This window comes from Schistocerca nitens, chromosome 1 (genome assembly GCF_023898315.1).
Source record: "Schistocerca nitens isolate TAMUIC-IGC-003100 chromosome 1, iqSchNite1.1, whole genome shotgun sequence".
Taxonomy (NCBI): Eukaryota; Metazoa; Arthropoda; class Insecta; order Orthoptera; family Acrididae; genus Schistocerca; species Schistocerca nitens.
In genome coordinates, this window is record NC_064614.1 from 402,613,753 (window position 1) to 402,685,841 (window position 72,089).

Here is a 72,089-nt window from a genome sequence, read left to right on the forward strand (position 1 = left end):
ACAATTCAACAAAAATAAGCTTAATTTTTCAAGGAACTCCTCAACAGAATAGAAGGAATGACCCATGAGCAAACTCTTCAGTTTCGATTTGAAAGCGCGTGGATTACTGCTTAGATTTTTGAATTCGAGCGGTAGCTTATTGAAAATAGATGCAGCAGTATACTGCACACCTTTCTGCACAAGTGTTAAGAAAGTTCCGATCCAAATGCAGATTTAATTTCTACCAACTATTAGCTGAGTGAAAATTGCTTATTCTTGGGAATAAGCTAATATTGTTAACAAGAAATGACTGTAAGGAATATATGTATTGAGAGCCAATGTGAAAATACCTGGGCTCATGAACAAGGGTCTACAAGAGGTTCATGAACTTACACCACTTACTGCCTGAACCGTCAGTTCCTGAGCCAAAAATATCCACTTAGAATGGGAAGAGTTACCCCAAAATATAAAACCATACGACATAAGCAAATGAAAATAAAAATGGTTCAAATGGCTCTGAGCACTATGGGACTTAACATCTAAGGTCATCAGTCCTCTAGAACTTAGAACTACTTAAACCTAACTAACCTAAGGACATCACACATGTCCATGCCCAAGGCAGGATTCGAACCTGCGACCGTAGCGGTCGCGCTGTTCCAGACTGAAGCGCCTAGAACCGCTCATCCACACCGGCCTGCAAATGAAAATAAGAAAAGTAGACTAATTGTCGTGTTGAACCACCTCTCACTTCAGATACCGTTCGAATAGTAAAAAGGGCAGCATTAAGTCTTTGAAAAAGATCCTGAATGTGGGCTTTCCATGACAGTTTACTATCTATCTGAACACCTAGTAAGTTGAACTGATCAATTTCACTAATCATATGCCCGTTCTGTGAGATTAAACCATCAGTTTTTGTTGAAGTGTGTGTTAGAAACGCTAAAAAATGAGTCTTACTGTGATTCAGCGTTAGTTTATTTTCTACAAGCCATGAACTTATGTCATGAACTTATAATGTTACAGAATTCCCCAGAATTCATATGAAATGTCTGATACCACCTTTTTCGTTATGCATCCGGATAATTATCGGACAATTCAGTGCTTCCTAAGGCCTTGTATGTGTGTCTTTATATTTATCATTCTGTCCTATTTAATAAAAAACGTGACATTCATTGTGAAGGCATGTGGAATGTTCTGTAAGGACGTGCGTTGTCGTAAATATCGGTGGATTGTTGTCATTGATAAAATTATGTACATATAATAAATTAAGTAACTAATCAAGAAATTGAAGTAATAAGTCCTTCGCAATAAATAACTAGAGACTGCAGAGATGTTAGCATGAAAAGTCAATGCTTCTAATTAACAAAATGGTAATCCAGTAATAGAAGACCACACTATCTTGAGAAACAGCTTAAAAGTTATTACCAAGCGATGTATTTTCATTTGTTATTTATTTTTATGTCTTCCTCTGTAGTTAATATTCTTTGTAATCACATTTCTAAGTAACTCTCCAATTGTTTACATCTCATCATTTTCCAATTTCCAAAATTTGAGGCCTTGTTTGTGCATTGTATGTATGTAATCAGATAAAGCACGAGCTCTGTACTACCATTGAATATTAGTAACCAAATCCAAACTGTAATAAAATTATGTTAACTAAAATGATATGTGAGACATTATTTTAATTAAAGTTCAGAATGATGTTCTTATGGAAAACTAAAGACATTTCTATAAAAGATTGTCATTGAAAATTGTATTTTATACCTTCTTCGGCTGTAACATCAGTTTCTTTACGTTTTGTAAATTTTAATTGTAACACCAAAATTGTACAATATTAATAATCCTTTATTTTGGAAGTTATTGTTAAAATTCTATATAAATCGATGTTACGATGCTGTGAGGAGTCAGTTTTGAAGTAACTTTTGGAAGTCAAAGAGATCAGTGAAGTCTGTCCATGTTTTGTTTATGTGACGAGTGTGCAGTTTGGATGTCAATTAATGTGAATAAATTTTGAGAAGCATGAAAATTTCCCATTCATCCATCAGTGGACCAGGCAGAAGAAACTTAAGTTAAGTAACATTCAACATGAATCGTTAACAAACTGCACTATTTGAAACCGAGCCAATGTTGCACACAACATCCTTTACTACCAATCTAGTCATCAGCAAACAGAAATATTTTAGTTACCCGTAATACTAGAGGACATATCAATTATACAAATAAGGAACAGGAGTGGCCCCAACACTTATCCCTGGAGCACCCTCCCCCCCCCCCCACATCACCGTACCTCACTCAGACCTCACATCACAGCCATTCTCAACACTGTGATTAATGATCTTTTGCTGTCTGTTGCTTAAGTAAGAGGTGAACCAATTGTGAGCTACTCACCATACTCCATAATGGTCCAACTTCTAGAGCAATGTTTTATGATCAACACAATCAAATACCTTAGTTAAATGAAAAAATTATGCCTAATGCTCGAAACCTTTTCTTTAACCTAGCCAGTACCTCACAGAGAAAAGAGAATATAGCATTTTCAGTTGTTAAACGTCTTGTAAAGCCGAACTGAACATTTGATAGCAAATTGTGTAATATAAAATGATCAATTACCCTTACATACACAGTCTTTTCAACAACTTTAGCGACGACAGTTGGCATAGAAATAGGTCTAAAATTGTCTACACTGTCTCTTTCTCCCTTTTTATAAAGCAGCTTTACTACTGAGTACTTTAAACAGTCAAGAAAATGATCATTCCTAAAGGAAAAATTATAAATATGGCTAAATACAGGGCTAACATGTGCTGCACAGTACTTTAATATTCTGCTAGGCCCTCCATCATATCCATGAGAGTCCTTAGTCTTCAGTGATTTAATTATTGACCCAATCTCCCCCTTGTCCATATCACAGAGGAGTATTTCAGACATCAATCTCGCAAAGGCATTTGCCAAGAGAGTTATAGGATTATCTTTAGAAAATAAATTTTTATTTAATTCACCAACAGTGCTCAGAAAATGATTGTTAAATACTGTACATATATCTGATTTACCAGTAACAGAAATATTTTTACTATGGATTGACTGTGTAACGTCGACCTTGTGCTGTTGACCAGACACTTCCTTCACAACTGACCATATGGTTTAATTTTATCCTATGAATTAGCTATTCTATATACATACCACATACTTTTCGCCTTCCTTATAACATTTTTAAGCATCTTATAGTATTGCGCTCAACATGTCACTCACTATAGAAAATAAGTTTTCAGCCTAGTAAATGGAAAACTGCAGTAAAGAAAAGGTCCTGATGTCAGATGGTAGTGTGTGTACTGATATGAAACAATGTGTATGTAGGGCATGCAGAAATTAATGAACAGTGTAGCAATAGCGTTTTACATTATTAAATAACTTACTTATAAAACAGTATTGTGCACTAAAGATAAACCGAATGAGCTAACTCTGTTTTAAATGAAGTGGCTTTGTATTTGGGAGGGTGGAGGCTCCAATCCTCATCTAGACATTCAGATTTAAGCTAGCCAATTTTTCCCTAAATTACTTCAGGCTTCTTACTGCCAACTAGATCTGTAAGTATGGAAATGTCTGTACATGTGAATTACTTTATTTTTGTTGTTATTAAGTTGTAATACCAGAACATGCACAATTTCCTTGTAAATGTGATCTACAAATAAATAAAACTACTTCCACTACTACACTGAAAATTATGTTTTTCTCATTCATTAAGTCTAACCATTTCACTGCTGAAATATTTTTCATTAAAACAACTTTATCCGTTTACATTCTTATTTATGCAGAGCTTAAGCATTTTCTCTTTACTGGTATAGTAAAATCTAAATAACTCTTTGCTGTCAGATATTAGGCCTCCCTTCAGGGAAAACATTAGTATACAAAAGTACTAGATCGTCATGCAGCCTTTGAAACATGTCACAAAAACAAAGCAAACCATAAAATTAAGGTTAAAAGTAGACAGAAAACATTACCGGCGTAATAAAACGAATCATGGTGGAGAGAATACGTTAACTTCCAGTTTTAATGACAGAGGTGGGAAAAACCGACTAGTTCAAATCGATACCGGTATTTTAGTTCTGAATAATTTGGCCTTTTCGGTAATTGTTTGTTGTTGGTTATAGATGGTTAAAAAACTGATGTGTCAAGTTGTCATAGGAGTCGGTGGTGCTAAATCTTTTAGTTTTTAAATAAAAAATCTTTTGCAGGCTAGTAATTTTTATTTCTAAAACCTCCATTGTTTTGAAATACTGAGGTATTTAGAAAATACGAAAAATGATAAATGCTATTTTAATAACAACGTCGCCACTTGGAGATGAGCACCAAACATTTGAGATAAGAATCGGTACAGTATAATTGAGACAATAACCTCCTTTACTACTGAGGGAGCGTTCCTTCCTATTTTTGGGAGCAGAGTAGAAGATAGATGCCAGGCTTGTCATTTGCAACCCAAGCACATTTATTGTTGACACAAAGTTTTGTAAAAAACAAGTATTTATGAACAGATTGGGCAATAAATATTGGTAAACGAATTAATTCATTACTGAAATTTTAACTTCCGTCAGATAATTGTTCCTGGCAAATGTTTTATTTTGTGTGGTATCTAAGGTGTTTACTTGCAGCTTCGAAAGGACATTTTAGTGTTGTCATAAGAAAATCAACTGTGTTTTAATTCCCTTTAAAATGTAAATAAATATGTTTTACTACGAAAAGGGTTTTTGATTCGAAATAATTGAAGAAAAAAACGCTAAAAATTTTACACGAAACTTATTACTTGTCTGCCATTTACATGAAATTCTAGAAAAGAAAGGAAATTAAAGCAACAATAAGAAATTAAAATCGTCGCAATTCATCTAATGTTTGAATAAAAACAGAATGTAGCTGATCTCCTGCCTGTATCAACATATTTAATTTGTCTTCAAGAAACGAATAACAACACAAAAATAAAGTTCTCCAGCCTCAGTTTTCATCCTTTAGCACTGTCTATTTGTAACTCACAAATAGTTGTGTAGTTCTCGATTTCAACATGATTATCGAGCACAGTTTAAAAAAATTTAGAATCAGTATAAATCTACTTGTGATTTTTTGTTGTATTCAGGTGTCCGTTACTTTCTGAGAAAAGCAGTAAACAGTATACGTGCAGGCTAAGTTTTCTTTTATATAGCTAATTTATGTGAAATTTTGATTCTAGGTATCTTGAAATGTATAATTAAAAAGTTCTTAGGGTGTCTTAGAACTAAACAGACTTTGTTCGGTGTCTTTGTTTATTAGCGGAGTAACAGCAATAAAAAAACCGAAAATCTGTTATTCCAGAAACCAGCTATTTTGAGGGGTTTTAACAATCAAATGAAACAGTAGAAGAAAAAAAAACGGTGTAATCGAAAAACCAGTTGTTTCGGCGACAACGGAAATCCCTAGATAGCTGAAGACGCCACTCAAGCATCTGTTCTCGCAAGTGCAATTGTACTTTGATGATTGATGCTGCTGAGCCACTTTCAACGTGGTTGATGGTTTATTGACACTCAGTCACATGACGTGCATCTATCGTGAGTAATCAGTTTTGAACAGAAGGTAGCTTGTGTAACATGAGCTTAAGAGTAACGCGACCCTTACACGGTTGTTTAGAATATTATTCAGTAGACGCGTCTGCAAGTATGTCAGTTCCCAGTGCAACTGAAATGAGAAAAGGTATTAGGCATGTGAAAAATTTAATGTATTTGATGTATTTCGGTATGATGTGTGTCTGGTGTATTTTATTGTTAAACAAGTTGCTGAAAGGAAAAGTGACAAAAATGAAAACGCCCATGGAATAAGTAGTGCCTACCACATACTGTTGCACAATTAGCAATAGCTGACACAACAACTTTGCTGGTGCAAGAAACGTACCGTACTGTAATCGGTATGACGTGTTGAAGGTATTTCCAACGCGATGAATAGGTGTCAGAAGAAGTGTATAGTCTGTACAAAAGAATAAGGACGAAGGACAGAAATACTGAAATGTTTGCCTTGCTGTTAGAAGAGGTGCAGTGAATGCGAGTAACTTTGTACCACTTACTACTCTGGTTTCAAATTACTGTTGTTTTGTTTCCTCTCTTACTTTTAGAACAAAGCAGTGCCACTAAGTGGAATACCAGCAATTTAAAACAAAAATTGTAAGTGATACAAATCTACATTGACTGGTAAAATGTTACCGTACCGTGATGCCGTAGGTATTTTAACCTGAAGCAGCACAACCACCTGCGTAATAACGACAGAAACAGTGAGCTAGATATCGACACTAGGACTTCATGAAAAAATTTATAGCTTTTCCCACTGAACAGTGATGCAGAGTTCCAAAGTAAAGTTTAAGAAGTTTAAGGAATGACATCATGGGCTCACCATTAGCTGTTTCACAACAAATTTCGGTGGTTCCGTTTTGCTGTTCCTTAAAAGTGATCGCGTTTGTAAAAAGTGCGGGAAAATCGTGAAAAGTGATTATGTAGGCTTATGTGTTATGTGTGGCATAAAATTTCACTTTCTATATGTACATATAGATCCCCATCGAAAGGAAACTCCTAACAGATGAAAATACGGACATTCCATGATTGAATGAATATATGAAGATTGCGTACAAATATTCCATTAACGAACAGATTTGTTCTCAGTAACGGTACTGTGGTGTTGCTGTAGGTCGAACTGAATGTATTCAGATACTGCGTACTGCAGTACCTACGGTAGTCTCTAAACCACTTGTACTTCTAAACTAAAATGCGCAAATATTCGGAGTTCATCTTCTGCTGTTCTTGTTTTTCAAAATACCCTTCATCATTATTGAAAATGTAATTACCTGAGATAGCTTGTCATTCTCTCCTTTAATTATGGACGTAATTCGTTTCTCAGTATTCCCAGATTTATTTTCTTTCCCGCACACAGCAGCCTATGTTCAACAAACGTTTTTATAATATCTGCAGCCTTCCGCCTTATGCCATTGCAGTGCAGTTACTCCTGAAGGATTTTATGACGGACGCAATCAGAAGCTTTGGAAGTGTCAAGTATATGCTATCCTCTAATCATCCAGGGCCCTTTTTATGTTTGTTGTGGACTTCGCCACAAAGGTTTTCGTGCGTCTTACCTTCCTGCAGCCATGCTGTGCTTCTTTTATAAAGTTTATCATTCTATCTTTAATTACTGTTTCTATGATATTGGAGAGAACATTTGCAATAGTTATGGTTCCATAGTTTCCTGCATCTCTTTTATCCCCTCCTTTAAGCCCTGGTACTGCCTAGCACAGTGTTTAACCATTCTTACAGGTATGCCGTTCATACCCTCTGTAATTCTATTTCTTAATACTAAAAGTCTTTTAAATTTCCGGTTCATCTGGCAATAGTAGGTAAAACTCTTAACCCCCTTTTTTTGGGCTTTTCACGCTCTTTTGTATTGCTATGGTTTGTTTTATGAGTCTTACTGCTATAGCTATATACTGTCAAATGAAACTATAAGCGGCATTCAAAAAGACACGATTCGGAGGCATAATTACAGAAACTAGTACCTTTATGTTAAAAATATTGACCCTGGCTGTTGAGACACTTGTCCTACTGTGACACAAGGTGGTCTCATAAAATTCCCGGGGCTGCGATGTTAATCAGTTCCCTACGTAAAGCTGGAAGTCGTCGTCTGAGGTGAATCGTTTGCCCCTCAGAGCCTTTTTAAGGGGACCAGAAATGGCTTAATCACAGGGAGAGCGTTCTGAACTGTATGGAGGGTGGCCCAAAACCTCCCGATTGAATTTCTGCACGAGTGCCGCGACTGTGTTGGCCGTATGAGGCTACATTGTCGTGGAGCAGAGTGACTCCAGGCGTGATTTTGCCTGGTAGTTTTGATTTGTTCACTTGGCGAAGGGTGATCAAGGTTTGCGAGTAACATTCACTGTTGTCCCATGCTGCAGGAGGTGAATCAGAAGCGGACCATCTTGGTCAAAGAAGAACGTCAGCATAACCTTTCCTGCACTTGTGTGGATGGCCTTGGCTTTGTTTGGTGGTGGTGATCCTGGATGCTTCCACTGGAGACTTTGTCGTTTTGGTTCTGGTTCGAAGTGTTGACACCATGACTCATCTCCAGCCACCACTTATGCCAGGAATGCATTCCCTTCCTGAGCACAGCGCTGCAGATGAGCAAGGCAGTGGGCCATTCAACATGCTTCCTGGTATGGTTGAAGTCTGTGGGGCACCCATTGCGTACACACTTTGGGCATGTGCAGAAGTTCCTTCATGATGGTGTGAACACTTCCGACGCTCAATGCGACCACGGCGGCTATAGCTTTCACTGTCACTTGGCGGTCCTGGGTATGAGTGCATACACTAGCTGGACAATGTCATTGGTAAATCAGTGTAGTACTCCAGACCGTGCATCATCGGCTAATGACACTCGTCCTTCCCTGAAGCGCTTGTTCCACGCCTTGACCCTTGCAAAGGACATACAGTGTTCTCTGTACACTTGTGACATTCGTCAATGAATATCCGTTCTTCCTACTCCTTCCACTGCTAGAAAACGAACATCTCTTTGCTGTTCTGTTGAATATATCACAGAAAGATTCCCAGTTCATTTCTACACTGTCGTCTTTATGAATACCATCTCATTTTTGTACCTGTAGCAAAATTTCTAGCCTGCTCAAGTCCAAGTTTAATCTGCATAATTCGACCACGATGTTGTCCTCATCTTTTTATAATTTCACAGCTCAGTCGTTTGTCCATGATGATCTGAAGCAACAGTATTCACAACTTGGACGCTTGTGTGAGTCTAGGTATATTTGTCAGACCATTTACTACTAACGTGCTTGAAGTTTTTGAGCGCCTTGTTGGATATTTTATATGATTTTCAATGTTGTAAATCTTTATAATCCATGAAAAGTTCCTGTACAACCACTGACCTTCAGCATATCTACACATGAGTCTTCTGCTACTACTTCGAAAGTGAATTTCCTCATGACATTGCGCAATAGCACATCCAATTTCAGTTAAAAGCTTTAAGTGCTCGAACTTGGTTATTGATGTATTCTTACTAGAAGACATTTTTCTCGAATATTTTATTAGTACTGCTGCTGCCTCGAAACCAATTTTGTGCAGTTTGGAATCCCAACTAAGATTTCACTCAAAAATAAGTGTATTCTGTGCTAAGCCTCAAAGCTACAGTGCAAAAAAAATCGTTGTTATCACAAAATCAGCATGATTTAGCAAATCCAAGTTTGCATTGATAGCTGACAATGTGCATCATTATTTAGAAGCTCATTTGAAAGCACTGGATGGCGGAGAACACACTATTGGAATTTTCATTGATCCGTCGAAGGCATTTGACATAAGTCCCAAAACGTTTCAGAGGAATCCTTACCCATGGGTAAAGTTTCCATATTACACAGGCAACAACTGTATTATTAAGGCATAATGACATAAAAGAAAATGCCTTTGAAACAAAAACAAATGTATCTAGTAAATCACTGATTAAGTATAGTGTCCTACAGGACTCTGTCCTATGACTTCTGTTGCTAGTTTTGTATTGTGTGTACTTTACTGATCAAGAAATCAAAATATTGTTGGACAAATAAAGTATATATTTTTGACAAGCAAATTTTTACCATTTATTTTCTTACAGCAATATTGTAATGCTGTAACAGACATCTCACTGCACCTTCATTAGCTAGGGGGGCTGCAGCTTGTTTATACAGTAAGATGAAATAATAAGTGGTACCATGAAATACGATGGGAGCAAAACCAGGAATAAATACAGAACAAAATGTTACATATATTTAAGAAAAATACACTACAAACAATCTGTCAGGAGTGAGAGAGAATTTGTAAAATTTTTCAAAAAAATTAACTTCACCAAAACTTTTTCCAATAGAAAAAATTTTAAATTATAGAACATCTTGGCATTTCTGTGCCTTTAACTTCATTTGGTAAATTGTTATACATCTGCATACCAAAATGTAGCACACTTCTCTGAAAATAAGCTATTCTGGATAGGGTCATATGTTTGCCAGATTTCTGACTCATTTCGGATTTAATGTGTTCATTTAATATCAATGAGCTCTCTATGTTTAATAGATAGTGCTGAACAAACGATGTGCTATAGCAGTAAATGTATTGTGGAGTCATAATGCCAAGTCCCCTAAAATGTTAACTTAATGATGCAGTATGTCTCAGATTGCTTATTATACAAACTGCCTCTTTTTACACGATGATGTATATCTGCTGCAGTGTAAGTTTCCCCAAAAGATGATTCCATGCTGTATTGTGGAGTAAAAGTGAGAATAATATACTTGTAGCAGAAATAAAGTGGTGCCTACTTTTTTGAACACCCTTAGAACAGAACATACAGTTGACAGCTTATTGAGATACAATTGACGTGAGTACTCCTTTCAAGATTTTCTTCAATTCACATACCGAGAATCCTGAATGTACCTAACATTAGACAACTCTTGGCTGCTTAGGTATATACTGGATAGTCCTAGTTATTGAGGTGAGACCCTACACTACCTTTTCTGTTTTTTCATTACAAAAAGATTGCTCCCGCTGAGCCATTCATTCAGTGATGAATTGCTCCATACTTTAATGAAATATTCCGTCTGTAAGAAACGTTTATTTATAACAACACGCCGTTTTTTTTAGAATGTTCCTCGATGTTTTATGGAGCAGGTTAACCTCCTTCACAATCTAACAAGGCATCACTATGTAAAACGAAGGATGTAAAATCTAAATAGAGGTCTGCAAGAATCTTTCAGGATTAGAATTTACTTACAAAACTCTCGTTTTTTTAAAATTTCATTTCATGTCTACTCACCTCTGTGGACGAGGTTGTTAATGCACGGCTGTGCAGTGGCACTCGCCTCAGGGGTAAGCCAGTTCGGATTCTGCTGGTGGAAGAAATTTTCAATGCCAGTATTTGGCTGGCAGGGGCAGATGGGGTGGTGGCAAAAAGTTCCTGATCATCAGACTTTTCGCCAACGCCCTGGTTTAAATACCATACCTCTACACAGTATCCCATGTAGTGAAGGCATATGACACTGGGGAAGTTGTGCTCATCAGTCCCCTTGGTGCTCTCCAAAAGGATTAGGCTATGTGCCGGCACTGGGTTTCACACTCTCCATTCTCTGATCATATCAAACACAAACATGTAACAGATATGCTTATGCACACAGTTCTCATACTTTAGCAAAGGAAAGATGGCTGCGGGTACAAAGGATAGAGAAAACCTTTCCAATTAGGTGACTGAACCTGCCCTTCAGGGTCTCCCAGTCAAGCATGCTATACAAGTCCACCTTATTTATTTATTTCGTATGTGACTGGCCAAATTGTTGAAATGGCTCTGAGCACTATGGGACTTACCTTCTGAGGTTATAAGTCCCCTAGAACTTAGAACTACTTAAACCTAACTAACGTAAGGCCATCACACACATCCATGCCCGAGACAGGATTCGAAGCTGCAACCGTAGCAGTCACGTGGTTTCAGACTGTAGCGCCTAGAGCCCCTCGGCCACTCCGGCCGGCCGTGTGTGATTATTAGGGTAAATAAAATGTAATCCAGACAGAATTTTGCATTAAAACAGAAACTGTGATCATTTACCTCCACTTAGAATTCATATTTTTAATTCACTTTATTTACACTGAAGTAGGGAATACAGTGATCTTATCCATCAAAAAACGTTTGTAGAAAGAAAAAAATAGTTTTGGCTCCCATATCAAATTTAACATGTTTACAAGCAGTCTTGAGTTATAGTGTTATTAAAAATCACTGAACTACGTAAAAAAATTGTGTAATATGTATATACCCTTCAGCAGTGTCCAGCTCAGTTCGAGAGAAACACAACAAAATCAAAGAAAGACAGTTTCTGTATATTATAGTACGCTAAATGTATGCCATCATTTGTTGATAAACATCTAATTTATAAAAATAAGTGTTACTCATATACAAAATATTTAAGTGCACACTTATCATAAAAGTTTGTTGCATTTGTTGCCTTGTACTTTTCTCTCAAAAGAAAGGAAGCATACCAGTGTTTGTGGAAAAAGACTACAAATTTGGTGCACGAGCTAATGGGCCACAAAGTTTAATAATTTCATTTGACAACATAGGACATAAGTTTCCGCTTAGTAAAAGGAAAGACTTTTTAGCCTTTTCTCACAAAACTTTACAATTTTTGTAAGACCTAATTTTCAGCTTTAAGCCTACTTTCCAGTACACGACTGATTCCCAGTGAATCAGTTGTGTACTGGAAAGTGGGCTTTCTACCCAAAACCTATACTTTACAAAAAGAATAAAGTTTTGTGATCAAACACAAAAATGGTTTGGGTGTAATTAATACTGTATACATGGTTTCTCCAGGAACCCACAGCCAAATTAGTTATAATTACTGAATATTAGAGATGTCCATTTGAGGCTATCAGATACTTTTAATTCAGATGGAAACATGACTCAAAGTTTGCTGTATTTCGTATGCTAACAGCTGATGTGTTGCTTTCTTTAATGAAAGATTCTGTCTGTGAGGCACTACTTGCCGTTTTTTACAGTGTTCCTCAATGTTTTACAGTACATGTTAACCCCATCCACATTCTAGAAAGGCATCACTATGTAAAACGAAGGAAGTAAAATCTAGCTAGAGGTCTGCAAGGTGCTTTCAGGATTAGTATTTATTTATAACTTTTGTTTTCAAATATTTCATTTTCTGCGTGATTACACAGGTAAATAAAATTTAATCCAGACATAATTTCTCATTAAAAGCAATATTATAATCATTTACCTCCACTTAGAATTCGTAGCTTTTAATTCGCTATATTCACACTAAAGTAGAGAATTCAGAGAGCATATCTGTCGAAAAATGATTAATTTCGGTTTCCGTATGAAATTTAATGTACTTACAAGCATTCTTGAGTTGTATTGTCACTAAACATCAGTAAAACATATAAAAAGTTATGAAAAATCTAGATTACCTTTGAGCAATATCGATCTCGATTCGAGAGAAATAGAATAAAATGATAGAAAGGTACTTTCTACATTATACTATGCTAAATGTGAGCCATCTGTCGTCAATAAACATCAAAGTAGGAAAATTAGTATTGGTCATGTACTTCACATTTACTTACATACTCATTACATTCCATATTATCATAATAATTTGTTACATTGTACTTTTCTGTGAAAAACAGGAAGCACATGAAAGTTTGCTGGAAAAAGACTGCAAACTTGAAGCTCAAGAGCAAGAAATAAACTATCTTCTGAATACTATTGATGATATTTCATCTGAAATGGACAAATGTAAGGTGAGAATAACTGTACAATAATAAAGGATTCACTTTTTTTAAAAGTATCTTTCTGGTCTGACTGCTGACAGATGTCTCTGTAAGCTACACATGTCACCTGACTGAGCACCATGGAAAGCTCAGCCTGCCGTAGTTGACGTAGTTATGGTGGGCGTTAGGTTCATTAATTACGTGCTGGTAAATTTTCTGTTGTCATGTCACTATGTGATCTGTGCATACTTCAACAACTGCAACGTTTTGTGTAACAGAGAATGACAATCTTAGTCAAATATTTTGATTGTTAGGATGGTGTAAAACAAAACAAGAAGAACCTCATTGCAACCTGTGAGCCAGTGACACTGATGGCTTTTAAATGTAATATGTTTAGCCTAAATTCAGTAGATTTTTACAGGTAAGCAATGCTCTGTTTAGAGCAAACTAATTTTCATTACCATCTTGTGAGCCAGAGTAGCTAATATATCTAAAAACTAACAAGCTCTCAATGAATCCCGCGAACCACTAGCAAATGCTAATGTCCAATTACTAAAGAGAGCTCAGCAATCTAGTGAAGGGCTCCAACTTTGTTTTAGCTAAAATTCTCAGCATCAGATTCCACAAGAAAGCATGATATTCAATTTGTTTGTCCAATACGCCCACAAGCTGTTCTCTCATAATATACTATTTTTGCTTTGTTATTTGTTGATGGTTGTTACACATTAACGTACACAAAGATCAGTGGTCCAATAATCGAGCCCCTGTACTTAATATTTCCCAACACTTAGTTCGCGTTTCACCTGCATGTGTTACGGTAATTCCTGTTATGTAAGTATGACTAACTTAATTTGTTAGATATTCTCCGAGGCCCTAGTGTAGAACATTACTAATACGTTATGTCTTACACATCCAAAAGTTTCAGTAAAGTCACAGAAAATTCCTTCATGATACCTTCTACGAGGGGCATTCCATAAGTAATCTAACACATTTTTTCTTGGTCAGTTTCGTTTGAAAAATTCGTAATTTGTTGTGGGACATCGTGGAATATTCTCGCTTCAGTTACTATAGTTCCATAAAGTTCCAGTTGGTGGCAGCGCTTAACATAGCCTTCAAAGAAGCGTCTATAACGCAGATGTGTTCCAGCAGGAAGCTATGGTTGAGTTTCTTTTGGCAGAAATCTAAACCATCACAGATATTCATAAGAACTTGTAAAATGTGTACTGAAACCTAGCAATGAACAAAAGCACAGTGTGTCATTGGCCGAGGCGTCCGTCCATCGCGACAAGGTCAAACAAACCTATCTCTTGCGTGCTGGCCGGCCGCGTACAGCTGTGACTTCTGCAATGTTGGAAAATGCAGACATTGTCATTCGAGGTGACCAACAGATTACAGTCAAACACTTCGATGCTCAACTGGACGTCTCTGTTGGTAATACTGACACACTTGTCCACCAGTTTCAGTACCCAAATGTGTGTGTATGGTGGGTTCCTCGCCACTGCCTTATAGAAGACAATAAAGAGCTTCCATCTATTTGGCCCAATGAAGGATATACTCCGTGAGAAGCATTACGTGGATAATGGGGTTGTTAGTGATGTGCCAAGATGTTGGCTCTGACGTCAACCAATAGTGTGGTACCATGCGGGCAGAAAGGCCCTCTCAGTAAGCTGGCGTAAGGTTGTCTCACTGAACGGAGGTTATGTTTAAAAAGAAGGTTTTGTAGCCAAAAGAGTGGGGAATAATATAGTGCACTGGGATCCAAAAATCTGACCAGCTTTCAGACAAAAATATTTTGCATTACTTACTGAACGCTCCTCGTAGGATTTCTTTTGTGAGACTGAAACATTACTCTCATCAGGGAGAGCCTTTTATGAAAGCCAAACTGGGAGTGTCAGTGGACCATTTTGTGTAAGGTGTTGTACACTGTCCTCTCAAATATTTTTAAAACAACTCGCACCAGAGAGATACATCAATAATTAGATGTTATGTGACTCTCGCTGTATTTGTGTATTGGCATCACTATTCACCACACAATGTTTTAAACTGTAAGGAAACAGTATAGTTTGTACAGGCTCGTTACATAAACCTTCACTACATCTATACTCTGAAAATCATTGTGAAGTGTACTCCCATTGTACCTGTTATTATGGCTTCTTTCCATTCCAGTGGTATATAGTGTGGAGTAAGAATGATTACTTAAACGCCTCTGTAGGATATGTGCTGCAGTTAGTCTACTCTTGTCTTTCTAGTCCCTTTGGGAGCAATATATTGTGGCTTGTAGTGTATCCCTTGATTCGTCCCTTAATTTGGGTTCTTGAAACATTCTAAGCAGGCTTTAATGGGAGACCTTGATCTATCTTCAAGTGTCTGCAGTTCAGTTCCTTACACATCTCCCATGCTTCCATAGATCTAACGAACCTGTGATCACTCATGCTGCTCTTCTCTGTATAGTTCAGTATCCCCTTTTAGTCCTACATAGTATAGGCCCAACACATTTGAGCAACATTCTAGCATGGATCATGTGAATGACTTGTAAGTGATGTCCTCTGTAGACTGCCTGCATTTCCCCAATATTCTACGGATTAACGGAAGTCTGCCAACTGCTTTACACATAAATGGGCCAATATAAACATTCCATTTCGTGTTCCTACAAATTGTTACACCTAGGTACCTGTATGAACTGTCCAACTGCGACTCACTGATATTATAGTCCTAAGATACTAATTTTTTAGTTTTGTGAAATACAAAACTTTACGTTTCTACATGTCTAAATCGAGTCCTAATCCTTATACCACTTTGAAGTCTTCTCAAGATCTGGCTAAAGATTTATGCAGATTCCTTCAGATAGTATTTCATTATACATAACTGCATCATCTGCGAAAAGTCACAGGTTACTAGTAATATTATCTGCAAGGTCAGTAATATACAATACGAACAGTAAGGGCCCCAACACATTTCCCTGGGGCGGACTCCTGTTGATGACTCTATCTGAGATTGTGTGCTGCGTCCTACCTACCAAAAAATCCTCAATCCATACACACTTTGTTACCCCATGTGACGATACTTTTGATGATAAGCGTGGGTATGGAACTGAGTCAAACGCTTTTCGAAGATCGAGAAATACTGCCTCTACCTGACTGCTTCCATCCCAAGCTGTCAGTACGTCTTGTGAGAACAGCGCAAGTTGGGTTGCATCCAAGCACATAAATTTAATCTCAATCCTCGACATATTCTCTGTTCGAATATAATAAATTTCCTTGAGAGGGAAAAATTTCTGTCTACGTATCAGCACCGTTTAGAAAGCACTGCTCGTTCGAAACCGTGCTTGCCCTTTTCTCAAATGAGATCATGAGAACCATGGATGACGATCAACAGGCAGATTCCATATTCCCAGATTTCCCTAAAGCAGTTGACACGATGCCACACTGCCGATTGTTAACGAAGGTAGAAGCGTATGGAATACGTTCCCAGCTATGTGAGTGGCACGAAGACTTCTTAAGTTACAGAATCCAGTATGTAATCCTCGACGGCGAGTATACATCAGAGACAAGAGTATCATCGAACAAAAAACTATGCCCGGTGATGGCGGGAAAGCGCAGGTCAGAGCCATCTTCAAGAGGGCAGTAGAAGTGGTCCACAAAACTACAGCCCATGAGATTCATTTCTTGTAGAATCTTAGACCATATGGAGAACTCACGTAGAGAAGTATCTCAAACAGAAGACCTTCTCCATTCCAACCCTCACCGGTTCCGAAAATACTGTTTATGTGAAACCCATCTCAGACTTCTTTCTCACTGCATCCTGATAGCCATGGGTCAAGACAGCTAGATAGATGCAATGCTTCTTGACTTCCAAAACGCAGTTCACTCAGTGCCACACATACGTTTATTATCGAAAGCGTCAGCCGAGATTTGTGACTCGATTGAGGATTTCTTGGTGGAGAGCACACAGCGTCTTATCTCTGATGGAGAATCATTGACAGATGTCGAAATAATATCACGGGTGCCTCAGGAAAGTCTGTTGGAATCCTTGCCGTTCATGTTTTACATTAATGACCTTACAGGCAGTATTACTTGCAGATGATCCATTTTTTTGTAATGAAGTATCGTACTGTCTGAGAAAGTCTTCACAAACGTTAAGCCATATATTGACAAGATTTCAAAGTGGTGCCGAGATTTACTTGAAAACAAACTTGATATTCTGTGACAACAGTTTCAATAAATTACTGTTCGAATCTGTCAACTCACAGGCACATGACAATTTTTGGGATTTTCAGATTGAACGATCACACAGCCTCAGACTCTCAGTCACAGGTAAAGCAAGTAGCAGACCTTGGTTTAATGGTAGAACTAGTCTACAAAGGAGATTACATACAAAAGACTTGTGTGACACATCCTAGATTATGGCCCAAGTGTGTGTGAGCTGTGCCAAATAGGACTAGCAGGGCACTTTGAAAGTATACATAAAGGGCAGCACGAATATTTACAGGTTTGTCTGACCCATGTCAGAACTTCATCGAGTTGTTGAAAGAACTGATTAGGCAGACCCTTGAAGACAGATGGAAATTATCCTGAGAAAGTCTACTAACAATGTTTCAAGAACCGGCTTTAAATTATGACCATAGGAATATACTACAACTTCCCACTTATCGTTCCCCCAGGGATCATGAAAATAAAGCAAGATAAATTACAACAGGCACGGAATCATTTAAACAACCATTCTTCCCGCGTTCCATACATTAATTGAAAGGGAAAAGCCCTTATTACTGGCAAAATGGGATGTACCCTCTGCTATGCACTTCACAGTGATTAGTAGAGTATACATGTAGATGTAAATTTGGAAAAAAAGGCACCAAGAAAAGCAAATTTCTTATTCTAGACACAATAAGTAAATAACGCTTTACTATTCCTGAAATTAAAATACATGTGCTACATGCAGTCCTGGAGTCTTTACTCTGCAATCCTTTCTTAACAACGCCCGATGTCCCTTGCACGGCTGTTGTAGCCATTGCATTCCCCACGTCTACACGTATTTAACTTTACACGAGGGTCTACTCAAGAAACACTGTAGCATAGACTTCTTAGTAACATTAAGATTTTAACGTGGGTTTCGTACGGTTTCAGTTCTCCTAAAGTTTTCATGTGTGCAAACGTCTTTCACAGATTTTGTTGATGCTGCATAGTCCGTAGCCTCTCGTTCGTCTATTGGTGTAACGAAAAAGAAACGGCAATATATTAGTTTTAGGTCACAATAGGTATTTCCTTTGAACTTGTCTTGCGATCATATAGTATCCTCTCTCGAAATTCGAAGACTGCAGTGAAGTTTGCATGCTCTCATGGTCGACATATCCTAATCAATCTGTGCTGGGGCTGGATTCCTGTTCTTTGTGATGACATCAGCCTACTGGACAGATTTATTAAAGTTTTACGTCACGTCATACTGATGGAGAATTATGTCCCGACGTGATTTGCTGTCCGATGTCTGAGGAATTAAACAACTGGAAAAATTCGTTAACGAAGTTTATTCTAATTGATTGTTATAGAAAAATTAAACTTTTGGTGTCTCACTTGGTTTATTGATACCTGATCCAAAGCTTGTTCACAGTGTTAATGTGCAGCCAAGCATGGGACCAATTAATTATTTCTCACTTGTGTTTTTACAGTACGTGGAAGCAAGAAAAGAAACCAGTAGAAATTTCTTCCTTTATCTCAAATAGGCCAAATCAAATTTGGCATATGCATATGTCTCTGGAAAAATATTACGGTGGCAACTGAAGGCCGCTACACTTACGTCTTTTATTAGTATACATTAAACGAAAGTTACTCATAATATCGAACGCGCACGTAGGGTCGTTACATGCTATGTCTAAACTGAGCGTAGCTTGGCACATTCTGTCTCAAGCAATGCGGACTGCAGATCTCATACAGGAAATGGTCATCTGTATTGCTCAGTACTGTTTGCACGAATGTTCCAATAATCGTTCTCCATGAATACTCAGTCGCAGGAGAAAGTTGTGTGCTGATTTTCATTGGCAGTGCCTGAAGTGAAGTTCTCTAACACTACGTCAGTGATGTCTTCAGATGAAATTTGAAGACGTATATAGTTATGGTTGTGTTAACCAAAAATAATTCTTTTGGTTGCCATACCTCTTCAGAGTTGGTAAAATGGTGCATAGAGATCAAAAACACTTGTCACAAATTCATTGTCTACTATTTCGCTGTTGACAGTACCATTGTTCTTGAAACCCAAATGTCAAAATTCTCAGTAGATTTTTAGTGTCTGAATCACCACGCAGTTCCCCATCCATTCCTATTTTGGGACTGACACTCTAAACCTGCCATAGGACAGGTTATGTTTGACATTTTCTTCAGGACTTTGGCATGGTAAGGCACCAAATTCCCTCTACTGAGTATCCATCATGGCAGCGAAAATTTGAGAACTCTTCTTTTTGAAAGGGATACTCAAATGAGAAAGCAACTACTGATAACATAAGTTGTCAACCACTTTATACAATGTAACATAACGATGTGACAGAATGACCATACTGCACCTCTTAAGGATGTGCTAGCATTCAGATTTAGAAGACATTATTATCTAGATATAATGGAGTTCACAGCAACTTGATCCTAAGGTTGGTTAAAGTTTAATCCCTATGACACATTGTTGTTGTTGTGGTCTTCAGTCCAGAGACTGGTTTGATGCAGCTCTCCATGCTACTCTACCCTGTGCAAGCTTCTTCATTTCCCAGTACCTACTGCAACCTACATCCTTCTGAATTAGCTTAGTATGTTCATCTCTTGGTCTCCCTCTACGACTTTTACCCTCCACACTGCCCTCCAATACTAAACTGGTGATCCCTTGATGCCTCAAAACATGTCCTACCAACCGATTCCTTCTTCAAGTTACGTTGTGCCCCAAACTCCTCTTCTCCCCAATTCTATTCAATACCTCATCATTAGTTATGTGATATACCCATCTAATCTTCAGAATTCTTCTGTAGCACCACATTTCGAAAGCTTCTATTGTCTTCCTGTCCAAACTATTTGTCATCCATGTTTCACTTCCATACATGGCTACACTCCATACAAATACTTTCAGAAACGACATCCTGACACTTAAATCTATACTCGATGTTATCAAATTTCTCTTCTTCAGTAACTCTTTCCTTGCCATTGCTAGTCTACATTTTATATCCTCTCTACTTGGACCATCATCAGTTATTTTGCTCTCCAAATAGCAAAACTCATTTACTACTTTAAGTGTCTCATTTCCTAATCTAATTTCCTCAGCATCACCCGACTTAATTCGACTACATTCCATTATCCTCGTTTTGCTTCTGTTGATGTTCATCTTATATCCTCCTTTCAAGACACTGTCCATTCCGTTCAACTGCTCTTCCAAGTCCTTTGCTGTCTCTGACAGAATTACAATGTCATCGGTGAACCTCAAAATTTTTATTTCTTCTCCATGGATTTTAATACCTACTCCGAATTTTTCTTTTGTTTCCTTTACTGCTTGCTCAATATACAGCTTGAATAAGCGGCCTCGGGCCGCGGACGACGCGGCTCGCGGGGGCAGGAGACACGCGCCCTCTGGAGCTCAGTTCGTCAGCGCACCTGACGATAGCGAGTTGTCTGATCCCCAAAACACTGTGACCGTTGGACTCTATGAACCGGCAGTACGCCCATGGACTGTTCGATCAGTACTAATGATTATTGTGTGTAGTTCATAGCTTCATAATTTTTGTACATAACTGAGTACTTTATTACTGCCTGTCGTCCTCAGTCATTTTTTGATGGTTTTCAGAAGTAAGTGTTAATATTCGACAGAACCATGTTACACAGTCATTTGAATTTAAAGCACTGGTTTTTCACATGCAGTGTTTGATTGTTAATAAGTGTTTTGTTCTACACACTGACGTGTCATGGATAACAGACTAGATTTGAGAAGATGTCAGTACTTGAGTCATTCATACTTGTGGGCCAGATGTGTTCTTTTAGTGTGCCACTACTGGATTCGCATAAAATATATACTGTACTTATAAATAGCTTCTTTTTCTAACTTAATTAATAAAGATAATTTTTTCTTTTTCAACTTCAGAGAAAATTGTACATCTTTCCTTGTAAATCAGGATATTCAGCAGTGCCTGGAGAAAACGGAAGATCAGCTTGAAGCCCAGGAAGAAGAGATAAGTCGTCTGATACAGAAAATAGAAGAACTCTCAGCTGAAGTAGAAAATTTGAAGGTAAGGTAGAAAACTTGAAAAGAATAGCAACAGTTGCTTTAGATCACGAAATTTTCCTACTGAAACTTTCAGAGAAACATCAGAAATAGGAAAATACTAGAAATACACTCCTGTAAATTGAAATAAGAACACCGTGAATTCATTGTCCCAGGAAGGGGAAACTTTATTGACACATTCCTGGGGTCAGATACATCACATGATCACACTGACAGAACCACAGGCACATAGACACAGGCAACAGAGCATGCACAATGTCGGCACTAGTACAGTGTATATCCACCTTTCGCAGCAATGCAGGCTGCTATTCTCCCATGGAGACGATCGTAGAGATGCTGGATGTAGTCCTGTGGAACGGCTTGCCATGCCATTTCCACCTGACGCCTCAGTTGGACCAGCGTTCGTGCTGGACGTGCAGACCGCGTGAGACGACGCTTCATCCAGTCCCAAACATGCTCAATGGGGGACAGATCCGGAGATCTTGCTGGCCAGGGTAGTTGACTTACACCTTCTAGAGCACGTTGGGTGGCACGGGATACATGCGGACGTGCATTGTCCTGTTGGAACAGCAAGTTCCCTTGCCGGTCTAGGAATGGTAGAACGATGGGTTCGATGACGGTTTGGATGTACCGTGCACTATTCAGTGTCCCCTCGACGATCACCAGTGGTGTACGGCCAGTGTAGGAGATCGCTCCCCATACCATGATGCCGGGTGTTGGCCCTGTGTGCCTCGGTCGTATGCAGTCCTGATTGTGGCGCTCACCTGCACGGCGCCAAACACGCATACGACCATCATTGGCACCAAGGCAGAAGCGACTCTCATCGCTGAAGACGACACGTCTCCATTCGTCCCTCCATTCACGCCTGTCGCGACACCACTGGAGGCGGGCTGCACGATGTTGGGGTGTGAGCGGAAGACGGCCTAACGGTGTACGGGACCGTAGCCCAGCTTCATGGAGACGGTTGCGAATGGTCCTCGCCGATACCCCAGGAGCAACAGTGTCCGTAATTTGCTGGGAAGTGGCTGTGCGGTCCCCTATGGCGCTGCGTAGGATCCTACGGTCTTGGCGTGCATCCGTGCGTCGCTGCGGTCCGGTCCCAGGTCGACGGGCACGTGCACCTTCCGCCGACCACTGGCGACAACATCGATGTACTGTGGAGACCTCACGCCCCACGTGTTGAGCAATTCGGCGGTACGTCCACCCGGCCTCCCGCATGCCCACTATACGCCCTCGCTCAAAGTCCGTCAACTGCACATACGGTTCACGTCCACGCTGTCGCGGCATGCTACCAGTGTTAAAGACTGCGATGGAGCTCCGTATGCCACGGCAAACTGGCTGACACTGACGGCGGCGGTGCACAAATGCTGCGCAGCTAGCGCCATTCGATGGCCAACACCGCGGTTCCTGGTGTGTCCGCTGTGCCGTGCGTGTGATCATTGCTTGTACAGCCCTCTCGCAGTGTCCGGAGCAAGTATGGTGGGTCTGACACACCAATGTCAATGTGTTCTTTCTTCCATTTCCAGGAGTGTAATTTGGTATCAAAAACAATGTTATATCATCAAAGATCTTCAGTATATTCACTTATAAACAATGACAGAATAATGAAAAAGAATTAACAGTGTTCATAACTTGGTAAATGACTAGCCTAGTTATCTGCAATCTGTTCTTGCTGGTTGCCATAAGATGAAGAGTTACTGAAATGATGGGCTAATGGAAGGTGGGTCTATAAAAGTAGAAAACAGCATGGAAGTGTATAGTTGAAGACTATATTGCATCAAAGGTCATGGAGGCTGCCTTTTCCTGAGAGTGGATATCAAATTATTCATGATGGGTGATGATGATATCTTTGGCATAACAATATACATTTAATACATGTATGTTAAAAGAACTATCCATACGTTGTAATGGTCTATTTAAAACACAAATAAATTATGAATTTTTTTTTACAGTTAAGACGACAGTTAAATAGTTAAAGAAGGTTATCGATTGTTGTACAGCCTGTTCATATTACACTGTGGTTGTATAAGGGTTATCAAGTATTTGTAAACATAGGCTTTAATTTGAAGTGCTCCTACCTTTTAACAACCACACATTAAAACAAAAGAAGTTTCCATTTTCTTTTCTTTTGTGCTATTGTTTTGCTATTTGTAGTTGTGAGTGAAAAATCTCATATCTAAGACTGTGATAAAAGTAATTTTATTACTTATTTTTCTTTCAAACAAAATCACTATATTCACGAGGGGCGTTTGAAAAGTCCATGCAAAAATAAAAACTACTTACGTGTTTGGGGTAAACCTTCGACATAGTCTCCTTTTAGACTTATACACTTCGTCCAACGCTGTTCTAATTTGTTGATCCCTTCTGAATAATGGGAATTGTCCAAGTCTGCAAAATAGCTATAAGTTAGTGCAATCACCTCCTCATTTGAATAAAATCTTTGTCCCACCAGAGATTTCTTCAAATTGGGGAACAAATAGTAGTCCGAGGGAGCCAAGTCTGGGGGAATGTGAAACGAGTTAGAATTCTATTTTCATTAATTTTGCGACTACAACTGCTGAGTGTATTGTGATGGAAAAGGAATTTTGTTTGTGGTCCAATCGCCGGCGTTTTTCTTGCAGCTTGGTTTTCAGACAGTCCAATAACTATGAATAATATGCACCTGTAATACTTTTACCCTTTTCCAGATATTCGATGACGATTATCCCTTGCGACTTCCAAAAGACAGTCGCCATAACCTTTCCGGCCGAAGGAATGGTGTTCGCCTTTTTTGGTGCAGATTCTCCCTTGGTAACCCATTGTTTCGATTGTTCTTTGGTCTCAAGAGTATGGTAATGTATCCATATTTCATCCACAGTGACGAAACGACGCTTAAAGTTTTGCGGATTCTTCCTGAACAGATGCAAACCATCCTTGAAACACTTCACACGATTCCGTTTTTGGTCAAGCGTGAGCAATCGCGGAATGCATCTTGCGGATAGCTTTCTCATGTCCAAATGTTCATGCAAAATATTATGTACTCATTCATTCGAGATGCTCACAGCACTAGCAATGTCACGCACGTTAACTCTTCTGTCATCCATTACCATATCATGGATTTTATCAATGATTTCTGGAGTCGTAACCTCCACAGGGCGTCCAGAACGTTCAGCATCACTTGTGACCATATGACCACACCAAAAATTTTGAGACCACTTATAAACTGTTCTAATCGAAGGTGCATAGTCACTGTAATGTTTATCAAGCTTCTCTTTAGTCTCCTGGGTCGTTTTGCCTTTAATAAAGTAATGTTTAATCACCACAAGAAATTCTTTTTCGTCCATCTTTTGACAATCACTTGACTTCCTTGATCCTTACGTATGCGAAACTCAAAAAAATAGTCCAATATGGGTAAAACTTGGTGTGTGTTCTTTCCAAAGATGCTACTAACTAAACATGACCTTGATACACACCGGTGGTGCCATCTCTCGGAGGACTTTGCATGAACTTTTCAAACGCCCCTCGTGTATATATATATATATATATATATATATATATATATATATATATATATATATATATATATATATATATTACAGTTTGAAACCAAACTCTTTTACCTTTACATTCATGGTTTATTTGATAATAATAATAATAATAATAATAATAATAATAATAATGATGATGATGATGATGATTTTATGCTTATTAAGCTATTACAGCAACAGACAACATCACTTACATAGACAATACAACTGGGATTTTAAAGTAAAATAGGCCAGTTATTAAAATTACAGTGCTGTATTAAAACTGAAAAATTCTATTGTATCATATAACAAATGAGCAGTTTAGCAGTCATGCTGTGTTGGTTTGTAAGCTGGTTCTGGTAAATATTGTACATTTTGTGAAACGTTGTTAAATAATTTGTGCTATATGAATTCAAAACTGTTAAGTAATTTTAATGACCTACCGTATGGAGTATAAATGGATCAGTTGCTGTAGTGTTGTAACAGCGTATATTTTCTCCGTGTTTTGCGCGTGGTCAGTTCCTATTAGCACGAATTAAAAGATAGTCATGGTTTTTTGTTCGTGTAATGAAGGTATTAAGAATGAATATTTACTCCAACATTTTCTTATGCACTATTTAGTCGCCATGCACAGAACTAAAGTTTCTCCATGAAATAATAGCATATAATATTATGATTTAGCAAAATAAAAAAATAGCATGGCCAAACATATATTTCTGGTTCACAATCCATAAGTTGCCTTAACAAATAAAATTACTCTAGGCATCTTACCAGTAATATATTCTACATGCTAACCTCAAGACAATTCATCTTATATATGTACCCCCAAAAACTTAATGTGATTTGGATCACCTGATGGAAGCTTGTCCTTCAGACTAAAAACTTTTTTTTGAATTTTGTTTTCATCCAGCAAGAGTCCATTTACTTTAAACCATTAGTTACTTGAGCATTGCAAATTTAAGGCTGTAAAAACCGTTACTACTGTGAGGGAAGATTGTGTTGTCTGCATATAATACTGTATTGTACTTGTACAGTATTTAATAAATTGTTATTATTAACAAGAAAGGGAACAATAAATACCCCTATTGTACTCCTACTTAACCTTGTTCTGTGCTGAACATTTAGATTGCCAGCACAAACATCTTGCTTACAATTCTGCAGATATGACTTTAATGCTTTAAAAGTGTCATCTGCAATGCCATAAAAGTCTATTTTTCTGGAAGCGCTGAGGAAGACTTTACCTAGATTACAGAAAGTGAGCAGATCCTTTTTCTTCTTAGAATCAATAGTTGACAGATTTTCCATTAAACAGTATTATGATCCACTAATTTTTCCTAGATTTTCAAAGTAAACAGATAACTGTCAGTAAATTATCCGTCACAATACTTTTAAAATGCTCTGGAAACTGGCCTGTAATTTATCTCTCTTTTTATATACTGGAAGTATCCTAGGCAGTTTAGGTTGGGCAGGAAAATACTCCTGAGTATTACACTTGCTTATATAGTACGTTAAGTGGTACAAAGTACAGTCTGTTTCCTTCTTCAATATGTTGTAAGATATGACACATATACTGATGAGCCAAGACGTTATGACCATCTCCTTAGTAGCTTGTTTGACCTTCTTTGGAACGAAAAATATCACTTGTTCTGCGTATCAGGGACCCGACGGTTTGTTGGTAGGTTTGTGGAGGTATGTGGCCGTAGATGTCTACGCACTGGTCATGTAATTCGCGTAAATAACTGGCCGCTGATTTGCTTGCGGTGATGGCACCTGATAGCGACCCAGATGGGATCCAATATAGTTACATGGTTCGCCGAGACACCAACTTGAGTTCATTATAATGGTCCTTAAAGAACTGTAGCATTGTTTTGGCTCTGAACAAGGACATTTGAACTGCTGAAAGACGACGATCATTGTGGAATGCACCAAGCATAGAGGGATGCAGATGCTTCACGGCTGTCAGCGTGTCTTCGAATACTACCACCGGTCCATGTAACCGAAGAGAATGTCTCCCATAGCACAATGCTGCTCCCACCAGCCTGCGTACGTGGTGTGCTGCACGTTTCGAGCCACCGTTCACCTCTATGACGGTGTTTGTGGAGACGACCATGCACCTAGTGTAGCAAAAATGTGATTTTCCCAGAGAGCCGACATGTTTCCATTGATCGGTGGTCGAATCCTGATAGTCTCGTGTCCACTGAGATCGTAATATTGTCGATGTCGTTGGGTCAACATGAGAACGGGTAGGGATGGTTTGCTTAGGATCTCCATGTTCAACAACTTACGATGAACGGTATTCTCCAAAACACTTGTACATGCACCTGGGTTCTACTGTTTAGGGAGAGATGACGTAGATCGCCGTCTATCGTACTATACAAAGCAGACAAGCCTCCAAAGCCAACGTTCTGTGAAGAGTGGTGGACGTCCAACTATTTAGCGCCTAGTTTCGCTGTCCTTCTACGCCTTTTCGTAGACACTCACGACAGGAGCACCTGAACATTCGACCAGCTTCGCTTTTTTCGAATAGTCGTTCACAAGCTCTGGGTGATAATAATCTGCCCTTTGTCAAAGTCGCTTATCTCATTGGATTTCCCCATTTGCAGCTCGAATCTTTGCTTGGGTGATCCCCCATCCGCGTCTACTCCTTTTACATACTTTTGTTACCGCGTCACGTGCCCGCAACGCCAACAGGTGACATCCAACTTCACGATCGGCAGTAGTCATGTTTTGGCTTATCATTGTAGGCTATATCTGCACTGTCTGCCGATTTCAAATGCATTTTAATGCTCTTGGAATGAAAACAGGCAAGAGCTCATGGAAAGTAAAGATAGTTATATTTGCCGATGTCTACAAATTCTATATTTAAGAAATTCAGCACTTCATAGTCATAATGAGGCAGCTATCACAATATGCGGACAAACAGCTTCTGTGTATGATATACCATGGACTCTTCAAACCATACCTGCAGCATGGAGTGATAGCGTGGGGAACATTCAAGAAATAAAAAGGGTGTTCACACACAAAAAGGAAAAGAAAGGCAATCAGATTCATAGTAAGAAGATAAGCTTCTGAAACAAGCAGAAACTGTTTCAAAAGATTAGGCATCTTCACTGTTACATCCTTGTACATACATAAAAGTATTATATATGTCACAAAAGATAGTGCAGAGTGGCCTACAAATACGTGTACACACCCATAACGCGTAGTGGAAGAATGACATTGCCCACGGACTTACAGTGCTTGACAAAGGACCCCAGTACTCAGATATCAAACTACTAAGAAGTCTGCCTAAAAACTGCGTAACAACGTACGTGACTAAGTTTTCAGAGAATTTCAAAGTCTACCTGGATAAAAAGGAATTTTACAGTGTTGAATAGTACTGATCACATTAAATTTCTATATATTGTTACTTATAATTAATGATGTCAGAATGTAAGAAAAATGGTTAGAAAGTATGTGATAATGAGACAACTAGAGTAAATGAAACCTAGGGAGGTCGCATCAAAGAGACAGGCGTACCTCCTACTGTTTCTAGTAGTGACATCATGGTTACCACGGCAACCGAGCGTTTACAGCAGCCTGGCATGTGCCTGGCCTCCTCGGCATGTGCTTCACACCTCCATCTGCCTTAGGTTAGCGTTAAGGTTCAGAACATTGATTTGATCTCTAGTGCTGTCTATTTAGAAGAAACAACATAAGCTAACATCTTTCGACCTCACTGACAAAAGCGTGTAAGGCTTGTTGTATAAATATTTTTTGCTATTACTACTACTGCTGCAGAAAAGTGTGGAGGTACGTCCTCCATTGCCTGCTCTGATCATTCACCACTGGCTGTTCCTTATCTTGAATATGGCGTCAGCATCCAAAGCTGGCTTCCGTTTCAGAACCTTGATGAAATTGCAGTTGGTCTGGGTTGATTTCTCTCATAAGCCTGAAGATTAATGCCGTGTTGTTTGTGTTAATACTTTTTATTTTTTGTTCATTCATGACGAATTTCAGAAATAATAGTTTAACATAACTCAGAGATAATTTCATGTGTACTTTGTTGTAATGTTCAAACAAAGAATAATTGTGACGTATCTCATCAGTCTAAGAAATCACAAAGAGCGACTACGCTGAAGTAATGAGCTGAACTGACTGAATACTGGTGACACTTTGGTGCAAATTTCATCGTATATGTAAAACACAATTCCTACTAGAAGTATTTCGAATGGTCTGTTAGTCAACTTAAGTAACAGCACTATTTAAGTTTTTAGTATTAAAGACAACTATTAATAAAAATGTATTTATGATGAATGAAAAACTTCGAAAAATGTAAGAGAAACAAAAAGTGTTTATATAGTTATTAAAACAAATCAAATAATTTTCCAAAATATTCTGTGTCACAGTGTTCACATAAGTTAGGTCTGAAGACTTACCATAGACAAGTGGTATTTGTTGTGGTTGACAATACATCACTTTCATTACTAAAAAATAAAAATAAGATTGCAGTTTGTTGTTTATGACGAAATTAATAGGATAAGTGCTTTTGTAGCAAAACACAGAGAGAGGTAATATTGTTATTACATAAAAACAGCGACTCTGAACGACAGAGAGCTTCGGCAATGTTCTAACGCATCGCACAATACTGAGAATCATAAATGTGATTCTTTATAACCTAATATTGGCATAAACATTACGGAAAATAAAGTGGTATCGTAAGTTCCTGTAATTCAAGAAGTTAATGTCAATCTTGGTTTGTTATACAGTGCAAATACTAACTTAAAAAGGAATTAATAGCTGACTTAAATGTTCAATGAGATAATTTAAAAGCCTAATTACTACCAACTTATCATCAAGTAGATGAGCACATAAGTGACTACTGCAAGGAAAAGTTAAAAATAAATACTGTTCGACAATCTTTCGGCTTTAACAGGGGAATTACATTCCGCGAATATTCAAGAAAAGGACTTAGTAAGGATTGAGGATAATGAACAGTTCGCACGTGTTAGAAAATATACAACACAGGTTGAAGAGTTTGCTGAGCACGAAATTATGTAAAAATCAACACCTATTTCTTTCAGGCACTGTTTGCATACGTTTTAATGCAGCACACTTTCTAAACAAATTAGAAGTATTTTGAATATTTTTGAACCTGCTTAGGGTTATTAAAAAATTACAAAGAAATTGATGCAATTTCTTTCTCTAAAATGCTTCCTGAAATTGAGGTACCATTTAATCCAATGGTATACATTTGCAGGAGACCAAATTTTTACCAGAAGTGCATGATGTGATGGCTGAGGTACTAGACCTATTTAATTCCACCTATTATGTATATTACAAGGATAATAACATTACTTTTTACATTTTAATTTTTATAATTTTTTCCTAATAAAAATGTTATTGTTTCTATAATTTAGTTGATTCTGCATTAAAGCTTAGGTCTACTACATAAGTATGGACTATTGCAAGTTAACAGAAAAAACTGGAGCAATGCTTTATAAAGTTTAGGAAATGTTTGTAACTGAATTCTGAAAAATACAACTTGCGGGAAATTGTGAATGAAGACATGAGTCCAATTAAACTGTGCTTCAGATTATTCCTGAAGCATAGTCTTCATCCTGCAACATTTCTTCATCTTCAAGCTTCCTCTTGGCATTCCTCTTAGCACTTTTTGGTTTTATGGTAAGTTGAAGAGCGAATCTTTCAGCTCCATGCACCCGTTGTCTGTCACATGCAAGCAATTGATGTACCATATTAGAGACATATTTGATGCCTCATTTTCTCAGGACTTCCAACCTTCCTATCAATCCAGCATTGAAACATATCACTACATCTAGTACACCCACTTTTAATGTATTTAGTCCTCTAAAAACATTCTTGGGTAATCTTTCCCATATGCAATGGTTGAAACTTTCATTTGTAATATTAATGCCCCCATGAAGACATTTACTATGGTAAACAAAACAGGGTCACTCAGGTCTCTAAAAATTGTTTTTTTCCATTTATAACACACTCGCAAAAAGAATGCTTAGCTTGGTATATTTGACCACTTTCTTTTGCTTTTTGGTAACCACACCAAGAATCTGCTCTGTTAGAGCAAAGTCCATGAACAGGGTGGTCATCTGTGGGCAGTTTTATGAAAGTAGGTGGCCCATAAAGCTTTCTAATTGCTGTAACATCATTCAGAGGTGCAGTTCATCTAACAGCCAGTCCATAACAACTCAGAAGAAGGTCTGTTTCAGTTTCTGTCAATCTGCCTCGGCCAGACAGAGATTTTCCATCAGACCATCAGATAGCAACTTTCCTTTCATTTCTCTTCGTAACTTCCTCAATCTAGCACCCATCCTCTTTTGCACATGCCCACAACACTCCAGTTTTATTACCAAGGTACCACAATAAACGATGAACTCATTAATTTTATTGAAAGCTTTATAATCCCCATCGGCTAGGTAATTCGTATATCGAAATGGGCACCGACCTCTGAAATAATTTTAGAGCTCCATCACACTCCATACCCCCACTGTAACCATCGTAATTCTTAGAACACTGATGTTCAATATGTCCTTCTGTGTTACCATGGCAGGTGTGGCAGTACTTAGATAAGCACTCAATGTCAACAACTTTTCCATTCTCCAGAGAAGTAGCACTTGCAACACAACTCAAGGAACGACGTCCTCGACGTTGCCATGTCCCATCAAGCGCAACAGGTATATCTCTGGTTCCACTAATTTTTACAGTTTTTTCTACTGCAAGTTTCATAGGTGCTTTAGACACAACCATCAAGACACCTAAAAGTAGTTTTATGTACTTGCTGAACCTACTGGAAGGAGGAGGAACGTCCATCAAACCACAAAACGTTTGAGCACCCTTTTTTTTCCTTTTCCTATTGCACGCTTTAAATACATTAACTTCAAATTCACTTCATGTGAATTATGCATAATGTTCTAAGTCATTTCCGAGGTTGATTTATTGCCGGATCTGCGCAGAACAACTACTTTTGACGTTGAAACCTTCCTGCTACTTTGTTGTACAGTTATTTCCAGACAGCCTACACCATCACAATGTTTACGTTTCGCCACTTCCTTGAGAGGCACCCACATGCCTTGCTCATACTGTGGCATCAAGCAGTCAGGCCTGCAAGATGAGTGGTCTGCCAAGCGAGTGGATTCATTCTTATTTATCGAGTAACATGAACTCTAGTACTCACACTTAAGTTACAAGTTAACCTCCTTTATGATTAATACGCAACGGAAACACGCATCTGACTATCAGTAATTTACAGAACTCTGACTGTACACTACGCACTGGCAATACCACATTTTCTTTCTTTTTTTTATTTAACGGCTTTTGTCAACACGTGGCCACCGCACTGAATATGAATGGCGCACACATTATAAATTCGGGACGTTATGACAACAAACAATTCGAAGGAAAAGTCCACCAATCTTTTTCTTTTCACTATCTTATTTATTCCGATAAATTCTCTAACCTAAACACACAAATTCTATAACCTGCAACAATAACACATGAGAAATTCCGCCCAGTGGGCATGGCTTTACATTGGTGAATCTCTATATTATGGTCTCGTAATTATTTAACGCTACAGTGCACTTTCTGGATGGGATGGTGGATCTTTTATTCTTTCTCACACTTCGACTCTCACAATCATCATCACGAAACTATCCTCCAGACCGAGCAGTACAAAAGGAACATGCATAACCCACTAATCATTTGAAACTACCTTGCTATTCTCCCATGCAAACCACACATACCCAAATTACATGACATACATCACACTACAATATGACATACAAAACACTAAATAGTCACAACACTATCACTTTCAGCTTTCCCACTTCAATTAATATTTATCCCAGTTTCACACGACACTGCCCCACTTCGTAATTCTACTTTCCTACTATGAACTCTATCACATAACTAATGAGGAGGTACTGAATAGGATTGGGGAGAAGAGGAGTTTGTGGCACAACTTGACCAGAAGAAGGGATCGGTTGGTAGGACATGTTCTGAGGCATCAAGGGATCACCAATTTAGTATTGGAGGGTAGCGTGGAGGGTAAAAATCGTAGGGGGAGACCAAGAGATGCATACACTAAGCAGATTCAGAAGGATGTAGGTTGCAGTAGGTACTGGGAGATGAAGAAGCTTGCACAGGATAGAGTAGCATGGAGAGCTGCATCAAACCAGTCTCAGGACTGAAGACCACAACAACAACTATGAACTCTGGAGATATATGCACGTCTTCCTGTGCAATGCAAGCCAAGTGGCGTTGCTGGATAGACGGCCGACTCACCTTGCTTCTCTCTCAGAGTTTGAATCTAGCGTCACATGGAATCATATCACGCAAAGTAATATCAAGAACGTATTCATCACACACGCGAGTCCTCAACTGATACCATGGACGAGTACTTCTCTTTATCTTTTGTCTCATATACAGTTTGAGACTCACACAGTACTCACCACGTGGAAGTACTCGTCTCTAATTTCAAGTCCTGCACACGCCATTTCTTAAATATTTCAACTTATGGTACACAAGCTAGTAATTCAGCTTAACTTAAGCACACGGAAGTATTTCAACTTATTGCTACACGTGGTTTCATTGTGACCGTTGGTCACTTCCGAAGATTACTACAATCCCATTAATATTACCTGCCTGACATTTAATTCTCCCCACAAAAGTTCCTGAAATAGAGAAATTATTATTTCAAACTATTCTTAAATATTCCACATGCATACCATGTCTCCACTCTTTCGTCATTACGGAACACAACTAAAACAGGTCTTAACAGCACAAGATCCAGCAGCAGAGTGCTGAAACATGGCCGTTCTCTAGGTCATCTCGCACCTCTGTCGAGGTGGGGGAAGACCATGCTACCGTATTGGTCAGCCACATTTCAGGCGCTCAAAGCTCAGGTAAATTTCATCTCTTTGGTCCCACCAAAGGTGGCCAAAGAATCGTCTCAAAGATGATCATATATTCACATTCATTATCTGCGGTTAGCAGACGACCATACATTCATTCATTTCACAGATCTCACCAAACTGGATGTAGGGATTTATTTTGTGAGAGTGCACATGTGATCAATTAAATACATAAATTGCCATTCTTTCCCACACTGTATTAATTGAAATTGAGTTATTATTAGAAAAAAAATGTGTTGTTCTGACAAAAATAATGAAGTATGTTGTACCTATTTTCAATGTCGGGCGGTACTGTACCCTTTCATCCTTTATCAAAGAAGATAAGATTCCCACATCAACAACACAAAATCCACTACAAACAGTGTCACTGTTAACACAAAAATTTGAATCACCAGGGGGCGTGCCATGTGGGAGTTTCTTCGCTGCAGAACTGATACATAGGTTACTTTCAACAGTGTGGCCTGCTTTAATTGTGAACTGGTTACCACGGAATATCCTTTTACTGCACTTCGTGATGAGTGGCACAGTTCATATTTATTGCACGCTAAAGGATATGTACTTCCACAAATGTATGTAGCACTTGGGCAACAAACATTCAGTAAGACGTGAACAAACTGCTTCAGCAAAACAAAAGTAGATACTGGCAAAGATAATCATTTACAGACAGTAGAAACCTGCACTGTTACCAACATATACAATATATCATACAGATAATCGCTGGAAACAGAAAGTTCACAGTTCTTTTCGAAATAATACTGGTTTCTTTAACAGAAATAAAGGGGGCGTGGTGGCATACATGACCCTAACTAAAATTTGGTATATATAGGTCATTCTTCATTTGAAACCCTATAATATACACTCCTGGAAATGGAAAAAGAACACATTGACACCGGTGTGTCAGACCCACCATACTTGCTCCGGACACTGCGAGAGGGCTGTACAAGCAATGGTCACACGCACGGCACAGCGGACACACCAGGAACCGCGGTGTTGGCCGTCGAATGGCGCTAGCTGCGCAGCATTTGTGCACCGCCGCCGTCAGTGTCAGCCAGTTTGCCGTGACATACGGAGCTCCATCGCAGTCTTTAACACTGGTAGCATGCCCCGACAGCGTGGACGTGAACCGTATGTGCAGTTGACGGACTTTGAGCGAGGGCGTATAGTGGGCATGTGGGAGGCCGGGTGGACGTACCGCCGAATTGCTCAACACGTGGGGCGTGAGGTCTCCACATACATTCGCAATCGTCTCCATGAAGCTGGGCTACGGTCCCGCACACCGTTAGGCCGTCTTCCGCTCACGCCCCAACATCGTGCAGCCCGCCTCCAGTGGTGTCGCGACAGGCGTGAATGGAGGGACGAATGGAGACGTGTCGCCTTCAGCGATGAGAGTCGCTTCTGCCTTGGTGCCAATGATGGTCGTATGCGTGTTTGGCGCCGTGCAGGTGAGCGCCACAATCAGGACTGCATACGACCGAGGCACACAGGCCCAACACCCGGCATCATAGTGTGGGGAGCGATCTCCTACACTGGCCGTACACCACTGGTGATCGTCGAGGGGACACTGAATAGTGCACGGTACATCCAAACCGTCATCGAACCCATCGTTCTACCATTCCTAGACCGGCAAGGGAACTTGCTGTTCCAACAGGACAATGCACGTCCGCATGTATCCCGTGCCACCCAACGTGCTCTAGAAGGTGTAAGTCAACTACCCTGGCCAGCAAGATCTCCGGATCTGTCCCCCATTGAGCATGTTTGGGACTGGATGAAGCGTCGTCTCACGCGGTCTGCACGTCCAGCACGAACGCTGGTCCAACTGAGGCGCCTGGTGGAAATGGCATGGCAAGCCGTTCCACAGGACTACATCCAGCATCTCTACGATCGTCTCCATGGGAGAATAGCAGCCTGCATTGCTGCGAAAGGTGGATATACACTGTACTAGTGCCGACATTGTGCATGCTCTGTTGCCTGTGTCTATGTACCTGTGGTTCTGTCAGTGTGATCATGTGATGTATCTGACCCCAGGAATGTGTCAATAAAGTTTCCCCTTCCTGGGACAATGAATTCATGGTGTTCTTATTTCAATTTCCAGGAGTGTATACAGTGTGTTACAAAAAGGTATGGCCAAACTTTCAGGAAACATTACTCACACACAAATAAAGAAAAGATGTTATGTAGACATGTGTCAGGAAACGCTTGGTTTCCATGTTAGAGCTCATTTTAGTTTCGTCAGTATATACTGTACTACCTCGATTCACTGCCAGTTGGCCCAATTGAAGGAGGGTAATGTTGACTTCGGTGTCTTTACAAGTACGACACAACATGTAGTTCATGCACGATGGAGCTCCTGCACATTTCAGTCGAAATGTTCGTACGCTTCTCAACAACAGATTCGGTGACCGATGGATTGGTAGAGGCGGACCAATTCCATGGTCTCCACGCTCTCCTGACCTCAACCCTCTTGACTTTCATTTATGGGGGAATTTGAAAACTCTTGTCTATGCAGCCCCGGTACCAAATGTAGAGACTCTTCGTGCTCGTATTGTGGACGGCTGTGATACAATATGCCATTCTCCAGGGCTACATCAGCGCATCAGGGATTCCATGCGACGGAGGGTGGATGCATGTATTCCCGGTAACGGACATTTTGAACATGTCCTGTAACAAAGTGTTTGAAGTCACGCTGGTACGTTCTGTTGCTGTGTGTTTCCATTCCATGATTAATGTGATTTGAAGAGAAGTAATAAAATGAGCTCTAACATGGAAAGTAAGCGTTTCCGGACACATGTCCACACAACATATTTTCTCTCTTTGTATGTGAGGAATGTTTCCTGGAAGTTTGGCCGTACCTTTTTGTAACACCCTGTATATATCAATGTGATCAGCAAAGGCTATAGAATTTAAAGAGTTCAAAAAAATTTCAATTTTTCCACTATTTATAAGTACCCTGCATTATTAAGGCAATTTGGGGTGGTAGTGAGAATTTGTACCAAGAAGGGAGAAGTATCAGGATAGTCCCTGCAAGTGTGTGAATGGCTGTTCAATGGTGGCTCAGTGGTTAACTCACCTGCACAGTAAGCAGGAAACCCGGGTTCCATTTAAAGCCTTGGTACAAATTTTCACTCGCCTCTTCAGTCTATACACATAAAAAACAGGTATTTTATTAATTAAAAAACCACCTACATTTTTCTTGCCCTTGATAAGTTAGCTTCTTTGTGGAAAGCATTTAGTTGTATTGTTTCATCTATACATTTAAAATTTTTTTAGTCTCTGTTATTCTTCCATAATCAGTTTCCATGTATTTCAGTGCAACCTTCGCATCTGTCCTATACTCTGTTACTTCACAAGATATACGAAGGCCTGCTCTAGAAACTCTTTTTTATGGGAGATTTAGCTGCATTGTTTTATCTTCTATAGATTCAGCTAAGATGGCATGGTCGTCTGCAAAGGCCAATCACTAAGTATTCAGATTATCCTCTTTTCTCCCAGTTGTGATTTTTTTGTTCCTTTTTCTTCTGGCCACCCTCATTCCCAGATTACCTCTTCGAGTACACAATTGAATAGAAATGTAGATAAATCCTTCTCCTTGTCTTACACCAGCTTTCATAACAAAAGACTTAGACGTTTCATTTAAAAATTTAAATTTGTATTTTGTATTTGTTAATGTATTCTTCATGATTCTCATACATGAATATAAACTTCATATTTTAAAATTTGTTTTGCACAGGATCTTCCTTTTTGAGACTCTCCTAACTACTGATCCAGCTGGATTTCCACTGTAAGTCAAGAAAGGAAATTCCTCTATAGCTGTTGGTGTCAGTTTTGTCTCCTTTTTCTTGAATTGAGCGAATATAATGCTGTTTTCCAATCCTCAGGTATAGTTTCTGTTTCCTGACTTTTTTAAAAAAAGACTGCATGTAGCTTCTTGCCTGTTCCAGCACCTGCAAACTTCCACAGTTCAGTAGTTTCTGAATCTTTTGCCACGGCCCATCATTCCTTAAATCTGTAATGCCATTTTGGATTTCATCCACGCTGGTGGGTTCTGAGTTTGTGTAAGTGCATCCTGGAGTTTGTTTCAAAAATTTTGCTCTTATTCCCTCACAATGTACCAACTAATGAAAATAGCTTGCTACTATTTCACCCTTCTTTAGCTAAAAAAAAATATGAAGCCAGATTACTGGCCCTGTTAAGAGTACTGACAGTTGAATGTCGCAGAAAAAATGCGCTGAGTATCCTCGACTCCTAAACTGGTAGGTCAATAACAAAATAAATAGCCACCGTCGCACTTGCATGCATAGTATCGTCATTCTTTAGTTTAATAACAAAACATGAAGCCATCTTACGGGTCCGATTTGATGGTACTGGCAACTGAATGTCACAGAAGAATGTTGCGTCCTCGGGTTCTAACTACGGATTCAATAACTAAATAAATATTCGCCGTCGCAAAATGTCATTTTCAACAAGTATAGGACAGCTCTTCATTAGTCTAATAACAAAACACGAAGCCAACTCGCTGGTCCGATTAGGTGATACTGGGAACTGAATACTGCAAAAGATACGTGCTAGGAGGCGTTGTCCATAAATTCGCAGGCTAATAACGTAATTAAAAAATTGATATCAGGGTAAAGTTTAAGAGAATCGCCCAGAATGATCACTGTGGTATGAAGTAGGATGCTTGACGACTGTGGAATGATGACACGCGTTTGAAGTTCTTTAAATCTGAAGATACAGCGATAGTGCATATCATAGCAGATTAGTAAGTTGAAGTGGAGTATTCTCTCTAAAAAAAACACACAAAGAAGCTGGCCTGACAGATATAGGTAACTGCTAAGATACCTTGGTTAACGAAAGAAGCACTTCAACTTATAATCGAAAGAAAGAGGTTCAGGGAATGCCCAGGAAAGACATTAATTCTACAATATACTTAGGAATAAAATAAGTGGGAAATACAGGGAAATCTTGGTGAAATCGATGCAGCAAAAATGTGAAAAAATCGAAAAAGGAAATGTTTGTCTTAAGACCTGATTAATCACATAGAAAGGTCAAAACAAACTTTGGGATGATTAGAGGAATGGTGTCAACACAAAGAGTGCAAGAAGCATTCCATTGTTAAACACAGGGGAAAGAGCGGATGGGTGGAAAGATTACAATGAATGACAGTATGTGAGAAAGGAACTGTATGATGACGATACTGAGGAAGAAATGAGAGTCAACACAGAAGATATATAGGATCCAGAATTAAGAGTCAGTAGATTTAAAAAAACTGAATATCTTTTACGTCACAAATAGGCTGGCAAAGACGTCACAAATAGGCTGGCAAAGGCACTTCTGACGTTGCGATTGATACTGGAAGCAAAACATAAGAAAAACCAAGACATGTTCATAGTTTGTCGTCCCAGGAAAACCGTTCGGCAGTGTAAAATGTTGCAAGATGTTCAGATTTCTGAAAAAAGAGCAGTAAACTATAGGTCAAGACGTGTTAGTATACATGATGTGCAAGGAACGAGGAGGTAACAATAAGAGTGGAAGACCAAGAAAGAATTTCTCGGGCAGAGAAGGGTGTGAGACAGAGAATCAGTCTTTCGCCTGTAACGTTCAGTATGTTCATTGAAGAAGCGATAATGGAATTAAAACAATAGTTCAAGAGTGGGAGTAAAATTCAAGCTGAAAAGATATCAATGATAAAATTCACTGAAGGCATTGCTACCTTCATTGAAGGTGCATAAGAATTACAGGACCTACTGAACGGAATTAACAGTCTAATGAGTACAGATTACGGATTCTGAGCAAATCGAACAAAGACAACAGCAACGTGGAGTACCAGAAAGAGATTAGCAATAAACTTAACATTAAAGTTGGTGATCACAAAGTAGACGAAGTTAAGAAATTCTGTTATCTTGGAAGCAAACTGACATGTTCAGATGAAGAAAGGACATAAAAATCAGTTTAACACAGGCAAAGAGGGCATTCCTTGGCCAAGAGATGTCTACTGGTATCCAAATTCGGCATTAACACGAGGAAGAAATTTCTGAGATTGTAATTTGATATACAGCATTGTATGGTACTGACCATGGACTGTAGGAAAACCATAAAAAAGGGAATTAAGGTATTTGAGATGTGGTGCTGTAGAAGGATGCTGAAAATTCAGCATACTGATATGATAAACGAGGGGTTGTCTGTAGAATTTAGCGAAGTAATGAACATATGGAGAACAAGGAGAAGATGAACGGACAGGATGATAGTATATCATGTCTACGCATTAAACGAATAGAATGTATGTAGTGTCTGGTGTCTTTAAATTTTTATGAAAGTTAATTATTAATGCAAATGACGTTAAAGCGAAAGTTAATCTTAGAATTGAACTCGTTTCGGAAGTGCAGGTTCTATTGCCATTAAATGAAATGATAATAAAAAATCATGAAAGCTAGCCAACACCAGACGTATACCAATGCACGACAAACTATAAATTTACATATTCCTATATGAGAGTGTTAAGTATTCGTAGTTTTTGCTTGAACTGATTAACTATCGTATAGATTAGGATAACTATCGTATAGATTAGGACTGAGGTACTAGTTAATGTAACACGCTAATACTCCTTTTAACGTTTTACGTAGCATAAGACGGTTATACAGTCATACTTTCTCATAAGATTTTCATATGCCAGAGTCGACAATAGAAAGCAGGAAGAGCAAGGGACATTAATGATATTAATTTTACAATTCCATGATTACCAACAAGTGAAACTGATAGTGCCATGGAACCCTTGTAAATCATTGAGATGTATTTTCCTTGGATTCATGTACGCTGAACACAGATAAGCCTCTGGCAGAAAGCGCACACTCATAAACGTGGCACTATATTTGCTCCCAATGACAGTTCCTTTCGTGAGCACAAGATTATTCCTTCTTTTTAAGTAAGATCAGATTTACAAATTTTTCATATCTTTGGGTATTTCGAGAAATGTTGCTCTACATGAATTTTATCCAATTAGGTGATGATGACTCGTAAAGTTTTAATCTTTCGAACATCACTCTGCTTAGTATTTGCTTTTTATTGTTGAAAGATTTTTTTTGTCATAAACGATGATTCACTGATTTCACCGATTCTTGCTATTTGTGACTAATTGCTTTCTTCTACTGGGATGATATGAACCACACACGCCTCCCCATCCCATTTAGGTGCGGTTTCGTGGAAAACTCAGCGAAAAAGGATTCTACCCTCATGATATATGCCCACTGATAATATTTCATTTTACATAACAATTTCTCATTTCCAAGCTTCTTAGGCACTTTTCGTTGCGGTTTAGTTACATTTCTGTAAAGTCGTTTTTAAAAGGAAGATTTCAATTTTAAAACATTTACATATTCAGTACCATAATGGTGTATTTCTTTCAATATAGTCCTTGATATCGGAATGTAGATTTCGCTGGAATTTTGTATGGATTTCGAAAATATCGATCATGTGAAAGCCAATCGCACTTTTCTCACATGACAAAAAAATAGTTCAAATGGCTCTGAGCACTATGGGACTTAACTGCGGTGGTCATCAGTTCCCTAGAACTTAGAACTACTTAAACCTAACTAGCCTAAGAACAGCACACACATCCATGCCCGAGGCAGGATTCGAACCTGCGACCGTAGCGGTCGCGCGGTTCCAGACTGTAGCGCCTAGAACCACTCTTCCACTCTGACTGGCTACCCACATGACATACTTAAAGCTTTGGATTGCGGCATTCAAGTAAAAGCAGTACTTCTTGATTTCCGAAAAGCATTTGACTCAGTAGCACATCTACCCTTGTTACCAAAAGTACCATCGTATGGGGATATCAAGCGAAATTTGTGACCAGGTTGACGATTTTTTGGAAGGAGGACGCAAGATGTTATTGTGGATGGAGAGTCATCGACAGATGTGGAAATAACTTCGGGTGTGCCCTAGGGAATTGTGCTGGGACCCTTGTTGTTCATATTGTATACTAATGACCTTGCAGACAATTTTAATAGTAAAATCAGGCTTTTTTCAGGTGATGCAGTTATCTATAATGAAATACTATCTGAAAGAAGCCACATAAATATTCAGTCAGATCCTGATAAGATTTCAATGTGGTGCAGAGATTGGCAACTTGCTCTAAATGTTAAGAAATGTAAAATTCTGCACTTCACAAAATAAAAAAATATATCATCATACGACTATAATATCTGTGAGTCACTATTGGAATCGACAAACTCATACAAATACTTGGGTGTAACGATTTGTAGGGATCTGAAATAGAATTATCTCACAGGCTCAGTTGTTAGTAAAACATGTGGTAGACTTCGGTTTATTGGTAGATTACTGGGGAAACCCAATCAGTATACAAAGAAGATTACTTACAAATCACTCGTGCAATCCCTCCTAAAATATTGCTCAAGGGTGTGAGACCCATACCAAATACTAAATTGTACTAACAGGGAATACTGAACGTATACGAAGAAGGGCAACACTATTTGTCACAAATTTGTTTCACTAGCGAGAAAGTGTCACAGAGATGATGAAAGAATTGAACTGGTAGACTCTTAAAAATGAATGTAAACCATCCCAAGAAAGCCTACCTACAAAATTTCAAGAACCAGCTTTAAATGATGGCTCTATAAACATCGACAGCTCCAGCCTCCTAACAGACTGAAGATCAGGAGCAGCATCTTATCGGTTGGACACAGTTTTTATACATAATTTGGTTAATGGTATTCTAACTTACTTCCGAGTAGAAGTGAACAACAGTACCTGACTATTTAGTTGTTTTTAATAGTGCTATTTATTATTGATGTAAGAGTTTGCGTATTTTTTGATGGTTTGTTTTGAGTGAGTTCAGTTTCCTGGGTTAGTGTTATGTTAACTGTAGTTCAGAAAACAACTGATTAAAGATGGGTAAGGACTGCATATAGATACAGGGGTAATTGTCCACTGTCCATAATCAACTGGAAACTGTGTTGGCCGTGATCGATATACTTCAGGCTGCTGTCCTGGGCTCCGGTGGCGTCGGGGCATCTGAGATGAGGCACCTCTGAAGCCCTGGGATCCCAGATGCCGTTGCGTCTTCCGATTCACGCGTCCCGGACGCTCGAATCCTAACTGACAGTGATTAGCGAGCAGTGGTGGGGTCATGAAGGTCCCTGAGCGGAAGGCGAAAGCGGGTGCCAGTCCAATATCTCAGAAACATGTTTGAGGTGCTGCCTGCTGCTGAAAGTAAGTCTGAGCCACCACGGACTCCACCGCACTGCTGGGATTGTAGCCGATCTTCCTGAGGGTCCCAGACAAATGCATAGGGTGGCACTGCTTGTCGATTGGAGCTCCAGTGTTAAGCGGGTGATTGGATCCATGACGATAATAGCGAGTTGGTCGGGGGAAAAGGCCACTGAGTACTGAATTTCAGCTGGGGGTTCTTGTCCGAGATGTGAAGGAGGCTCTGCCGACAACGATTGAACGCAATGGGTGCACCCATGGTTCGTGTAGGCGTGAGTGATGGCTTCCATCTTGGTTCATAGGCCGTCCTCAATTCCTACAATTGGCTGAATGATTTAATGAAGACGGCTAGCCTCATCCATGGGGTGGAAGCAGGGCTACCATTTTGCAGCATCGTTCACAGAATAGATTGTGTTTCTCTGGTTTGGGGCAGAGTGGAAGGTGTAAACCAGTGACTATAACGATTCTGCGACGTAATCGGATGCAAATTTTTCAATCTACGCTGTCGGGTAAAGAACTGTAGGGTTTCCGTTAGTTGGTCAGGCGTGCATTAGGCCATGTCCAACGTGAGCGGCAGAAGCGAGCGACAGCGCGCGACAGCTTCAGGCGACAAAACACAACCACAGGTGTAGTTACGGAAGTGTCCTATGTGAGCGACATCTGTGTCGCTGCCTGTCTCCTGCTGCAACTGGCGACGTTTGAATTCAAACGTGTTTGAATCTTGTCGCTGCAGCACAGGCGACACAGAGGCACAGCCACGTGTCTTCTTGGCAAAGCAGTGGAGCGGACGAGATGGCAGCTATGAATTACTACACATCCGATTTTAAGAAAACTATTCGGTGAAAAGAATTGATTCTTCCACAACCTGTAGCTTGATATCCTTAAATGATAAAGGTCAGAATTTATTTTCGTTATTCGTCATAGTTACTGTACTGCACGAAATTGAGTACATGGCTGCACGAAATTTTTAAGAATTTGCAGAGGTAAAGTCACATTGTGTAGACTTTCCGTATAGTTAATTTAAGTCCATACTTTATTGCGTATGAAATGTAACCAATATATCTAAATCGTATATAAAGCTGAGACCGGAATGATATCTCTTTTCATTCTTGAGATATTGTTTGTTATATCCGTGGGCGGGTCGCTCGCGGCGCGTCCGAACCTTTCTTGCGCTTCGGGAATCAAGTGGTCGTAAAAATCGTTGTGTCTCATAAAAGGTTCAAGACATCGAAACGACGGATTTGGAAATGACAGCACCCAGAAAGGACTATTTTATCGTATGATTAACACTCGATACGTTTTTGTAAACGCGTGAGCAGAGCTAAAACAAGACTTCCTATAACTTACACCATGAGGTTTAGTCTAAATTTTCATAGCCAAACAAAGGGAGATAAACAGGAAAATGGGGTATCAAAGTGACGAGCATGAGGTCTAGTTTGGCATGAAAATATTTAACTGCTTGAAAGTAATCAGAGTAATGAACGAAAATTTAATAAATAAGCTGAGGAAATACTGAAATATTTCACGAAAAACTGCTGTAAATGAAGAGTCAAAAATGTCATCTGTTCAAGACCTACCTATTTTGCATATAAATAGATACATTGGTGCGGTTTTTAAATGTCAGAAAGGCTTCCTTTAAATCAAGTACATCAGGAAGGCAAACAAGGAGTCAGTAAGATCATGCTTTCTGAATAAAACTAGAAATTCAAAAATGGAAGAAATCAGTCAAATATTTTATGAAATGATTTAGAATACAGAACCTTAACTGAGTCAGTAAAAATATAAAAAGAGTCGGAAATAGAAACGGCTACCTCTCCATCATATGTAATTTTGAACTGTATACACTACCCCTACACCACAACTACCAATTGTTCATTTGTCTCAATCTGTGTGCTTATGTTTGTATTCAGTGTAGTTAGTCATGTAATACTCATTCCTCCCCTGTTATTGGCTGTTAAAAGTTCATGATCATGTAAAAAACATTCGTATTTAATTTATTGCTGAGATAGTCGAATGTTCCTCTGCTCATTCACATGTATTAAGAACTTGTCTGGTGATGTTCGTAGTTGACGATACTTATGAAATTCTCCATGGAGATACCTCCCTTTGTAAATTTCATGCACAGCATTCCTTTTCGCTTTATTTTCTTAAGTAAAACTAATTCTGAAGTCTTACTCTCCAGCTACAGTATTCTATAGGTTAACGACGCCGTTTTATAGAAACTGCTGGTTGGCTCAGCAGCCATCTTGTGGCGCGACGTGGTCACTCGCCCGCAGGATACCCAAGGTTTTCGCCCGATGCTGCTGCTTGTTGCTGGAGTGTCGCGTATCCAGAAGCCGCTCACTGTCGCTCGCTTCTGTCGCTCACGTAGGACACAGGACATGGCCTTATACGCAGGAGGCTGCTACTTGGGTAGAGGAGTACATGAGGCTTGCACATCTGTTCCTTTTACGACAGAGAAGATTCTCCTGAGGTCCGAAAAAATGCCTTCTGAGTCCAGAAAGGCTAGCATTCGTCGCAACAATTGGAGAAAGAAACTATTAATGTAGTATTAGTTAGCTACTGGAGCTTCTATGGGAAAGTCCCAGAACTAATGACACTTGTAAACGATAACAATGTCCACATAGTACTAGAGAAAGAAAGCTGGCTGAAACCAGAAGTCAGTAGCAATGAAATTCCAGATTCCTTTTGGAATATGCGTATAGCGTGAAGACAGCTTGAGCGCTGGTGATGGAGGTGTGTTTATATCCTTAAAAGATGCCACAATATGTAAAGAGATTAGTACAGATACGGAACGCGAAATAATTTGGGAGAAGACAAGTGTTAAAAGGTGCTCCAAAGATGGTCGTCAGATTCTTTTACAAACTCTCTGCTGCAGCAGCAGTAATGGAGGAACAGCTGAGTGGAAACTGAAGAATACTTCGAGTAAACTTCTCCAGGTCATATTATCGCTTTGGATGGGTATTTTAACCTACTAGCTGTAGACTAGGAGACTCAAGTGATTAGGCAGGTGGTAGAGAGAAAATATTACTAGCACAAAGCGGTTCCTGGTGCACCTTTGATATAAAATTAATACACAAATTAATTAAATTGTTATCAAACTGAAACGATAATTAATTAAACTGACAATGTAATCCCTTAACCTATTGTTATGATAATTGATTTATGACCCTCTGGATATAATCCATCCTTCTGCGAAACCCCCCGACCCTCCCCCTCTTCTACCCCTCCCCATCCCCTTTCCCCTCCCCCCTCACCACTAGGATATCCTCAGACCTCCCCAGCCCACCACCTGCTGGTGATAAATTCAAAAATCGGCGGGAAATTCAAATTTTCGTGGTAAACTCGAATTTTCGCGGTAAATTACAATGCTAATTACATAGCATTGTGGAGGACATAATAACAATAATAATAAAAATAAATTCTTTACTTACAAAAATTAATTCTGCATGTCTTTGGTGTGGAAGGATGTAGGGTACACACTTTATCGCATCATCTTTGGAATAGTAACGAGCCTGACTATGGCGTCACAATCAAAGATGGACGACTCAGAATACTGGTACAGACTAATTCCCCTCCTCCTACTGGCGGAAAAATCAAGAATGGGCGGGAAAATTCAATCTTTTTTCCTGTGGCTGTGAAGCATGGTAATAGGGGAGGGGTAGTAGCCATTGATTGAGCACTGGGGAGTAGCTCTAGCCACTCTTGTCAATAACTACTGAAATTAGAGAGTATATTTTCACTATTAGCCTAGCACCAGAGAGTTGCTCCAGTCAGTCTAGCCAATAATCCTATGTGGAAGGATGAGTAATAATAATAATAATAATAATAATGGACAACAAACTATTACTGAAGTGCAAGGGAGTAGTGACCTGCGGATCTACAAGTGAATAACTGCTGGGAGGGAGATAAGGATGGGACTCCTGCAGTAACCGCTTTGGGGAACGAAACACACTTTTACCTATTTACAAGTCGCTTCCTAGACACAAGAAATATGTGAAATATATTGAATGACATTCTTTACGAGTGTACTGCTAATTATCTTTCTTAAACACGACATCTCAAGAAGAAAAAACTGACCAGCCTAGCCCAGCGCCATCCACCGAGTGCATTGTGCTCTGGACGGCCGACCAGCTGTAACCGCCGGTGGCGGCAGGCTTAAGCCGTGGCTTCTGGTGGCCGATCTCTCATGACCACTCCAGCCGCTGGCCATGGCACACTGCAGAACAAGCAGCTGCGATCTCCATAGATGGCCCGGTTTAAAAAATTCACAATACACATTCCAAAACGGCGATGTTGTTTTGTCCATACTCCTAGAACTTCTCATGTGAGACGTAGATTCCTCCCTTTTATACTAGTTATTTTCGAAGACATAAGAAATTGGAGCAAACACGAGTTTTCACATCGCTAAACAATCGTTACTTGTTGTGAAAATTGTGTGTTGTGTGGCATATGTTATATTTCCTCTAACTGTTCCCTCATCAGGTAAAAATATCTGTTCTTATCAGCTTAATATCTATTACTCCCTGCATCACGCTTAATCTCATTTTTCGCTCATGACGGAGTGCTAAGAGCATACTCTACCTCTGTCACAGGATGCTTCCCCACTTTCAAACTCTCTTAAAGTAGCCAGATGCCTCATCACCTACGGAGTCTCTTAAGGTGGCAGCACAGAGGTGTTATAATTTCAGGTTAATACTACGTTTTCCTTTATATGTTCGGTAATATAGCTGATTTTATTATGACGGCCATCTCTCCCTGTGTAGGTGGAGAGTGAAATTCTATTAAAACATCTAGCTGTAACGACAAAACGCCTGATTACAGCTCCAACTAGTGAATCATATCCAAGTTACTTCCGCCATCACTTCCACCTCCCCGGTGGCATATCATTGATGTGAAATTGATTGGCTAATTAATTTAATTAATTAAATTGATCACGAGAGTCCCTTTGCATAGTGTATAATTTTTTGTCCTGCTGTCGAATTGCACTGGCTATATAACCTTTACAGACGCTTCTGCGACGTCTCTGGGGGCTTCTCACAGGCTAGGTAGTCACCTCCTCCGATACCTAAATGGGTGGTAACCGATGTTAAATAGTTGAAGATATTCAACGCTAATTATGTTCTGTCTGTCAGTTGCCTTGTAATGTTGGTAGAAGTAAGTCACTAAGAATCCTGGTATACTGCTCCGAAACTAATTCTGCTGCGACATGTTGGTCTGTGGGCAGTAGGATGCTTCACTTTCCCCCACTTTCCCCACCCCCACACTCACGCGATACCTCCAACCCATCCGCACCACCTCACTAGATAGAACCTAAACGTGTTTCCGAATCTGGAAAGGGTCACTCAGTAAACATCAGCAGAATACCTGAAACTTCCTGGCAGATTAAAACTGTGTGCCCAACCGGGACTCAAATCGGGATGTTTGCCTTTTGCACGCAAGTGATTTACCAACTGAACTACCCTTGAATGACTCACAACCCGTCCTCACAGCTTTACTTTCACCAGTACCTCGTCTCCTACCGTCCAAACTGCAGAGAAGGAGACGAGGTACTGCTAGAAATAAAGCTGTGAGGTTGGGGAGTGTGTTGTGCTTGGGTAGCTCAGTTGGTACAGCAGTTGCCTATGAAAGGCAATAGTCCTAAGTTCAAGTCTCGATCCAGTACACAGTTTTAATCTTCCAGTATGTTTTGTATCAGCACACACTCCGCTGCAGAGTGAAAATTTTCATTCTGGAAGCAGAATACCTGTCTGCTGACCACCCCATCCCAAACATGTATGAGCCTGCAGACCTGGGTTTCCCTCAGAATAAAACCCTTTGAGGCGTTCCTATTGGCTCCCACCAAATCAGTGAGTGGATGCTACGATAACTCAAATGGGAATCCCGGGTGAGAATGTAATCTTCTCGAGGAATGCTACTGAGAACCGACATTTCAGGCTGACTGCTGAAGGATTCTATTTCCGCTTACATAATTTCGCGTTATGACCATGAAGATAAGATATGAGAAATTAGCACACATACAGAGGCATATACACAGTCTTTGTTTCCCTCGCTTTATTTGGTTTAGGAAAGGGAATGACTAGTAGAGGTACAGGGTGCCCTCCGCCATGCACCATACGGTGGCTTGTGAAATATGCATATAGATGCAGATGTAAATTTAGTCTACCAAGTAAGATGTCAGTCCATCCATTTACAGGCACACAAAACTCATGGAAGAATGTTGTCTGTTATTTGTCGAGAAAACAAAAGATAGAACTTCTGCTGACGGTCTCTCGGTAAAATCCGTTGTATTAGCCCCTAATTTTCTCATTGCAGTCACTTCAGGAGAGGTATGTGAGAGGATGTAATATGTTCGCCCACAATACTCAGAAGAAACGGTATAGAGCTTGGCTCTGAACTCCGCTTTCGTCAGAGATCGGTTACCTGCCGTATTCTTAAGAATCTTTCAGTCTTAGATACACAGTAGTTGAATCCACCTGATTTCGATGAGTAGATGTTCCCCACCAAGTTACAGACTTCTTCTAATTATCTTGAAATCTCATCACTTTCCAACTACCATGTTCTGTTACAATAATTAAAAGACTGTCTAGTCCTCCACCTGTCACTGACAATAAGAGAACTAGCACACTTACATACAGAAGAAAATTTGTAACCATGAAGGATATATGTGGACTGCACAAAGAAATTCAGAAATGTAACGCCTACAATTCATTGATATCAAATGACTGTCTATAAATATCCCCCTGTACATGTCCTAATCTCCTTTACCATATTCCTCTGACTACTACACTTGAAATATGATAGTGTAATGGTGTCAGAGTCTTCGTTGACAGTGCAGTGCCTCTCTCTCTCTCCTCATTATTTTTAAAACATCCAATGGTGTAAACCTATCAACCATAAAATCTTCACTAACATCACCTGGTAGAGAACTCGATAAGTCTCTCTTCTGATATATCGAAAACAAATACCATCTGCATGTTGACATTATGCATATGTGGTGATCCCATTAAATACACATGTATTGGTCCACTAGAGCAAGTGGCCAGTGATCAATGTTTCTTTCATGGACCTGTGTAAAGTTTTGTTGCCTGTACTGAAGGAAGACCATATCCCACAGACTGTCAACCAAAACAGAGGTTTCTTGTGTTGTTGTTTCACAATCAGTTTGATACATTGTCTTTTTTATTGTAATGCATCCAAGCAGTGTGTTACTACAGCTTTGTACAATGCCAGATATTTTATTTTTCTACCATGACTGAGACCTCTGCCAGGTGCTAAACCACCATTAGCACATTTCAGTCAACTGGCTCTCACAGAAAGCTAGACATCACATGGTGTAAGGTAAGCTGCTCCCACAGCACAGAGCATGGTTGAAATAGAGGACAGAGGCAGTGTTTCTTAATGACAAAAATGTGGAAGACATAACAACATATGGGAACCTGAAGAGTCTGCAGCTCTGTGGAGCGTTTCCAAACATTTGTCCGAAGGTGATGACCTCTACATTTAATCTCATCTTCCACAGTGACAGGATAGCAGATGGGTGTCAGTGAGCGTTTTTAGAAGAGACCAAGAAATTGATTCCTCCCATTGGTCGTGCACATTACACCCAGGTATATGATCACAGTTTCAGTGTCCTTGATTATGGTAGTCCTGATCTTCAAATCTTCGGAATAGTACTTGTCATTTTTATGCCTTAAAATGCATAACTTCAAGAGGAACAAGGGGGTATTCTGCAGGGCTTAAACCCGTAGAGAATCAGCTGTCAGTTCCATCAGGAACGTAATGATTTTCATATAGCCATGTGAGCATGTAAGTACCCTCATTCCTCCACATTTCTGTCGTATTTTCGTCAGTTTTACGTATTTTCCATCAGTTTTCAAATTTTACCATTTTTTCCATAATTTCAGTGCATTTTGACCAATTATTTGAGTTCCAACCACCACTCTCATTGACTTGTCATGTCAATAAAACGTCTCATCACGTTAATCTTCTGATGCTTTCTGCCAATGACATTGCAGCATAGTTTTCAATTTATGTGTCATTTCTAAACCACCCCCTCCATCACTCTGTGAGTCCCATGCACATGTGGACATCGCAAACCCTGTTGCACTGCTTACATCACATGACACAAATACTATTTCTTAGTGTAGGAAATAGCGATCAGTGGAGAGGAGGTGCAACAACTATATGTTGTAGTATTTGGCTTCCATACCAAGAAGATACTGGAAAGAGACAAATCATTGTAGAACATAAACACACTCTCCTAAGGGTATCCAGCTCTGCACTTAAATATGCTATAATGTTAAAGCAATGGGTTTTCAATACATTTGTCACGTGGAATACAAAGCCGTTAATACTCCAATGCAGGTCACAGATTTCCAACACCAGACATACATTCACCCTGCATGTTTTCTATCCCACTCACTGCGGAAGGAATTCAAAGATGATAAAACTACTTCCTTCTACACAATAGGAAAAAAATAGATTCTTTGTGATTCATACACTATGTATCCTACACTCACATCATTCCAATAAAGTAACCATCAGCAATGGGAAATACATGAAACAACATCCTATGAGGAAATAGATAAATGTATAGCAGCAGTCTTTGAATGTGAAATCACATGTCATGCTGCTCTCACTCTGTGAACAGAGCACGATCTTTTCCATACATAACAACTGCCAAGCACGTTTATACACCATGATTCCAGCAGCTCACAGACTCCTGTCACTAACTTAGAATCACTGAAGTTATGAAACTGAAGACTCGACTTACTTCCAATATTTGGCTCGAAAATGGAGAACTTCACATACATCCTTGTTCATCTAGAGGAGTGTGCCAAAGTAGGTTTCTATCAGTGTGTTGGATACGATTTATCAAACATGTTTTGGAAGTCCTCTGCTGACTCCAGTATGGGGAGGTCTGCTGTAAACGACTGCAGTTAGATAGCTCTCTAAGTCACACCCAGAACACGAAATTGTATACGAGTCAGATTCAGGTTATACACAATTGATATAGCCAAAGAAAACAACGAAAAAAAACAGTTAACTGTACGATAAATGACCTGCCACAAAATCTCCCTCCCTCTAGAATGCATCATCAGTCTGCCATTAAATTATACCTTGTTACAACTCCTCTCAACCGACTACTCCATCTGCATTCAATCATCCTTTAACACAGAAGACAGATCCTTGGCAGTTTAGAAGCAGATCTTCCTCTTTTCTAGGAATACAAGACAGCAGTCAACTTGCATGTATTCCTGGTACCTCAGTTGAAATACTGCAGAATGTTTTTAAAAACTGTGCAGCAACTGTTCTGTAAGGTATTTGGTAGCTGACACCGCATGGTTGTAATTACTATTGAGTACACAGAAGCATACTGTAAACAGTGTTTGTTAGAGTTTAAAACACTTGAACAATTTTATGCAGGGTCAAACATGTGATCCATTCTGTAGTTGTATATTGCAGTCCCCAAGCTGGTAACACAATGCTCTTTAGCAAAGGAGGACGTAAATTTTATCTTAGTCACTTGTCTGGACACTTCATAAAAATCTATAATTTTGGGGGTCACACCTGGGTTATAGTCAGTCATATATAGATTTACTACTGTGTATTTGGTGGTTATCCATGTTAAACTATCTGTTACAGCTGTCTCATTATTGTCCACGATCAGTTACTTTTTCACTGGTTCCCAGTGCCTCCATGTCGACTTTCTCTTTTATTCCTCTTGCCGTCACACACTCGTTACCATGTGCAAGAATTTCCCTGCACCAAGCAGACATCTTAGTACTCTCTCATTCTCCCTCAATTTTCCTGCATTTTGTCATATTTTACCTCACTTTACATGTGTTTTCTGTCAATTTTCGTAATTTTACTGATTTTATGTCACTTCTGCTCACATGATCATGACTTTGCTTCTGTTCATGTGTTCTAAATTTTCTTGTAAATGTAGTACAGTTGTCAACACCTATGCAAATGCGCTATTTTTCGGTATGTCTATGTGCGTGTGTTTGTATGCAAGCGTGTGTGTGTGTCTACCAGTTTCACACATGGGACACACAGGTTCGGGATCGACCCGCGATATGTCCGGGGCTGTGTCTGAACGTCTGGAGTTGGGTTTTGGGACCATCCATATGACACACACTCACACACACACACAGAAAAATAGTGTAGTTACGCTAGATATTGGCAACTCTACTACATTTACAAGAAACTTTATAATATGTGGCCAGTAGCAATGCCGTGACTACGTGAACAGAAGTGACATAAAATCAGTAAAATTACGAAAATTGACGGAAAATACGTATAAATGAAGGTAAAATACGACAAAATGCGGGGAAAGTTGAGGGAAAATGAGAGAGCGCTCATGTGTACTTGGTGCAGGAATATTCTTGTACATGGGAATAAGTGCATGACAGCAAGAGGAAGATAAGAAAATGTCGAGATGGAAGTAGTGAGAACCAGGAAAAGAGTAATTGATCGTTGACATCAATTAGACGGCTGGAATAGATTATTTAACGTGGATGACCACCAAATGTAGAGTAATAAATTACTTACGTCAGATCACAAGGCCAGGTGTGGCGCCAAAGTTGTCGGCAATCACATTATAGATTTTTATAAAGGGGCTGTATATGTGAATACGATAAACTTGACGTCCTCTTTAACCAAAGAGCATTGTATTAGCAGCCTGGGGACCGCAATGTTCAACTGCAGAATGGATCGCGTGTTTGACCCTGTGCAAGACTGTTTAAGTGTTTTAAACTCTAACGAACAGTATTTATAGACTTACACGACTCACGAAGCACCTGCAATGACAACATTAAAGGCTACTACGAGGCTTTTTAGCGAGAGACAATCAGCAGCATCTTTTATTTTCTCGATAAATAAGAGACAACGTTCTTCAGTGAGTTTTGTGTGCCTGTAAATGGGTGGGCAGGCATCTTAATAGGTAGACTAAATCTGCATCTGCATCTATATGCATACTTCACAAGCCATTGTATAGTGCGTGGCGGGGGTTCCTTGTGTATCTACTAGTCAAAAAATGGTTCAAATGGCTCTGAGCACTATGTGACTTAACATCTGAGGTCGTCAGTCCCCTAGAACGTAGAGCTACTTATACCTAACTAACCTAAGGACGTCACACACATCCATGCCCGAGGCAGGATTCGAACCTGCGACCGTAGCAGTCGCGCGGTTCCGGACTGAAGCGCCTAGAACCGCTCGGCCACAACGGTCAGCATCTACTAGTCGTCTCCATTCCAAACCACTCGCAAATAAAGCGAGGGAAGAAACGACTCTATGCCTCTGTATGAGCTCTTATTTCTCGACTCCGGTATTCGTGGCCCTTACGCGAAACCTATGTAAGAGGTAATAGAATCCTTCAGCAGTCAGCTTGAAATGCCAGTTCTCAGTAGCATTCCTCGAGAAGATGGCGTTTCCTCCCGGGATTCCCATTTGAGTTCTCACTGCATTGGGGGGAGCCAATAGGAACGCTTCTACAAGGCTGTATTCTGAGAAAATCCCAGGTCTGCAGGCTCAGACACGTTTGGGATGGGGTGATCAGCAGACGAGTATTATGCTGTTGTTACTAGGTCAGCCTTTCCAGCATATTTCGAAAAAATATATCAAAACGTTACGGTTCGTAGGTGGGATGAGGTGGAGCATGTTGTTCAACTTCTTGGTATTTACCCCAGTGACATTTAAGCATCCAGTCCTTCTGTGAAGAATAGGACAATTTTTGAGAATCTGCCATCATTAACAGCTGTCCGGAATGGTGAGCAATGGCTTGTCCAGTGGAGGTGGTGCAGCTAAGCTCTGTGAGTTGGAGATTCGCAACCCAGCGGCTGGGTGGTAGCTGTTCAGATGCGATCTGTTCAGGTGGTGGGGATGGTGTGGGGGCGTCGCGCAAGTTAGGAGGAGAATGAGGCATCCTACTGCCCATCGGCCAGCGGGTCTCAGCAGGATTAGTTCACGAGCATTATTCTAGCTTACTTCCACCAACATTACAAGGAAGCTGACAGACAGAGCGTAATTAGCGTTGAGTATCTGCAGCTATTTGACAGCGGTTACCACCCATTTTGGTATCAGAGGAAGTGACTACATAACCTATGAGAAGCCCCCAGAGAACACATAGAAGCGTCTGTAAATGTTATATGGCCAGTGTAATTCGACTGCAGGAAAAAAATGATTCAATATGTAAAGAGACTCTCATGAACAATGTAATTAATTAGCCAATCAGTTTCACATTAAATATGTGCCGCCAGGCAGGTGGAAGCGAGGGCGAGAGTACCTTGGATATGATTCACCAGTTGTAGCGGCAATCAGGGCTTTCTTCGTTCCATCTCTACCTTTTAATGGAATTTTAGTCTCCAATCTACACAGGGAGAGATGGTCATCATACTAAAATCAGTTATATTACCAAATTTATAAAGTATTAGAGGTTTCTGGCTACTTTAACCCTTTCAGACTCTGTGGTTACAATTGTGTACATTAATTTTCACGATGTCTTAACTGCAATAGAAATATTTTTCCTCAATTTGGAGCTGATGTACACATTTGTGAATGTTCATTCTTTTCGCCATGCACAAGTGCTGCCATCTGTTGCGCAGCGCTATAAACATATCAACAGATTAATGTAGCAGTGCAAAGCAGTTTGTGACCTTAAAAGTACCTGGTAGTCTTTGGTATGCTGTAACCCACAGTATAGTAGAGTACCAGTATTGGTGTTTTGCATGAACATTGTAGAATGTTCACTTTATTTATTACAACAATCAATATTTCAAAATCATTAGTTTTAGTCAACAAAAAGAAACGATGTTTTTCTGTGCGCACAATTGTAGCCAGGAGGTCTCAAGAACAATGTTTTACATAACTTTGAGTATCTTGTGTTTCCTTCATATGAAGTGCTTGTTGGAACAGTTCCTTTTTATCCTGACGATTGTATGAGTTTTGATTGGGATTTATTCAAAACATATGAAGTATGTTGTATTACTAGGTATTGTTATGAGCAACAATTAGGAAAATAGACATAGCATTGAAGCTCCAGTTGATGACAATGTCGTTAGGTCTACTGTAAATTATTATTTTAGGGAAATACCACTACTGATATTATTATTTGTGAATATTTCAGTTCTGTTCATCATGTCAAAGAAACAGTATTTCAACAATGAGCGAGATGCAGGTGCCATTTTAGAAATGCTGCTGAATGGAGAGGTGTCAGATTTCGATTTATCATCAGATGAAGAATCAGTTACTGATGTAGAATTCTACTGTACTTCAAGAGAGAAGGAAGTGAGAGTGGGGGCTTGTGGGGCGGCGCGTGGAATTATGTTGATTAATATAAAATGTTTTGTAATGTAGAAAAGATGCATTTCCCTGCCGTTTAACCATATGTCGGACGGCAGGTGGAATTAATTGTTATATAAATGTTCCTATTATTTATGCTGTTGTTTTGCCGTTCTCAACACTGGCTCTCTAATTACAATTTTGACAACCAGAAAGTGATTAGCACAACGTGAAGCCTTTAATTGGAATTCCTAGTGCCCACTTCATCTGAGAAATACACTTACAGCTACAGCTTATAGCTCTGCGGAATTAGGAGATTGTCTGGGATTCATAATCAAAAACGATCGTGAAAAACCGTTCTCTGTATTCTGAAAGTCACAAATGAAAAAAAAAAAAAAAATCCACACAACCTGACTAACAGAGCAGTTCAGAGTCTAATGCGCTGGTGCAACTATAACTGTCCAAATTAAATGTTTAAATGAATGCTCGCCATAATTTGATGAATATGCTCATCAAGCGCCACGCTAAATAATGGTAGATTGTCTGTCCCGCGGCGGCACGTGAAAATACAACATACGCAACTGAAGATAGGTCATTAAAGTCATCCCTGAATTAACACTTCACTCGAAAACGATTTCATGGTTATGCGTATCCCGAGTAACTTAATACGGCATCCGAGGCTGTTTATAGCAATGATACCGACGCGACGCGACTCCCGGCACACATGGTGAGCTAATCTGCATCTGGAGAGAACTGGGGCCTTACTTCCTCGCACAGCGTTCTTATATATAAAGCCGCGGTGCGGACGGCTAAGGGAACGCCTGATCAAATCGGCTCTCCCGACTAGCCGCTGGGCTAGTAATGCACCACATTAAGTTATTGAATAAATCATCGCTTCCTTTGCTGATGGCCGATGAAGCTCTCAATTTAAATGTGCATTCAGCACACAGGTAAGTAATCATAATAAAAGTCTGACGTGGCTAAGTAAAATATTTTGGGCGAGAGAATTAATTTAATTACACTATACGCAGTAGACGAGCTCTGAACTTGCCCTTTGGAGATACGCTATCGCTATAGTTATATAGTTATTCAATTGAAACTTCTCACATCTTTATGATTATAGCGGATCTTCATTCTACTTAAATTTAAACATCCTAGCCTTATTTATTAGCCTACTTAATCTATCTTGCTTCCTTAATTTTTAAGACAAAAACCACAAAATATTGAATTTCAACTAAAATCTTAATTTGTGAGATCCAAAGTACTGTCTCTATTAAATTATTATTAAAAAGGAATCTAAATATAAATTTTTAAGTCTCTAGCTCTTTTCTGTTGCGCCAATGATTTTTACAGAAAAACGTCCAAATTTCGAAAATGGTTAAAGTTATTGAACTGACATTCAACACATATTGATTTAGTATTACTCCTGACATGCTAGAAAGGTTATTTACTTGATTTTATAAGTATTGCGCAACATTTATGACGTCAGAGCTAGTTACAGCGGACTGGCTGGCACACAATGGAAAGACTGATGTGAATTTATTACGGCGTGAGTAGGCTGCTTCCCTACATCACCCTCTACTTAAAATTTTTGTTTTTGAATGTTAATGAATGAAAAAAATTTAATTACAAAAAGGAAAGCAAGAGTACAGCTTAACTTGCTATGAAAATTAAAATTGAATTGTAAACATATAGAAATATTAAAAGAAAACTGATTACCTACTTCAATTATTTAAATTGCTCGCATGTTCACTGCCTCTGAAGCAATATTATCCCTTAAAATTTAAGCAAAATCAATGAAACACTTTGGCATACATATTGCCTTAGACAAACAAACACATAAAAATATGTAAAATTATGAAAATCTTAAATCCTTTAAATACATTTTTACATACACAAATTCAAAGAAAATAACACAGTTATTCAAGATACATAAACCGATGATTATATCTTAGCAGTCTTTTCTAAACCTGAAAGAAAATTTCACAAATCATTTTTACACATGTGGTTGTAGCCGCTTTGGCTGGCGTTCTACACTTACATTCACAAGGGTAGAGGAGGGGAAGTTGCTACGGTGTGTGTCCTTCACGTTCACTCTAAATTACATGGGGAAAGGGGAGGGGTCACTGTGAGTTGTGTCCAAGTCACCCCACGCTTTCACGCAGCTACCAGGCTGCCATTATCTGGTTTGTCCTGTAGAACAAACAAAAAGAGTGCCTCAGACTCTGTTCACTTAATATCTAATGGTGGGTCACAATGAAATGGAGATATACACATTTTATCTTTCAATATGTTGCTGGAACAAAGTTAACAGAACTTTTTCAATATTACTCCATTAAAATCTAAAGCATAGGATAGCACACTTATTTCGTATCTATAGTGTATTGCAGCTGATCAGTTTGCTCACATGGCAATCCATTTCCACTCGATCGGACGCTGAAACCACAGGTAGTCTCTCTCGACCTACCACTAAAGTGCATCAAGTAATTATGGACGAGCGTAATGCTAAATTCCTTAAACCTATAGGACACCATGAGCTGCTCTTTCTCATCTAACATAAGGGTACCTATGGTCGCATTCACGCTTCCAACTCATAACCTCAATACATGTAGGTGTGTCCTGTCACACACTACACCAAATAACGGCCAGCTCCAACCTTATAAATATTTCAAAGACGTGTCCTTCACGTCTCAACCACAAAAACTATTCAATTCTATTACACTGCCATTCCTTGCTACACAAGGTGAGTTCATTCTTACAACTTATCTGCATATTTTTTATAACACTAAGCAATCTCTTTTACTATTAATTAGTTAGCTCTAATGCATACAATAGGTTTCACTGCCACTTCAGATCCTGCTTGTACACGAATTCGTATATCTTTTTAAATTACTGTTGGTGGACCACTTCAAATAAAACAACTTTGTACTTACAATATTACCAGGGTTCTATACATAATTGTTACTCAAATACATTTGTATCTTAATTACGTCATACTTCTCTATTGTTTATGTCACTATTAGGTTTGTCACATTAGGTTTTTTTTTCCCTAAGCGGTGGATAGAATGGTTACAGAACACATGGGTTAATAGCCATGACGGAAAATTTTTTGTATTGCAAAGTAAGGAGTCGAAATTTTTATAGATAGGAAAGATGAAGAATGAGTGAGACCTGAAAAGGAAAGAAGATCTCACACAGCTGGGACTGCACAGCTGCCACACTGTGTAGAGGTTAAGGAACAACCTCCTCCCTACAGCATTCATTCACTACCTATCAATTTCTTTAGGTCGATCACGTTCCTGAGACCTAATAGCTTTTTACTCTAAGGGTACTCCAGCCTATATGCATTGGCATGTGGTTTTCCTATGATCCTGAAAGGTCCTTGGTATTTACTAAGATTAACACATTCGTCCCAATATCTCCTATTTTTCAGAACTCGTATAGGAAGTTCCCAAGTTTCATCATTAGTTACTACATGTTTATCAATAAAAGGTACCGTAATTACTCCGGTTATCGGCAAGACCATTTTTAACTGGCTTCTTTCAAAGTCAACAACACTCTGATATTTCGACAAGAAATCTATGCCAATTAAAACCTCAATACTGAGATTGTTTACAATTAAGCAGGGATGATCAATTAAATTACCATTAATGTTAAAGGGCAGCAAAGCTTCTTGCTTTACCGTTTCTGACACCTTGCCAGTAGCACCAATTATTCTCAGTCCTGATACCCTCATTACTGTAAGCTTGTCTTTACCAGGTATCGCATCGAAGAAGGACTGAGATATCGCACTCACCTCACTTCCACTGTCTAAGAGACAACGTACATTGATACCCAACATATTCACTCTTATTATAGGGTGGCTTATTCTAGTTTGTACAGGTGGTTCCTCAAACTCATCCAATAGTTCCTTTTGGATTTGTCTCCAACTAAAGTGATCGACATCTGTCTTCATTACATTTAGGTCAAAGTGTGTAGGGGTTTCCTGAATTACATTTTCAGCTGCCTTTTCCAGTCGGTCTATTAATTTCAAATCGAAACACCGCACGACTTCATTACATTTAGTTTGCTGAACATGACCCAAATTACTGTAGTCTGAGCGATTCTACGCCTCCAGACCGGGTATAATACTAGTTACAGCTAAACCACTTTCTCTATTATCGTCGGGTTCCTTCTCAAGTGACAACTGGTCAGAGCTACTGGGTTCATCGACCCCCAACAGGCTACCCTCTACATTCTCACTTACCTCCTGTTTTAAATTTATGTACGGTATCAACATACTGCACAGGCACTTTAGATAGGAGCACATCATCCTCATCGTAAATGTAAGCATGAATTTCTTCTGCTTCTTCACCTGACAATTCAGTATTTTGTAGCTCTTCCCTACCATTACACTGCTGCGCCTTCTCTTTCTCTTCCCACTTAGAAAGCGTCTCTAACACGGTATCTATCAAATACTGTGAGTGATCTAATATTTCTGCCGTATTCTTAGATGCTACCGACCCTTCATCCACATGTTCAGTCTGAGTATTCTGATTTGTCGTAACAATTCCCGTAACTACTGGCTTAGGAAAAGTAACCGCCTGGTGAGTGCCAGTGTCCTCATAGACGGGAACTAGTTTTCCTGCCCCGGCCTACTACTGTTTCCTCTATTTCCATTATAGTTAACTGGCACAGCATTGCTTTCCGCACTGTTCACCTGCATAATTTTGTTCGGAACAAAATTACTATCATTTGGATGCCATTGTTGGTTCTGATAATTATTTCTCCAATTCCTACCTCTCTTAGGATGGCGAACACCTACTGTTCTTATGTTTACATTGCCATTTTGCTCGTTCTTAAAATTACTACTAGTGTTATTAGCATTTCTGTTATTACGTGCTTGCTCCTCATTGGCAGCAACACGTTCTACACGTTCCAAATACTCAATGAAACGATCCATATTGTCTCTAGGGGCAGATATAATTCTAGTTTGCCAATATCATGGCAGTTTGGCTTCAAGACCTAGTATTATCATTTCAGGTTTTAGCTTTTCGGCCAAATGTGACAAACGTGAGATCCATGACCTAGAAAACGCTTTTATAGATTCCTTGCCTCCATTGAAGCGTTTTACACTCTAAAATTCTCTCAACACTTCATTTTGCTTATTACTAGACCAATACTCATTAATGAAAGCTGTTTTAAATTCTGCTAATGTTTTACACTTCAACATAACATCAGCTGACCAACGCATGGCGTCACCTGCTAAATGGCTTCTAATAAATGAGATTTTCTCTCGTTCAGACCAAGTTGGTGGAATCATATCTTCAAAATCGTTCCAGAAATGTAGCGGGTGGATATTTTTATCTGGATCGAACCGCAAGAACTGCCGACATCCAATAAAAGTGGCGTTTGCAGCTACAACTTGTTGCATACTACCATTACCAGAAGTTACTGAAGCTACTTTACTCTCAATGTTAGCAATGTTAGTACTAATATTTTCTACTCTCATTTCAACATTATCTACTCTTTGCACAATATGAGTAGTATCAGTTTTGATTGCATTTACTTCTGCTTGACATATATTTACTTTTATATTAACATCTTTGAACCTATCTGAGCACAGTTCAGATTCCGCCTCAATCTTTTCTGTTAACTTGTGCTCCAGCTTCGCATCTTCCATTTGGAAGTCTCTGCGAACCTCAGCAACTTCGGATTTTACTGTTTTATACATTTCAGAAAATTGTTGAGCAACCTTTTTCTTAATATCCTCATCAAACTGTCCAGATCTTCTTTCAACTTATTGCAACTAGCCTTGAAGGAAGTTTCTAATTCAGATTTATTGGATTCTAATTTATTGTCCGTTGCCTCAAACCGTTTATTAAAATGGGTTTGGCTGGCCACAATCTCATACTTTAATTCAGCATTACTACTTTTGATCTCAGTTATTTCAGACTTTAATTCAGCTGTCATTCTAGCATTACTGGCTGACAATTTTGCATTACTGGCAGCTATTGCTTGTAATATAACATTTAAATCAATAGCCCCAGTATCTTTGGGTTGCTCACTAGCTGGCGTTTTATCACACTCAGGTGACGAAAAACTAGCTCCAACACCAGAATCATCAAAACTAAATGAAACTTCTGATTGATTAGTCATATATAACTTCTCCTTCTTAAACTCTACCATCTCTGATGACTGTTTCGTTTTTAATTCATCAGATAAAACTATCATCCCATAAATTAACAATTTCTGATTTCTGCTTTACTACAGGGGTCGCTATTATTGAATCATTGCCCCTTTTTACACTACTGTCAGGAGACAATACTTCATATTTCACTTTAACATTACTATTTTCATGCATATTTACACTCGAATCGTTGTTTGGATTTACAGTTCCCTCAACAGACATAGGTTCTGATTTAAGTTTAACCTCAGTTTCTTTTGGCGGTTCCATCGCCGAAAGTCTTTTAGTGCAGGTTAGTAAAATTTTTAACAGCTTTTCACTTAACTTAGTTCCTTGTGCACGACGTATGGCGTTGCCGGCGCGGCGTACTAGGATTACTGATGCGACGCGGCGCGCTGAACTGCAGATGGCACTCCGACGGCTGTTGTGTGTTTGTGTGGCCCGCAACGGCAGGCGCTGCTCCGGTTGCTCCGGCGGACGACTGCGGTGAGGCAAAACTAGCTTCTCGTGATGCCGGCAGCGCCGCCAGACTCAGTGCCAGCTCCGTCAATCCAGATGCGTTGTTAATCCAATTGCGTCATCCACATGCACACGTAACACTATCACTGTTATGTCACTCAGTTGCATGTCGCATTTCACTCGCGAATCCGAATATTTAAAAATCACTTTCACTTTTACTCAGTTTCTTTCCCGGCCAATGCACCATATGTGGGACGGCAGATGGAATTATGTTGATTAATATAAAATGTTTTGTAATGTAGAAAAGATGCATTTCCCTGCCGTTTAACCATTTATGGGGCGGCAGGTGGAATTAATTGTTATATAAATGTTCCTATTATTTATGCTGTTGTTTTGCTGTTCTCAACACTGGCTCTCTAACTACAATTTTGGCAACCAGAAAGTGATTAGCAAAACGTGAAGCCTGTAATTGGAATTCCTAGTGCCCACTTCATCTGAGAAATACACTTATAGCTACAGCTTATAGCTCTGAGGAATTAGGAGATTGTCTGGGATTCATAATCAAAAACGATCGTGAAAAACCGTTCTCTGTATTCTGAAAGTCACAGATGAAAAAAAAAAAAAAAAAAAAAAAAAGAATCCACACAACCTGACTAACAGAGCAGTTTAGAGTCTATTGCGCTGGTGCAACTATAACTGTCCAAATTAAATGTTTAAATGAATGCTCGCCATAATTTCATGAATATGCTCATCAAACGCCACGCTAAATAATGGTAGAATGTCCGTCCCGCGGCGGCACGTGAAAATACAACATACGCAACTGAAGATAGGTCATTAAAGTCATCCCCGAATTAACACTTCACTCGAAAATGATTTCATGGTTACGCGTATCCCGAGTAACTTAATACGGCATCCGAGGCTGTTTATAGCAATGATACCGACGCGACGCGACTCCCGGCACACATGGTGAGCTAATCTGCATCTGGAGAGAACTGGGGCCTTACTTCCTTGCGCAGCGTTCTTATATATAAAGCCGCGGTGCGGACGGCTAAGGGAACGCCTGATCAAATCGGCTCTCCCGACTAGCTGCTGGGCTAGTAATGCACCACATTAAGTTATTGAATAAATCATCGCTTCCTTTGCTGATGGCCGATGAAGCTCTCAATTTAAATGTGCTTTCAGCACACAGGTAAGTAATCATAATAAAAGTCTGACGTGGCTAAGTAAAATATTTTGGGCGAGAGAATTAATTTAATTACACTACACGCAGTAGACGAGCTCTGAACTTGCCCTTTGGAGATACGCTATCGCTATAGTTATATAGTTATTCAATTGAAACTTTTCACATCGTTATGATTATAGCGGATCTCCATTCTACTTAAATTTAAACATCCTAGCCTTATTTATTAGCCTACTTAATCTATCTTGCTTCCTTAATTTTTAAGACAAAAACCACAAAATATTGAATTTCAACTAAAATCTTAATTTGTGAGATCCAAAGTACTGTCTCTATTAAATTATTATTAAAAAGGAATCTAAATATAAATTTTTAAGTCTCTAGCTCTTTTCTGTTGCGCCAATGATTTTTACAGAAAAACGTCCAAATTTCGAAAATGGTTAAAGTTATTGAACTGACATTCAACACATATTGATTTAGTATTATTCCTGACATGCTAGAAACGTTTCAGGTTATTTAATTGATTTTAAAAGTATTGCGCAACATTTATAACGTCAGAGCTAGTTACAGCGGACTGGCTGCCACGCAATGGAAAGACTGATGTGAATTTATTACGGCGTGAGTAGGCTGCTTCCCTACAGGCTGACGTAATAAACAGGGGAGATACCAATGATGAGTCAACTGCAAATAATGAATGTGGTGTGTGTAGTGACAATGAGAACAACGATAGTGATATTCAAGACAGTGATCCACTAACCAACAATGAGCTCAGTGATGTAAAATACATTTTGTCAGAAAAAAAGGACATCAAGTGGCGTCATTGTCCTCTCTCTATACTCGATTCATATTCTCCTTGAACTTATTTGACCAAGTACATTACCAATGTTCTGTTCAGTACTATGGCTGATATGACAAACCTATATGCCTTGCAGAGTGGAACAATTAGCAATTTCAAGCAAACTACACCAGCGGAACTCCAAATCTTGTTTGGACTTCATATAATTATTGGAACTCTAAAATTTCCTAGAGTCCGAATGTATTGGGACACAACATTGAAAATACAATTATTCTTGGACAGTATGCCCAGAAATAGATTCTTCCAACTCGGAACAAATTTACATCTTGTTAACAACATGGCTATACCAGCAGACAATAAAGACAAGATCTATAAAGTTCGGCCGATACATGTCTGGATACCTCGAATAGAAAACGAGGCCGACAATCTGCCACACCTCCAGATACACCTGTTCAAAGACGACGAGGAGAAACTAGGCCTCCTGAAGAGATTCAGTTTGATGGAACACAACACTTACCTCTTCATGAAATTGGTGCACTGCCAACCAAGTGCCAATTTCTGGGATGCAAGGGACATTCATGAATAAAATGTGAAAAATGCAATGTACATCTTTGTTTGTCAAAGGAAATAAAACTGTTTCCGTTCATTTCATGTCAATTAGAACCACATAATGAACATAATTCCTTACTCATTTCATTTTTAATTAAAACTATGGTGAATTTTGCATGTATTTTGTGTGTAAATGATTTCAAATTTATGTGTAATGTTTAAATAAATTAGTTTTATCTGCTATGATTTCAGTGTTGATTGAGACCCAGTGTACACATATGTGTACAAATTTTTTTTCGAAAATGGTAACATATTTTTATAAATGTTGCTTCTAAAATCATTAAAACATCATCCAAGTCCATTACCGTATTTAAAAAAAATTTCCTTCCTCCAGAATTCGGGTCTGAAAGGGTTAAGAGAGTTTCAGGGTGGGGAGGCGTCATGTGGCAGAGATAGAGTATGCTATTAGCACTCAGTCATGAGCGAAAAGTGAGTTTTAATTTTCTAGTCCTATGTTGCAGGATGCAACCGATATTAAGTTTACAAGAACTGATTTCTTTACCTGATGAGAGAATATTTAGAGGAAAATAGCATATGCCATACTGTTGTACAGGATTTTCACAACAAGTAACGATAGCTTAGCGATGTGAAAACGGGTGTGTGCTCCATTTTCTTCTGTCTTCGAAAATATAAGATAACTCTTATAAAAGGGACGCATCTACATCTCGCATGAGAAATTCAGAATGTATGGACAAAACAATAACCCCTTTTTTGTATTGGATCAAGTGGATTTTTTGAAGTGGGCCATCTATGGAAGTCGCACCTGCTTGTTTCACTGTGCGCCATGGCCTGCTGCTGTAGTGGTTCCGAGGAATCAGCAACTGCAAGCTACGGCTTAAGCCCCCTTCTGGTTGGCTCTTCCAGTACACAGTACACTAGGAACATGATGCTGGAGTAGATTGGTCGATTTTTTTCGTCTTCAGATGCCTTGTTTAAGTAAGATAATGTGTGCTACTCTCGTAAAAAACGTCATTCAATGGATTTCCCATATTTCTGTTGGCTGGGATGTGACTTGTAACTCGTGATTAATTACAAGCGTGCTTCATTCCGCAACAGCTACAGGAGTTCTGTATATAGGGGCAGGGATTATAGCCGCACTGGTCTTCATGCATACAATGTCCCAACACCAGGCTGACTCTTTCACCCTTAATGAAACTTTCCTCCAACCTCACTATGTTGTCCGCACTTCTTCCTATCTCCTTCACAGCACCAACAACCCCATTCCCCTCACATGAACTGGAGTCGCTATTGGCCACCTCAAGCATCTCCCTGTCCAGGCATAACCCAAACTCAATGACCCGACGAAACACCTTCTCCTCAGCATCTTTTTTCCCTCTCTTACCATCACCTGAGCCACTATTTATATCCATCCCACAGTTCCTCTCCCCTACAACTTCATTTCCCATGTTGACCATACCTTCTCCACCTATGTGATTGCTGCCAACCTCAACATCTGCAGCTGTGACCCAGCTACCCTTTGGCAGTGGCATCAGTTTCGCACCCCCCTCCATGGTGACCTTGTTCTTCTCCCACAGCACATCCATCCTGGAAGTAACTCTACCCTGAATGTCATCCTTGCCTCCCCCATCCTCCTTGGTTGTATCACCACAGACATCCTTGATCCAACTGGTAGTGACCATCTCCCTGTCCTTCTCACCATCTCCTCTGCCCAAGGCCCCCCTCCAGCCCCCCACTCTGCTACCTCTTTGAAGTCCATCCACAACTACTGTTGCATCGATTGGGATGCCTACTGGGAATCCATTGCCTCACAGATCTAAAGCCATCCCCTTCTCATTCACCATCCTGCTGACATCACCCATTCCCCTTCCTTCCTCCAGAGGACCATCAATGACACTGTGGAGGCCCACGTTCCTACCAAACTCATCCACCATCACTGCCCTACACTTCTTCCATAGGCCGTTCTTCTTCTCTGTGAATCCTGCAGGCTCTACTGCTCCCTCTTCCACACCTGTGACAGGGATACACTCCTTGACCACTGTCAATTACGATGACACATCTGTAACCTCCTTACAGCAAAGAAACATTGGGACTGGCGCCAGACATGTACATGCCTCAACTCCACACTCCCTGTCAACTCCTCCATGTACTGATCAGCCTTCCACCACCTTACTGGTAGCTATCCCACTCCACATTATCCTCTTCTCCACAACAACTGCCCCTTCCCTGACAAGTTCAGTAAGGCTAACCATTTTACTTCCCATCTGTCTGAAGTCTTCTTCATTCCTGATGATCTCCGTTTCGATTACTGCACTGTTCTTGAACGCACTGATACCTCTGTCCCACTGCTCATCCCTAGTTTCTGGTACTTGGAGAGACGTAAACACTCCCATCACCACACACAACATCACAATTGTCCTCTGCTCCAAACAAAACACCACCCCTGGTCACAATGGCGTCACATACTGTCACCTCAAGGAATCCCCCCCCCCATCCTTCCTGGCTGCCCTTGCTACCCTGTACAATATCCTCCTCTCCACCGGCTTTTAGCCTGACATGTGGAGGACTTCCTGTGTTGTGCTGCTTCCTAAACCCAACAAAACCCCCTCTGACACCTCTTCCTATTGTCCCATTCAGCCTAACCTCCATGTTCCGTGAAGTCTTTGAGTCCATCCTCCTCTGCCATATTCATCACCAGCTAAACCAGCACCACCTCCTTCCCCTTACACAATGTGGCTTCCAGCCCTCCTTCACAGGGGACAACCAGCTCCTTAACCTTAGCAGACTTCTTTCCCTCCAACTCTCGTTGTTCTGTTTCCCTCGACCTCCAGAACGCCTACGACCATGTCTGGCATCCTGGGCTCCTCTTCAAATTCCAAACCTATGGTCTCCCCATCAATTTCGTACATCTTGTTGCTTCCTCCCTCTCCCATTGTCTCTCCTATATCACTATCCACAATGCCAACTCCCGTACTTTCTATCCCACCACCAGTGTGCCCAAGGCTCTGTCCTTTCCCCTATCCTCTATCTCCTGTACACTACCGATATGCCCAAACCTCCCCTGACTGTTCACCTCCTCCAATTTGCTGATGACACCACTTTCCTCGCCCCTTATCCTACCCTTCAATGGTCCCAATGTACCCTTCAAAGCCACCTCGACCAGTTCACCAACTGGTGCAACCAGGGATTCCTTTACATCAATCCTTCCAAGATGCAGGCCATCACCATAGGTCTTACCACCTTCTCCTTCCAGATCCATGATTTTTACCTCACCATTTATGATCGTCCTATCCAGCTCACTCCCACCCTGACATACCTTGGCCTCACTCTTGAAAATTACAACACCTGCACTCCCCATCTCCTGATACTCCTGTTCAGCTGGACATGAGGATTGCATCCTTCCACCATCCTTCAAACCTACAAATCCTTGATCTGCCCCATCCTTTGTTATGCCAGCTTTGCCTGGATTTCTGCCCCTACTAGATTCTATAAAGCCCTCCAAATCCTAGAATGCCAGCACTCCACCTCGCCTTCTGTCTCTGCCTTCCTTCTCCCATGCGAATTCTTTACAACTTCGTCCCCTTCCCCCATCTTCTTCTTTTCCTCAAACACATCCACACCCTGTACATCATCTGCAGACTCGATCCCCCACACCCCCTGGTGTCTTCCCTCCTCTCCACCCCCAGCCCATGGCCATGCATTTACCGTTGTGTCACGCCCTCTCTCCATCTCCACACCCTCCACCTCCTTTCCAAATGCAACTTCCAGCACCTACCCCTCCTGGATGATGAGCTTCACCCTGATCTCTACCCCTCCTTCCCCCTCCTACTCCTCAGGGCTCCCTCTCCCCTGCTCTTTCCTTCCCCTGAGCGATTTTCCTCCCTCCTACACCCCCTCCCTTCCCTGTGCCCCCCTTCTGTGTCCCTGCACTCCCTCCTGCCTTGCCATCCCTCTTCATCTCCCGCCCCACCCGTCTCCTGCCTCTTGGTGCGCCCCCTGTCCCTCTTTATTTTCCTTCCTCCCACCCCCACCAGCCCCCCTGTACCTTCCCCCCTCTTTTTCCCTCCTCTCAGGTCTCCCATCCATTGGCAGGTCCCTACCAAAGGTTTCTATTCATTGTGTGTGCTCTGTCATTTGCAGTGGTTTTTTAAGTATCTCTAGCTCTGTGTGTTTTTATACTGTGGCCAACTTTTAACTTGTGTGTGTGTGACTCCTGTGTATTTTAAGTGCCCCATAAACCATGAACTGTGTTCTTCTAATTTTCTGTCAACTTTTTTAACAGTACCCCAATGAATGTCCTTGTGATAGCGTATACTTTAATCTCCATTGTCTCCATTTACTGTGTATTTATATCCCTCTTTTTCCACCCTTTTTATGTATGAGGTCCCATTTTAATATTTTTTGTAAAGCCACTTGGCTGAAGAGCAGCGGACTGTGCCACTCTCATATGGGGCCGAGGCATGAATTTACAACAGAGGAAAGAAAAATTTATGAAAGATGGAAGTCTGGGTTTCACTAGCAATTCAGCGAACTGTTTTGTTATATATAGCTCTTTAATATTTTAATGACATACACATTCACAATGCATTCCATATGAGTCCGAATGGGAGCCATTAACTCTGAAACAGTGTGACCAGCATTACAATTGATTAAGCATCAGCCTTTTGTCAAGTAATGATCCTAACGTTACATCCCTGACCACAATATGCTAGGATGTTTTGGATGTCCTCACACATCTACTTAAAGACAGTTGTTATATAAGTCAGATTTTATAACTTTATGTGTTAACATAAAATAAAAATTGTATTGTAGCCACACTGGTATTGTGTGTCGCAGTTCTGATTTTATTACCCATCCTTATGTCTCTCCCGGCAGTTGTTCACTTGTAGATTGGCAGGCAGCTACTCCCCTGCACTTGATTGATCGTTTTATGTCCATTCTTATCATCATCATCATTATCATGATGATCATCATCACATCAGAACCCATCCTTCCACAGAGAACTATTGGCTAGACTAGCAGCGAAAATTTCCTCTCTACACTACGACGGCACTAGGCACTACACATTGAAGTTTGAATAGTTTGGCTCGAGCCCCCACATGCTATGGCAAGAAAATAGACATATTTGTTACACTCAGCTTAATTAATGTGCCTGGTCTCAATGTTTGGCTACGTTTTTCGTCATAGGGTGCCAGCTCACACCTGTCGTAAACTCAATTTTTAAGCTGAAATAAAATATAAGAAAACAATGCAAGCAGGTATTGCAGTGAAATTTAAAATATTGAGTCATTCACGTTGATTTATAATTTGAATAAGTAGTTTATTTCTATTTTTTTGTATATTCACTAAACAATTAAAATGCAGTCTGAGGGGCTTTTACGTAAGGGCGGCCATTAATAACTGATGCTACAGCACTTCACTATACAATTCATCTGTCACAATCATGGCAATCGATAGTCTGTTCACAATTCACAAAATATATTCTTGTCTGCTGTCCTAAACCGCTATCTTGCGCTTCACTTGATCGCTTTCGAATGTCGCTACATACATACTTGTCCCCGAACGTGGCTACCAACCCACTACTACCCCCAGTCGCGCTGCACGTCCGGCTCTTAGCGTCGCTCAGAACCAACTCTCCTCAAAGATGGCCACCCTGTCCACCCTCGAAATGACTGCCTAACTCAAAACAATGTTTGACAAAAATTACGAATATTCTAAAACTAAACACAAAACGTATATGATATATTGATAAATATGGACATTTTCTGGGCAATTACAATTTAAAGTCCAATTTTTTGTACCTGCCAGCGTTTTTTCACAAATAATGTTCTTATGGTGTGGTTTTGCTTTTCCCACATTTTTTATACTAAACATAAATAAATAAACAAAAATACATACTTAATTACTCATCTACCTCTTTAAACTTTAAAATGCTGCCGCTAGTTCCATCTCTTTAAATTTATTTATTATCAAAATCATAGTTGCTCTCAGTCGAATCCCATATTCCGACCTCGCATTAAAAGCGGTTGCTCGATGCAGCTCTACTAGCCGCACCTGTAAAGACTTTGTTCATATTAATCGGCCAAAGCACTGCCGAGATATTAGCTTTTGAACATTCATAAATTTACAATTTTTATGACGACAGTAACTTTTAAACTATTACGTATTTTTGTGGTGCGTCTAGATAATTTAGCTTTACATATATTTCTGTCCATGAGTGCCAACTCGCACCTCCATGTCACTCTTAGCTTTGTCTTTATCAACTTTTCTCTGGCATATAAAATTCTCCAAGCGCGCAGACACGGTCCTACACGCCCCTGCCAGACGTCCGCCCGGATTTTTCCAAGGCCACGTAATGCTAGGTGAAGACTGCCAGTCTCGCTAGCGGGATGAAAGCAGAGCTCACCATCTGCAGCATCGTCGACAGGACTGACTGCGGACCTTTGGTACAGAGCCGAGTGGAGGGTCTGAATCAGAGGCTAAGACGGTTC